Genomic DNA, 72,089 nt, shown 5'->3' with positions numbered 1-72,089 from the left:
GAGCTGGAGGAATAAGACTCCCTGATTTCAGACTATACTAAAAAGCTACTGTAATCAAGACAGTATGGCACTGGCACAAAAACAGAAATATATATCCGTGGAACCCACCACCTATGGTCACCCAATCTATGAAAAACGAGGCAAGACTATACAAGGAAGAAAAGACAGTCTCTTCAATAAGAGGTGCTGGGAAAACTGGACAGTTACATGTAAAAGAATGTAACACCATACACAAAAATAAACTCAAAATGGATTAAAGACCTAAATGTAAGGCCAGACACTGTAAAACTCTTAGAGGAAAAATAGAGCACTTTTTGACATAAATCACAGTAAGATCTTTTGTGACCCACCTCCTAGAGTAATGAAAATAAAAAACAAACATAAACTAATGAGACCTAATGAAAGTTAAAATCTTTTGCACAGCAAAGGAAACCATAAGCAAGATGAAAAGACACCCCTCAGAATGGGAGACAATATTTGCAAATGAAGCAACTGACAAGGGATTAATCTCCAATGTATAGAAAAAGCTCATGTACCTCAATATCAAAAAAAACAAACAATCCAATCAAAAAATGGGCAGAAGACCTAAATAGACATTTCTCCAAAGAAGACATACGGATGGCCAAGAGATACATGATAAGTTGCTCAGCATCACTAATCATTAGAGAAATGAAAATCAAAACTACAATGAGGTATCACCTCATGCCAGTCAGGATGGCCATCATCAAAAATACGTACAAACAGCAAATGTTGGAGAGGGTGTGGAGAAAAGGGAGCCCTCTTACACTGTTGGTGGGAATGTAAATTGATATAGCCACTGTGGAGAACAGTATGGTTCCTTAAACAACTAAACATAGAACTACCATATGATACAGCAATCCCACTGCTGGGCATATACCCAGAGAAAACCATAATTTAAAAAGACACATGCACCCCAATGTTCATTGCAGCACTATTTACAATAGCCAGGTCATGGAAGCAACCTGAATGTCCATCAACAGAGCAATGGATAAAGAAGATATGGTACGTATATACAATGGAATATTACTCAGCCATAAAATATTACATCCAGCCATGTGGATGGACCCAGACACTGTCATACAGAATGAAGTAAGTCAGAAAGAGAAAACAAATATGGTATATTAATGCATATTTGTGGAATCTAGAAAAATGGTAATGATGATCTTATTTGCAAAGCAGTAATAGAGACAGAGATGTAGAGAACAAAGGTATGGATACCAAGGGGGAAACGGGGGGTGAGATGAATTGGCAGATTGGAATTGACATATATACACTACTATGCATAAAATAGATAACTAATGGGAACCTACTGTATAGCATAGGAAACTCTATTTGGTGCTCTGTGTGACCTAAATGGGAAGGAGATCCAAAAAAGAGGGGATATATGTATACGTATGACTGATTCACTTTGCTGTACAGCAGAAACTGACACAGCAGCGTAAACCAACTATACTCCAGTTCAAAAAAAAAAAAAAATGAAAGGAAGGCAAGCAGAAATCTTGGGGGAAAGCTTGTAGATGGAACAGCTTGTGCAAAGGTCCTGGGGTAAGAGTGTGGCCCGCCTGTGTTTGAGGAACAGTGAGGAGGCATTATGAGCTGAATTGAATGAGGACAGGGGAGAATAATGGGGGATGAAGGCAGAAAAATAATGAGGGGTCTTGTAGGTCAGTGGACAGACTTAAGCTTTTAATCTTCGAGGGTTTGAGCAGCGGAATGGTATGATTTATAGCCAGTATCCAGTCAGTATCACTCTGGCTGCTCTGTTGAAAATAGACTGAAAGACAGTTAAAGAGGAAGGAAGAAGACCCCTTGGATATCTATTGGTATTATCCAGGCCATAGTGTCTTGAGCCATGGATGGTAGCTGTGGAGGTGATAGAACATGGTCTGAATTTGGATGTATTTTTAAGGCAGAGCCAGTAGGATTTGCTGATCGATTGTATATAGGGATGTGAAGAAAAGAAAGGAATCAATCATGTCCTCAAGGTCTTTACTCATAGCCACTTGCATAGTTAGAATTGCCTTTCCCAAGATGGAGAAGACTGGGAAAAGGACAAGTTACAGCAGGAAGAAAAGTCAAGAGCCCAGTTTTGGACATGCTGTCTTTGAGTTGCTTATTAAAATCCAAGTTGAAATGTTGAAGAAGCAGTTGGAATAGAGTTCAACTGACAGTGCTGGAAACATAAATATTGGCTTCATCAACATATAGGTAGTATTTGAAGCTGTGAGTCTGGTTGGTATCTCCAAGGGCCTGAGACTGCTAGAGAGAAGAGGCCAGGAACTCCAAGGCCTGAGACAGCTAGAGAGAAGAGGCCAGGAACTAAGTCCTGCATTCCTCCACTTGGAGGTTGAACCTCTGCTATGGATGTGGTACATTTGGATTTCAGCAAAACAGTGATCAGTCTCCCATTCAAAGAACACTGGTATCAAGTTGACTTCACCAGTGACACAACTGGACTCTACAGTACATCAAAAAATTATTATCCAGAAACATGGATGGACCTAGAAATTATCATACCAAGTGAAGTATGTCAGACAGAAGTAAGTCAGAAAAAGCCAAATATCATATGATGTTGCTTATATGTGGAATCTAAAAAAAACAACAGTACAAATGAACTTATTTACAAAACAGAAACAGATTCACAGACTTCGAAAACAAACTTATGGTTGCCAAAGGGGAAAGGTAGGGGGAGGGATAAATTAGGAGTTTGTGATTAAGAGATACACACTACTATATATAAAATAGACAACCAACAAGGTCCTACCATACAGCACAAGGAACTATATTCAATATGTTGTAGTAACCTATAATGGAAAAGAATATATACATGTGTATATGTATGTATGTATATATATATATATATATATATATATAAAACTGAATCACTTTGCTGTATACTGGAAACTAACACAATATTGTAAATCAACTATATTTCAATTATAAAAATAAAGCAAAAAAAAATTCACTATTACCTTTTAGGGTTCTTTTGAAGATAAATGAAATGCTTGGAAAGATTATCTGTGTAGTGCTATAAGTTCTTATATTTACATAAATGTATGGATTAATAAATAAAAAATATGAGGGGCACTACGGTAAAAACAGGAGGAGCCATAAAATGGTTCCCTCCAGTGTTGGTGCCATTGGTTCTGGTGTTGGTACCTCTGTCTATTCTTTTCACCTCTCCCCTCAGGTTCTATGATTCAGGGCTCAGTCTCCCCATTCGTCTCTTTCAAAAGAACAAATCCTACTTAGAGTGGTGGTTGTAATGAGGAACAGATACCATTTTAAAAGACACTTGTAAATGTCTCAAAATGTCAAATAGAAAATGTCTATCCCCTAAATCACTTAAGAGTTGGAATACATATCTAGGAGATTTTATAAGCAAATAATAAAAGAAACAGGAACAGATGAGGAAAAATTAATGGATGAAGATGCATTTTTATATATTGAAAGAGTTCCATTAGTTTCTGGCAAGATTAGTGGAAAAAGTCCAATACTTAGAGTACAAAAATATTGTAAATTTCCAGAGAGAAAACAAAAGAAAGATCAACTTACATGTAATTTTTCCTATGTAACAATAGAAATTAGAAGATAGTGGAATAACATCCACCAACTATCAAGAAAAGAAGACAATGTTCCAAGATTCCTTTATCCAGCCATGATGTTCTTTATCTTTATTGCTCAGTGAAAAGGTAGGCATTTGTAGATACATAAGGATTTAGGGTATATACTTTGCATGTATCCTACCTGAAGAAAATACTAAAAATATGGCTATTGAATGAGAATAGGATCTCAAGGAAGGGAAGATGAAAGAAGAGGCAACAGTAATGAGTATATGGGATGGATATATACATATACATATATATATATATATATATATATATACACATGCATATACACACATATATAAAATATAATGCAAATATAAAATACAGATTATGAACTTGGAATTTATAAGTGTTATGTGAGGAATTGTTCATTGGGAAGACAAGAACCAGAATAAATTACAAATGAACATATATAATATATAAACGAATACAAAACAATCCCTAGGAATCCTAGGAATAACTTGAAATACAAAGATTTTGAACTACCTCAATAAAACTGAGGTTTTGGAGCCCTGTTATTACAGTGTTGGGAAAAAGACAAGCAAATATGTTTTCAAGGAGATCTTTGGAATGGGATGTGGGGAATAGGTAAATAAAACATCCTTTGGGAGGCTACAGATATTACTTCAAGGGATAAAAGAAAAACATATGTTTAATTATGCTTGTTAACTAGAGAAAGGTAACTACCAGCAGAATTTAAAAGTTTAGTAGAACTTCCAAAATAACCAAAAGGACAAAAAGGAGTAAACAGAAATGTGACCAGACAACTCGAAAGTAAAGAAATAGGCACCCAGCAATAAAGTTGAGTACAAAAAATTAAAGATGGAAGAAATATGATCAAATATTTCAGGGAATATACTAACTATAAGTTGGCTGAATTTCTCTAGCAAAGACCCTAGACTGTCAGATCACACTTAAAAAGGAACATTTTGTGGCATGTGATTTACAAGAAATACACCTAAAATAATGAGAAAAATGTTAAAGAGAACATAACCATAAACACAGCCAAATGCATGCAAAAAAGAAGCATTATTATACATATTATCTCTATAACTTTTGAAGCGGGATATAACCACAAAAAAGTAAGTCTATTTAAATCTGTGTTAGAAATCCTATTCATTTGATATTAAAAACTCTCTCCTTCTCCTTGAATGATTGCCGGAATTGGTGTTAATTTTCAGGAAAGAATAAAAAGATCAGGAACCATTTCTTTACCTTTTTGTAGGAGGCTTGAATGGCTTGTTTGAAGGCAGAATTATGGATGCTGCTTCGCTTTCTCTTTGAGGAATAAAAAATTGGTACATGAAAAGAGCTCTTCTCTTGGCCTATAGCTAAACTTTGTTGATCTTTATTATCATCAAGAGAAATTAAATCCTCATAGAAATCTGTTTCCAGATCATCTTCTTCAGTTTGTACCTGGAGAAAAATCCATATGAAGTAAGACATAATTTAGGAAATATTGGAGTTACTTGTGAACACTTAATGCAATGATCATTCATTCATTTATGCATTCAGTAAATGGTTTGTTGAAGACCCATCTTGCTAGAGAACGAGGTATAGTGTTAGTCCCTGTCTTCAGGGAGTCAAAGTTTAGTGAGGAAGAAAGATAATCACAGACACTTAATTCAATGTGGGTAGTGTTGTGTTGCCAAGGGGAGTGCCACAAATAACTATAAAACTCAGAGAGGCAATACCAGGGAAACCTCTGTCAAGGAAATGACTCCATAACTGAGATTTAGTGAGGTGACAGGAATAGAGAGTTATTTTTAATCTGCCTGTGAATTTGATGCCATTTGCAAGCTAATGGAAGGTATCTTTCAGAAAAGTGAGGCCTAGAAAAGGGGAGGGCAGATCCTGTCCTACCCTGCTCTGGCTCCATCACCAACCCTTTAGTCTCATTCATATGTTGGGCATTTGCACTCCACTGGCCAAGTCTGCAAGACAGAGGACAAATAAATAATCCATTGGTTCTGCCTGGTGGGTGGTTATCAGTTTTCACCTGACTGGGTCTGGGAAGAAGAAAAAAAAAAGCCAGTGGGACTTGAATTATGAGTGGAGCAGGTATTTGCCAAGTCCAAGGTAAATCTTTGTTATGATTATGCTGGTAAGAGGAGAACAATGGACAAATTTTTTAAAGTTGCAAAGTAAATTGATTGAAGAGTACTTCTTTATGTTAAAAATGCTTGTCTGTACATCTGAAACTAACACAACATTATAAATCAACTATATTCCAATTAAAAAAATGCTTGTCTGGTGTGCAATGGAAAAATCCCTTGTTTTAAAATATTCAATATTAAAATGCACTGTGAGGCAAACCACATGTCACAATGAAATAGCTTGCACAATTAGTCAAGGGAAGAAATAACCCAGCTGTAAGAGAATCTTGCTCAACAGTAAAATACAGTCAAAAGTTCAGTGTTCCTTTGAGACATTGCAGGGCCTGCTAGTTAGCATTTAAAATGTCCACAAATGAGGCTCATCTGCTAACAAAGCAGTACCACCATATTTAAATGTAGTTGCTGACATCTCTTTACCATTTGCCTAAAATAATTCAGACTACAAATATTTTATTTTATAAATTAACTCTCACACAAGAAAAGATGTGTCAGCCTAAAGAAAACAATATTTGCACGTAAGGTAGGGGCATTGGGTATCCTGGGCAGAAGCTCAGAGAAAATCTGACCACCTATATTGGCTTGGTGGGAAGGCAGTTTTATAGATGAGCAGTGCTGGAAAATTAGATTGAACTGGGAAACTGGGGCCTGGCCTTGTATGCCCTGCTAAAGCATTTGAATTGACGTCTAAATGCAAGATTTTGCATCTGATAAGTTCTTTAAAAATATTATTTGAGTGACTGAAAACTTGAGAATGTTGTCATCACATTTGTTTTGCAAAGATCATGTTAACTACAGATAACTAAAGTAGAGGCAAGGAGAGCAGTTTAAAAAACTGTTGCAATCAGCCAAGTGATTCAGGAGAATGGCCAGGTATAGGGGAATGGTGGTTGGGTAGAGAGAAAGTGGTGGATTTGACAGATATTTAGGAGGTAAGTCAACAGAAGTTTTTGACCAAGTAAATGTGTATGTGTGGGGGGGGGGGGGAGAGAGAGAGAGAGAATGAGTGAATGAATGGGAATGCTGTTTCATGAATGGGAATATGGAAAGTCAAGACAACATTTGAAAGGAGGAAGATGAGCTCTTTTCGTGAGGTGTAAGGAGCAGCTGGTGGGCTCTGATTAGCTCCATCTTCCTAGCATTTCCCAGGAAGAGATGTTAAGCAAACTCTGGGGAAAAGGTTTAATCCTCATTTTACATCTTATTCTTAGCCCTCCTGACTACCTGTGGATCTTGTGGGCTGATGACCTCCTGGGGCTCGATATGTGTTGACACTTCCACTTTTGTGTTTGAAGAAAGGAGCTGGGTTTGTAGGGAGGGGCAGAAGAGAGTTAAGAGAGACTTGGGGAATGGAGGGGACAGGGTGACACCTACTTTCTGTGGTGTGAGGGTTAGAGACAGAACCTGAAGTTGTGAATTTCACAAGGGATTTAGGGAGGCTTTGGGGGCATTGCAGATCTATGAAGGCTTGAGGCTTTGGGATATAGCAAGAGACCTTGTCTAGGTAGGTCAGTATATTGGTAAGAATCAAAAGTCTAGTGGTAACTGCACTCTGTAGTTTGCTGGTGACAGCAAGTGCTTTAGCGTACACCCAGTAGCGAGCAGCAGCTCCAAAGAAACGAGAGGAGGATTCCTGAGACACTGATACAACTCTGGGGACTGGTGCAGGGATCTTATGGTATTTAGCTCTGCATTTAGCGTTTGGAAGATCCCTGAGGGACAGAATTCTTCCTATGGTCTTCCATTCTGACTTCCTGTCCAATTGTCTTCCTTTCAGGAGCCCCCTCTAATCTTTGTGTGCCAGCCAGCCCATGATTTCATCTGTCTCAATAAGCTCCGATACTGTAGAAGAAAGGAAGTCAGATGCCTGCTGAATTTCTCTTCCTCTACTGTTTTCAATAAGGAATAGCTTAGATTTGCACAGCTGCCTGTTAACGGTATGAACAAAGTAATAAAGAGATCAGTGGAAAGTAAACCAATAGCTGTGACCTTGGGTCTGTTCTTTTCCAAATCTTTGAAGAAATATCACCATGACCTTCCTCAGCAATTGAATATTATCTAAAATTCAATGACGTATAGTTAGAGATCAGCTCAGGCAGCATCTTAAGGTTGGACAAGTTTCAGAACTACACGGATAATGAGATGAATCTACTTTCTTCTGAATGAGGATTTTTCAGGCTGTATTTCCTGATATAACTTGCCATACACGCTTGGGTTACTAAATTATATGGGTGGATCCAACATTCTGCTGGTAAATGTTTAACAACCAATTCTTTGAGAGGGAAAAAAAAAATCTGTGATTTACTACAGCATTTGCCTTTTCTTGTGCCATAAATATTCCTACTATAGCTGATTTCAAGCTACCTATATGATACCCCTGAATTCAAACTTGGGAAGAGATGCACAGTAGCAAATTATTAGTACTTTTTTGGTGGGACAGCTAATGGTTTATAATGTTTAGCAAGGACTGACAGTTGGCTTTGATGGTTAAGTGTTTTGTCCTGCAAATTATTATATAGTATTTTTAAGATACAATAGATGTAAGTAACCTCAAGGGCATAGTATCATATAAGTGTAAAGTGTTATCTAAGCCCATGTTTGCTCTCTTGTGCTGAGCTTAATTAACATTTGTCACTTGTAAAACTGTATAAAAGGGATGCTTGCAGAGAATATAGGCAGTATGTTTCTTTGGAAATTATTGTATTTTGAAAGTAAGCTTATGGATTGGTTGTTTAGGAGTTAGAAAGCATCCTCCAACATAATGATATTATATGTAAATGTCTGGGTTTTAGCTCTGTCTACAAAGCCTACTCAATACATCGTAAGAATAGAATACATCTTCCATCATTGACAGATTTTTGAGGTTATTTTTTCTTTGGAAAAAGGTCTCTTTTGAGTTCCTATTCAGCATACCAGCAAGACCTTTTCTACCTCCCTTGGTAGTGGTGGACCCTCTGGGGTTAGCATCTTCTGGATCTGTGGGGAGATAGTGAGTGTTCTCTTTACCTGGTCAGAGTCACATGTTATTCTTGTCGCATCTACCTCCAGGCAGGGATGGGACTTCTCAGGGTAAGTCTCCCCAAAGGTGTTTGAATTTGGCAGTTGGACCCCAAGGACATTTCCCCACACCCATTAACATATATTAGATGGTTTTTAAATTGAGTTTGTCAAATGCCTGTATTTATATGAATATAAAAATTTTTTTTTAAATTTTTAGAAGAGATTTAATGAATTTTGCTGAACACATACTATCTGTAAAGTGGTCTCAGAAATCATTAGATTTTCTGAAATTCTCTCTAGTATGTCAAATTTGTATGCATGGATGTAGCCATTAAAGTCATGTCTTTCCTGTTTCTCTTATAAATTAAAAGAAACAAATTGTTTAGTTCAGCAAGTATGGAGTACTTATCATGTGTAAGGCACTGGGCTAGATTCTGAGAATATATAGTATGCTGCTTGTTACCTCTCAGGAAAACAAACAGAAAACCAAACCAACTAATAAAATGGGGTGGAAGGTAGGCAGAAGTACCCCCATTACACTTAAATTCATCTTAATTTTTTTTTGGAAGCCAGGCCCTCTTTTATGTCTAAATTTTGTGGTTATCCGAGAGAACTAACTATGGTAGAAGAAAATTCTGAATAAACCAAGTCATTTATCTGAGTGGGGACATGTTACAGCTATTTGTTCACGGGAGAAAGCATGAACTCTGGAATTTGGAAAAGTTATGCTTAAATCTCTAATCCACTACTTACTAGCTGTTTAACTTTGGACAAATTAGTTTCCTTATTTTCCATCTGTAAATTGATGATAATAACACTGACCTTACTGGGTTGTGGAAGGATTAAACACCAACACATAGAAGGTGATGAAAAATGTTCATTACCTTTTTATTCTGTCCCTTCCTTCATGACTCATTTTTCATTGGAAATTTAGCTTATAATCACCATTGGCACTTGGAGTGCCCCATGATAAGCTGTCGTACCTCGAAGTTGACATTTTCCAGATTGGCAGGGAAACGGTATGGATTACTTGCTCTACTGCTTTTGACAGTTTTACATATTCCTCCAGTGAAAGAGTTATCGAGGACTTCTCCTCTGGCTTCTCCTGCCAGAAAATGAAACCTATAAACAAAGTAATTTTTAAGAATTCAATAGATGTAGAGCAATCTTTAAAATTTACTGTATATGAAAGAAATTATTCTCTTAGATGTTTTTGACTCATGACAAATGGCTTGAAGGAAAGCCCATTTTTTTGTAGTTTATGGTGAGGTATCCAAAAAGGGCTGGAAGCCAAACTCAGCCCCTCTGGCTCTGTTAGGTTCTCCCTATTCCATTTACTTAATTGTTCTAGGCTTTCATCATGACATAAAATTTGAGTTTATAATTATTTCATGAGTTACAGAACCAGTACAAACTTTGGAAGTAGATTATGAAATAAATTATTACATAATGCCAATCTGGGTTCACTTCCTTCAGTATGATACAGTAAAAGAATTCTTATAGAGAGCTAATAATGAAATAGTAATAGCAATATTTTAATAGAATTGTAATCATATTAGTTTGTTTTTATTAATAACTATAATGATATTTAAAATTTGTTTAACAAATGCTTACATAATATTTACTATAAGTCTAGTACTGTTTGATCTGTATTTAATATTATTATATTTACTTAATATTTATGATAACCATGTGATATAGATATAATTATTATACCTATTTTACAAATGAGGAAATTGAAGCATAGAGAGATTAATTAGCTTAGTACAAATCAAGTATTTAAGAAATTGTTTTGTGGTAGATGAAAACTTTTTCAGAATGCTAATTGTTTTCCAAGTTCTTATAGATATTAATATGTATTCTGTGAAAAAAAAAGTTTTGTGTCAAAAATTTGATAATGCTGGATTACATAAGATGAGATAATAGAAAATATATATACTGGTCTCTGCCCCCCATTTCCTGGACCAGAGCTCTCAAAACCCTTGCAATTTCCTGAATGATGAGAACACTAATAGCATCTTTTCTTCTAGTATTTGTTCTTTGACCCCAGTTTTTGACACAGAGCTCCTAAATCCCTTGGAATTTCTTGTGTGACAGCAGTGTCTTTTGTTCCAATGAGGTGACTCTTGGTGGGCTCCTGGATGGGGGCTGGTCACCAGAAAGATCATGCCATGATTCAAGGCTTGGAATTTTTTGCCCTACCCTCCATTCTCCAAAGAGGGGAAAGAGGCTAGAAATAGGAGTAATGATCTATCACACGTATGTAATGAAGCCGCCATAAAAATACCCAAAGTATGGGGTTCAGAGAGCTTCTGGCTTGGTGAGCATATGGAGGTGTGGGGGAGTGGTACCTAACCAGGGTATGGGAGCTCCTTCCCCTTCCCACATCCTTGCCCTACCCATCTCTCCCAGTAGGATGTTCATCTGTATCCTTTATCATATCCTTTTATAGTAAACTGGTAAATATAAGTAAGTTATTTTACTGATTTCTGTGAGCAGCTTTTGCAGATTAATCAAACCCAAGGATGAGCTCTTGGAAATCTTCGATGTGTCAGAGGCACAGGTGAGAACCTGAACTTGCAATTGGCATCTGACATTGCAGGGGGCAGGGGCAGTTTTCCAGGACTGAGCCCCTAACCTATGGGATCTGACACTATCTCCAAGTAGATTGGGTCAAAATTCAGTTAAACTGTAGGGCTCCTGGCTGGTGACACAGAGAATTGCTTGGTTGGGGGAAACCTACCCCACATCTGGCATCAGAAGTGTTGTGAGTGTGGCAGTCGTGTGAGAATAAATGAGGTACACAGCAGGAGGACCCATATGTGAATCAGATCTCAGTAAAGCTGTTTTTTTAAAAAAGAGTGATGCCTGTGGGTTCTGTAACTTGTATCTCTTAGTCAAATTCTCACCCTTATTGAATTTGTACCAATGGGTATTTGAGAGAGGAAATAAGAGGAGCTGGTCTGGAAAGAACTTTCCAAAGTACTTAAATTTGCATGACAAACACACGTATTTAAGACTCTTCCATTTTCTGAGTTAAGAGGGATCAATGAGGAAAAAAGAATTGTTTACCTTTTGCCTTATACCATGTACTATAAATTTGTCACAAACAAGAAAGGGCTTGAGAAGAATGGTTCCCAGGTCATGAGGAATCTATGAAGGTAGCAGCTGCTGGCAGAGAGCCTGAAGGTAGGATTTCTGTGGAGGTGACTCTGTCAGAGTGCGTCTGAGGAAACTTTTAGGAGTGAAGCCAACTATGCAGCCATTTTGAGCTCTATTCTTTCTCCTCCCCTCTGTGGCATTTAAGTTGACTTTAAATATTTTGGTGTTTCAACTACATTGTGGCTTTTAATATTTTAGGTTTCTAAAGTGCTTTATCTAATTTGGCTTTAATGTTATATTTTGTAACTTTTTGAATTTAATTAAAATTTTCATATATACAGATACATAAATATGCATGTGTGTTCATGTATTATACGTGTGTGTGTGTGTGTGTGTGTGTGTATTTGTGTACGCGTTTGTACTTTGGATGAGCCTGAGAAAAAGCAAACAGCATACTACTATCGCCTGATTCTTGCTTCAGATTTCAGACCTTGTGACTGATGTTGACAAAGTACCAATGTTGGTATGTCTTATTAAATTCCTTCCTGGAGAGATGCCATTTAAAAAGAGGGATAGCTACCCCGGAAACTTCTTATTTTGGGTAGAAATGTGTTGGCGGGAGGCAGAGATTCTAAGGCCAGCAGGTTAGAGAGATTCCAGTAAGCAGCTCTCAAAACTCTCAATCCCTGGGGAGGCGAGGAGAGGACTGGCTGTCCCTGAGCCAGTAGGTTTTGCTCATTTCTGAGAACTCTTGGGACAACAGCTCTGGTTGGCAGGGGCCCACACGGTCCTTCTGCCAAAGTACACAGAGCATGTGGTCCTCCCCAGCTGTAACTCGAGAGTCTCGACCAACTGAACAAGAGGTGAGTTTGTAATGTCATCCCTAACCAATCAGAACATTAGAAAATGTGATGATCAGTGGGAGTTTCTGGCTGAGTTTTTCTTCCAAAGAAAGGAAAAAAAGAAACCATTTCTGTACCCTGATAAGATGCTGTTGAAACATTCTCGATGAAATCAACTCTAATTAGGAGTTCTTAGGACAGAACCTCAAATCAGTTTGTAGTCATCCAACATACAGATGAGGGAACTACAGCCCAGAGATATTCAATTACTTGATCATGATCTAGTGAATTAATACAGAAGTAGGTCTAGAACACAGCTCCCCTTATTTCCAGACTAATGGCTGTTCCATTGTACTGCTGTCCTTGAGTTTGTTTCAATAGCTTCTAGTTTTTATTCTAATCAAATGAGGTTGTATTTGCAATTTCTGTTTGTCTTTGGTGCCTCAAGATTTCATTTTATGCAAGTCTGGCCATACAAGTAAAGACAAAAAAAACCCCACTACAAAGCAATAAAAGTTTGTAGAAAACTATTTGTTTTCTGGGCAAAAATTGAAAGAAGAATTCTTTACCATGAGAAAAGGAGAGTACAAGAGATTACTGGGTTTTCTTATGCTTCCAACTAAGGTTTAGCTCTTGTTTTCAATTTTTCTTGTATTTCCTCAAGTTTTCTCAGACACTGTCTCAGTCTAATGAATTTAGAATCCCTTGCCAAACTTCCAATGTCCTCATGACCTAAAAGAGGAACATTAGAATTTCTGAGCATTATTTAAAGATCAGGAGGAGGGTTGCGTGGCCCACCGAGGTTTCTTCCATTACGTTCTCATCTGTAAGGTGGATATTGTCCCAAATCAGAATGAAATGGTAGAAATAACCCAGGTCTTGGAGTCTGGGTTTGAATCCTGTTCCTCCATTTACTAGTTGTTAAACTTGGACAGGTTAGTTAATCTCTCTGAGATTAACTCCTTTTCCTGGTTTGTAAGTTGGGCAAGTAGAACCAGATGGTAATGCAGGTCTGACCTTCTGCCTTTAAACTGTACTGACCTACCCATACATCACATAGTCCATGTAAGAGGAAGTTTTGGACGCCCTCGCCATGTTCACATCTCCTCTTACTCCCCTACTTTTTCACATCATTGTTTTTTGATCACCCTATTTTTTCTGTGTTTGCCTGACTCCTTTCCTTCTGGCTCTGTCTCCACTATTGGCTCAGGGCTTCCCTCTCATGCTTGAAGAATGGTTTTGCTTCTTTAGTGTTTTCACTTTCAGTACACTCACAGGCGTACTTTTTGATACCCTTTTTCTCCATTGTCAGTAGGCGTTTTTGGCTGAGGTTTTCTTCCAGGGAATGGAGAAGAAGGAAACGATTTCTGCACATTGATAAGGAGATGCTGTTGAAGCGCTCTCATTGAAATCAACTCTAATTAGGAAATTTTAGGACCTAACCTCAAATCAGTTTGTAGTCTTCCAACATACAGATGTGGAGACTGCACATTTCTGAGTGGGTCCTCACCCTTTCAAGATATAGTCCCGGGAATCCACCCTGGTACCTCCCAGCTTGGCTGCCCTCCCACCAGTTTCCCCCGATCCCCTCCAGAGCTGTCAGAAGGCTATAAAAGAATTAAAACAAACTATGTTTATGAAGTACTCACAGCATTGTCTGCTATGAACTAAATATGAAAATGCTAAATTCTTTTATTCCTTAGGAATGAGGATTATGGCCTGCGTGAGCTGCTTGAGCGTGGTAGCCTAGTGTCCGGGACAGGGCTGGTGAGAGGAGTAAGACATTCATGAGGAATGTAGACAATGGTGGGTCTCATTGCTTCATTGTTGCTTCCAACTCATTAGTTCTGAGATGGTCCTACTTCCCAAATGATAAAAAGATGATACATACCCAGTGCCCATCAGCTGTACACTAGGGATGGGATTATACTGCCGTGAGCATACTGATTTTTTTCTCCCACAATCCCTTTCATCTGAATTGTCTCCACAATCATTTTCTCCATTGCATTCCAACTTGCTCGCAATGCAGCGACCTAGTCAAGAAACAGCAACATTGACAACAAATGATCATTTAAGAAAGTATTTGCTGATTTGAAACATGAGTACTTTAAATTTCAAGGGAAGGTTGAAGGCAAGTTTTCATTATTTTTGATAAAAAATTAGGAAATATGGAAATGGAATGACAAACTGATGTTTTCCCTTATTTTTTAGGATTACATGAGTCAGGATATAATTATTTAGTCACTGTTGAGCTCATTGTCTTAAATAAGGGAAATAATTCTAGAATCCCATTACCATTACAGTGAGCTTGCTGCAGAAATCATCTTCTGTAGGAGAAAATTAACAATAGGCTCAGAATTTTTTTTGATTCAGGATAACAGACTCAAGGTCACTGTTTTTTTCAAAAAAACTATAATTTCACACACACACGTCTACTGGTACACATAACAACGTGGCTGAATGTCTGAAATTTTATGTTGGGTGAAATAAGCCCGACACAGAAGAGTCATGCCGTTTGAATCCTTTATCTGATGTTCAACAACAAGGAGGGAGATTAACTGGAAAGAGGAAAGCAGGAACTTTTTGGGTTTATGGAGATTTTCTGTACCTTGATTGGGGATTGTTTTCATGGGTGTATATAATTGTCAAAATCAAATTGCACACTTACTATCAGTGTATTTTACTATACATAATTATTACATATTTTAATGTAGATATTCACTGTTTATGATTACTGTTAATAATTGTTTCACTGCATATAATTTACTATATCTAATTATTTTATTTGGACAAATTAAATGCCTAGGTACTACGGTATTAGGTAGCAGTTTGAGTGAATTTAGATAATAGTACCAACTCCATGTACCCAGACAATTCCCTTCCTTTTTAAACTTGATGAATTTCATAAGGATCCTAGGAATCAGTATGTGCCTGTATATTACTGAACTTGAAATGGTTTATGTACAATGACAGATAGCCCGCCTCCTGCCCCTCAGCCTCTTGCCTATAGTCAGGGATGCTGGCATCTGTACCATTACGTACAGGTCTCACGACAATGATTAAATGTTTTACTCAGGATTATCTGGTTACCTATTTTAAATTGTGATCAACATCTCACTACAGCTATGCATGACTATTTGGACTAACTGAAATGCTTGGGGAAATTGGGTATTCTATTGAATTAAATTTTTGTACTAATAGGGAGTTCCCCAGAAAGTACTTAGTTTTTTGGTTAATAACATTCAGTAAGAAGGTAGAATGTAATGAAAGTAATTAAGTCCTCCTTTGATTATTCAAAATCTTGTATCGAGACCATTATTATAGTTCTGAGCATCATAAACATACAAGACTGAAAATACAGAGGGAATTGAATTCCTGTCATTCCCAAGATATAACCTGAAAGACGCTCTGTTTTTAAAACAGCACATCTCTAGTTTTTCTGTTTGCTTTTCTTAGGGCAGAGCAGAATGGGTAATTTAGTATGCAATAGAGATGATTTTCCTAAAGAAAAAGAAAGGACAAATATGACAGTTTTTAAAAGTTTTGAACCTAGCACTCACAAATTTGAACAAAAGCTAATTTTTGATACAGTTACATTAAAAAGTATCCCATTTTATCAGGTGGAGATAGGGGTACACATGTAAGGTACAGTTCTCATTAACCTAGGTTTGTGAGCAGGGTACCAGATATGTTAGGAATTCAATTATTCATTTGGTACTTCCAGGGATATTAGAGAGGATTTATTAGCAAGGGTAGGGATGAAAGCAAGAGGAATTCTCTTCAGTGATGTTTAGGAATGGGTGGCAGGAGTGATATAGGTCTGTGATGGGACAGAGCTGAGAATGATTCCAGACCTTGGAAACACAATGGAATAGGAAGCACAAGGGGAGAGAGATTGTAAGCCATAAATATATCCTATACCAAAGAAGGAATGGGAAAAATGAAGGGAAATTTGGATAGTACAGGATTTGTAGAAGTCAGCCTGCTTTGGCCAGCACATGCATATATATACTTACACCTGGAACTATGTAGTCATTTGAATGGTACATGATTTTCCTATTTACTTGAACTGATTGTGTTACTACAATGGTATATTATTTTTATAACTAGTTGCAAATTCTCATCTTTATGCTTAAAGTTACAACTTTGAGAGAGGAGTTGGCATAGCGCATGGGGATTATCCTCATGGGTACTTCTCAAAGATCCATGTATACATTAAAGTAATATATTCAGTCTTGGGGGACTCTGAAGATGCAATCATGAGAGAGGAAAGGAAAGATAGACACTTTTTGATGTTGTTGTTAATTGAGCCAAACATCATTCTGAATATCCTGAGTCAGACAAATAATGGTCCATTCAACATTGTATTCCCTTTCAGAGTGGCATTAGTGGATGTTTCTAGGAGAGCACAGTGGTATATCATCTTCAGTGGAATATTTAACAACCAACAGGCCATGGTACCACTCAGTCAGAATGGATTCCAACCATATTTGTGCTAGGGATTAGCTGGTTAGTGGTTGGATCCTAGGAAGATCTAGAGATTCTTGGTGAAGGGATCTGGATAGTAGGGCAGAGGTCACTAAGAGACCTCAGGGTAGCAGCTGCTTACCCACCATTACAGATGTATTTCAACAGTTCAGTTTCTATCACTAGTTATGGACATATTGCTGATGAACTAGAGATCAGCTGTGCCTATACCACTAACTTTCCTGAACTCCCTCATTATGAATTGTTAGCTCATGGATGTATCTAAAGCCTTCTCAACCTTGTGGATATTTCTGGCCTAAACAAAGCTCTTTTGTAATAAATCTCATAGATTTATCATCTATTGAATAAAAGAGTTCTTCCCGGTAATCTGTTCTAAAAACTACCCTTCATGGTTCAAATAGTTGTGCTTCAGTTCTAAATTTTTATCTTAATATTCTGGTTCTAATGTTAAGGTCTGCATTCCCCTGAGCCATTGCCATCAAGATTTTTCTTATATTCCCTCTTTTGTCAATATGTGACATGACCTTATTTTTGTAGGCATAATGTCTATCTCCCGACCCATGTCCCACCCTGACATCTCAGGTTTGGGGGATGAGGTACAGAGGGAAAACCCTGACACCAGCATTCCTGCCTGACATTCAGAAAAGATTGGCAAAGCTGAAGGCAGCAAGCAAGGAGTAAGAAGAGAGAAACATTAGACCCAGGTCTGGGGTCAGTTTTCTATAGGAATTTGAAATCTGCTATTTAGTTCTAAATACTTTTCAGTGTATCTCAGAGTACACAGAAATGATGGGATTTTATTCATCTGAACTCTAACTTTAACTTTAAAGTGACTATTTATATAAGAAATCAGTGAACTATGGCCCATGGATGAAAACTGACCTGCCACTTGCTCTTGTAAATAAAATTCTGTTGGAACACAGCCATGCTCAATTGTTTATCTACTGTCTATGGCAGCTTTGATGCTAAGATGCCAGAGTTGAACAGCTGCTGCGTAGACTGTATGGCCAGCAAAGCCTAAAATATTTGGCATCTGGACCTTTCCTGAAAAAGTGTGTAGAAATCTCATCTAGACTGTTCAAATTGTTGAGCTTTGGAGAGCCATTAATTAGCAAGAGAATACATAGATTAAGTGGTATATTCAAAATTTGATTATAATCTAATGATACTTAAATTTAAAAATTTACAATTTTCTGAATGAGAATTGTACTTGAAGTTTAAAAAGTTTGAAGTTTGAAATGGTTGCCACCATTTAAATCATTTTCAACCTCCTCTTCTGACAATTACCTTTGGAGTCATTCAATGGACCACACCAGAAAATTTGTCACATCATCTCTAGACATCCCATTGACATACTATCTTAGCTTTAATATTCTTATCTTAATAAACTATATTAAAATTTTAAAACTCTGTCACCCCTTTTCAATTGCTTATTCTAGATTTGTGCTTCTTAATAACCAATTTTTTTTTTTTTTTTTTTTGCGGCACGCGGGCCTCTCACTGTTGCGGCCTCTCCCGTCGCAGAGCACAGGCTCCGGACGCGCAGGCTCAGTGGCCATGGCTCACGGTCCCAGCCGCTCCGCGGCATGTGGGATCCTCCCGGACCGGGGCACGAACCCGTGTCCCCTGCATCTGCAGGCGGACTCTCAACCACTGCGCCACCAGGGAAGCCCTAGCCAATTTTTAAAAGTATCTGCCTCTTCCTCCGTTTCCTTCTCCTCATTCTCTTCTTACTGCTGTATCACAGTGTAGGAACCTGGGAGTCGTACTTGATGAGCAAATGAATCAAATAAGTGGTCAAGATGATTATAGCTTGAAAGCTGTAATTTTACACATGAATAGCATGTAATTGGTAGCATAACACCCCTGTCCCCACAGGCTTAAAATATGGTGGGACTTCTCTATCATGACTTTCACTGGGAGTCAATTGGAATAAATTTATTTAGTCATTTTTAATGAAGACTGAACATTTTCCAAAAGTACATTACCACTGTCACAGCGGAACTTATTCTTGCAGTCAACATCTTCAATTTTGCAGAGCTTAGAAGGGATGCATGGTTGAAAGGTCATGAGGGGCTCAGTACATGGTTGTCCTCCAAACTGACTGGGGCGCAAGATGGACCTAACTTTAAACTGAAAGAAAAGGAGAGAAAGGTGAGTAACTGAGGCTGGGTCAAAGCCAAAAACTATCTAAGAAAACTGGGCTTCTCAATCACAGTAGTGATTTTTCCTATAGTGGCGTTTGCTGAATTAAATAATGACTTTTTCCAGTTCTATTATTGTGTGTCCTTAGGGAAGTCAATACTTTTTGGGTCTCACTTTTCCAACCTGTAAAATGAGGAACTGGGACAAAAGATTTCTTAAGATTTCTAACTCTGAAATCATATGATTCTAAATTGAATAGAAATCAAATGCACACATATTTACTGAGCGTGTCCTGAGTGCAATAAATCTTCCAGATAATAACAGTAGCTCTTTTATTCCTCAAAGATAGTGTGACGTGATAAATGTGAAAGGATTTGGGGGCTCTTTTGCATGAGGAAGTCACCATGGAAACCAGGGCTGACACATTCTCCACACTTTAGAAGATTTTAAACAGGCAGTAGTAAAACAAAGAGTCAGAGAGGGAAAGAAATAGGACAGGATTAAAAAGTACTGACTTTGAAGTCAGAAAAATCCAAGCTCGAAATGTAGTCTTCTATTCATTAGTGGTGTATTCTTGGGCAAATTACTTAACCCCTAATGAGCTGTCACTTCCTCATCTATAAAATGGGTAGAAAAACAATGTGATGTGAAGTTTGAATAAGGTGATGTATGTAAAGGGCGTAGAACAATTTCTCTCAGAGAGCGGGTGCTCCAATAATGAGTTCTGTCTACTTCCCTAATGTCTGAATGCTTAGCCCCTGACCTGACTGGGGTTCACATGGGCCAGTGTCCTTACAGGAATGAGCTTGAGATGGGTAAATATTGCAGCTGGGAACAATAAACAAATAGAGGGACTTTCCCATGGGGAGAGGGATGTTAGAGGAAAGGCAAGGAGTCATTTTAATTAATGCCCCTCATTTCTGTCTGATTTTAAACCTTGGACTGAAATCCCCATTTTTTAGCACCTGTTTTTGCTTTGTGAGCTCTCAGAGGGCACAGGCAGTGGAATTCAGAGCTGGGCGAGTGCAATACCAATTCTGGGGGGTAGAACATTGTTTTTGGTGTTCACATGACAATAAATCATGCAAAATGAATCCTCCTTTCCCCCCCCAACATGTTGCTAAATGGAATTTTCCTTCAGTGGAAGCTGGGACAGTTCATTTTCAAATATTGAAGAAATTCAGCATTTCTATGACTGTTGAGTCTGTCAGGGAATTCGAGAATTTTACTGTGATTCCGACTTCCTGAATACACCCACATATCACCTACCTGTTTTTCAACACAAGGGTCACAGTCTGACCATGGTCCATAATCTCCCAGGAGGCAATTGATAGGACAAGTTTGCCAGTTACATTCTCTGGTCTCCTGCTTGGTGCAAAGCTGGTCGCAAAAGTTTTCCAGATAGTACTGATTCACAACGATGTATCTGTAACAGTGAGGAAAAAGCTGCTTAGAATGAGTGTATTCATTGTGGCTCCAGCTCCATAAGAAAAAGATCATTGACTCAATTACAGTGAATACAAGGAAAGAAGGTTTTCATGGAAAATCAGGCAGTGTGGCATATGTGCAATTCTTACCACTTACTGGAACTCAGCACTGGGTCCATAATTTGTTGGGCCCTGTGCAATATGGAAACGGGGGGTGCCTCACGTTCAAAGCTTATTAAGAATTTCAAGAAAATGACTGCAGAGCATTAAGCCAAGCACAGAGCCCTTCTCAGTGTGCGGTCCTGTGTGACTGCACAGGTCACACGTCCATGAAGCTGGCCCTGACTGAATTCCTGGAAGGGACTGAAAGGGAAAGAAAAGGAAGAAGAAAGTTTCTGCAAATTGCTTAAAAGATGACAACACAGGGTGATAAATACAATGATTGTGATAGAGCCAGAGTGCCGTGGGCCCAAAGAGTAAGGGAGAAAGTGACATGAGAGATACATTTTGAAAAATTCATGTGAATTTCCCAGGCAAGAAAGGGAAGGGCATTCAGAAGGAAGATCATGTGCAAAGATTAGAGGTGGAGAGTATGACACGTCCGTGAAGGGACTTGTGGGACGGACCTGAGAATTGCATAATTGAGAGGGATGGAATATATTGTGGTACTTTATTTGGTAGGCAGTAGAGAGCTACTGAGGGACTCTTGAGTAGAGAAGTATTATAAACAAATCTGTTCTTACATCCTTCATGGATGGTTTATTGGGGCAGTCAGTTGGTGATTTAATGACACTCACACTACATATGTAAAAATAGTTTTCTAACATAGATCTCAAAAAAGTGCTATAACAGTTAAAACACATTAAATATATGCCTTTCTCCTCCAAGTCATGTGTGCATCTTCATGGACTAGAAATATCTAACAGATTTAAAGAAACTGTGGGGGATGAGTAGTCTGAATTGATGAAAAGGCTGAATTATTAAATGTTATCAGGTAAACACAGTTTCTTGCCTGCTGGTCCATGACAACAATCAAGCTAATAGGTAGCAGTGCTGATCAATTGAGGTCCTGTTAGACTCAGTTGAATGAGTAGAAAATTCTCTATAATTAACTCTCTAACTGTAGGCAAGCAGAGTTATGTGCTGATTGGAAAAAAGCCTGAGTAGTGATTCTAAGTAAGTTAGTCAACTGAAAATATTGCACAGATTCTTAATTAAATTTCTTTGAAACACCTCAATTTTCGTGGAGAACAAAAGTAGACTCCATTTCAACCTTATGTGGAAAAGACCTCAAATTCCATCCAAATTCATGAATTCTTTTCAGAATTAAAAAAAAAATTGTGGGTTATAGTCTGCAAAAGTTATACTTTTAGATATATTTTTTTCCCATCACTTAGTGTGGCACTTTTGATTTTGCTAACCCTGTTCTTGAGGTTTCACAGGGCACAAAGAAAAGCTACAAAGTCCACACCCACCTCTGTCTGGTCTGGGTTCCAGAATTGCAGGTTTTTGAGCAGCTGGACCACAGACTCCATGGGTAATGATCACAGAAACAGGCTTGGCCCTTGTCAATCAGAGCACTCAGCAGGATGAAATATAAGATGGAGTGTCTGGCCATGCCTGGAGAGCCTCCAGACCCTGAAAAGAAATGATATAAAACATACCAAACATCTGTGAGGTAAAACTTTATAGGTCATTCTCAGTTACAACCTCAAATATGATCTTAGAGAACATCTTGCCTTCCTTAAGGCAGAGTAACACCTGTAAATTCACATGCTTATGAGTATAAATGTTATTTCTAAAGATTTTTAGGGTGGACATTCCCATAGTTACAAACCCCAGTACTAGTAAGTTTCTCTGAACTGTCAGTGATAGGCTACAAGACAAACTATGTAGTATATATTTGTATCTCATTTCATTCCTAAATGGAAATTTTTATGTAGTCTTATACTTTTCCAAATAACTGCTTATTGTGTGTGGACAGTGCCCTCAAGTACCACCTAGTACTACCTTTCAGTTTTTCATACTTTTCTGGGCCTGGGGAAGGACTTTGGAACCCTTCTTTTTGAAGCTCTATTTACTTTTCTGGCACCTTGGAAGCTTGTTAAAGAGAGTTCACTGTCCAACTATCTCTAGTTTTAGAGTCATAGAAGTTAGAGCTGGAACGGATCTTTGAAACCTTCAGATTAAACTCCCTCATTTTATGGATGATGAGGCGGAGGCTTAAGCAGGAACGGTAAGGTTGAGACTACATGACAAGTAACAGCCCAAGACTCCTCATTCTTGGATGAGATGCATTCCTTCATTGAATTTCTAATAACGCTAACTAGTGTTCCTGGAGCATCTAGATGCTTGGAACTCCACTACCCAGAACACAAGAGGGTTTATTCAGATGTGGCTGAATGCCAGAGAAAACTTGGACCAGTGGTTCCTCATGTGCTGTGGAGCCTTGAGGATCTGTGTGTTATTGGATGGAAATTGCAAAACCGTTATCTGCCCTCCCAATATTGCCATTTTGATTTTTGTATCTCTAACAAAACACACAACATGGTTAAATATGTACAGAAAATGCTGCTGTAATTAGTATAGTAACTTCCATTTAAAGAAATATTAATAGAACGCCATTCACCTAATTTCTCTGTGTCTCAGTTTTATTATCCATAAAATAGGGATAATACTTTTACCTTCTTCATAAGACTTTTGTTAGGATTCAGTAAGAAGAAAATTCATGTAAAGTGCTTAGAACAATCCTTGGTATAGAATCATCACTCAATAAATATTAGTTTTTCAAAAGAGTAGTAACACTTGAGTGTTTCAAAGTTAATTGTGGCTATCGGTCATGAATTTTTCAAAATAATGGGCTCCTCAAATTACAGCAAGAATCTTGTGAAAATTGAAAATATGTTTTGATGTTAAATAAGACTATTCATGTTTAACATGATTTAGAAATACGGCTTTAGTTACTTTTCAGCTTACAAATAAAATCAGATCCCTGACCATCTTTTTTGAAATTACAATTTCCCACCAGTGTTTCCTATCCTCCTTCACTGCTTTATTTTTCTCTGTTATTCATACCTTCCTAATATATAAAGTACTATGTAATTTAAATAAATATCTCCTCTTTCCTTTCTCCTTCTTCACTAAAATATGAACACCATGACAGTTGATCTTTTTTGTCTGTTTTGTTCATTTCAGCATTTAGAAGAATGAGAGCAAGCATACCACGCAAAGAATAAATGTTGTAGAATTGAGTCTAGGAAACAGTTTAGAAACGGGTTTTGATGAAATCTGAATAATGTAATTTAAGTCCATAATTACAGCCACTTCTGTAATATTATTCTCAAAATTTCTGCCAGATTAAGTATATTTCATAGACTAGAAATGAACTTGGCTGTTCAGTTGTCACCCATTGTTTCAGCAAGAGTGATAGTTTGTAGCATAACTGGTTTATTTCTAGTTTGTTGTAATGGTTGATTTGAAATAAAAAACTAGATCTCTTGAGATTCAAATTTATTTTTAGAACACCATAATATATTAAGTTAGTCTGCCTCTTATTTATTTGATAATATTTATTGTGTTCTAAAATATATAGAAATGCATGAAGAAGAAAATTAAGATGATTTATTATATAACCAGAAAAATTCTGCTGACATTTAAAAAATACATATAATATATGCCTGCATTTGAAAAGTTTAAAAAGAACAGAAAGAAAAATGTAACACCTGAGATCTCTTCTACCTATAGCCAGAACCTCTTCCTACACATAATCACTTTTCTCTTTTTATAGGTAGAAAATGGAGGGAAAATTCTTCCACACATTCCCTTACACATATACATGTATGCATGTTCTTTAAATATATATACAAAAAAGAAGTATGATGTATATTACTCTGTACTTTGTTTTTCCCATCACAGTATACTGTAAAGATATTTCCGTATTAATAGATGTATATCTACTTCAATTTTTTCCCTTAGCATTCTCTTTTTTTTTTTTTTTTTTTTTTTTTTTTTTTGCGGCACGCGGGCCTCTCACTGTTGTGGCCTCTTCCGTTGCGTAGCACAGGCTCCGGACGCGCAGGCTCAGCGGCCATGGCTCACGGGCCCAGCCGCTCCGCCGCATGTGGAATCTTCCCGGACCGGGGCACGAACCCGTGTCCCCTGCATCGGCAGGCGGACTCTCAACCACTGCGCCACCAGGGAAGCCCCCTAGCATTCTTTTTTAAAAAATTTTATTTATTTATTTGGCTGCATTGGGTCTTTGTTGCTGCACTTGGGCTTTCTCTAGTTGCGGTGAACAGGGGCTACTCTTTGTTTCAGTGCATGGTCTTCCCATTGTGGTGGCTTCTCTTGTTGCAGAGCACGGGCTCTAGGCATGCGGGCTTCAATAGTTGCTGCCGGTGAGCCCTAGAGTGCACGGGCTTCAGTAGTTGCGGTGTGTGCGCTCAGTAGTTGTGGCACATGGGCTCAGTAGTGGTGGCTCACAGGCTCTAGAGCACAGGCTCAGTAGTTGTTGTGCAGGGGCTTAGTTGCTCCATGGCATGTGGGAATCTTCCTGGACCAGGGATTGAACCCGTGTACCGTGCATTGGCAGACATATTCTTTTTTTTTTAGATGTTGGGGATAGGAGTTTATTAATTAATCAATTTATTTTTGCTGTGTTTGGTCTTCGTTTCTGTGCAAGGGCTTTCTCTAGTTGTGGCAAGCGGGGGCCACTCTTCATCGCGGTGCATGGGCCTCTCACTATCGCGGCCTCTCTTGTTGCGGAGCATAGGCTCCAGACACGCAGGCTCAGTAGTTGTGGCTCACGGGCCTAGTTGCTCCACGGCATGTGGGATCCTCCCAGACCAGGGCTCGAACCCATGTCCCTTGCATTAGCAGGCAGATTCTCAACCACTGCGCCACCAGGGAAGCTCTGGCAGGCATATTCTTAACCACTGTGCCACCAGGGAAGTCCTATCTACTTCATTATTATTATTATTATTATTATTTTTTGTGATACGCAGGCCTCTCACTGTTGTGGCCTCTCCTGTTGTGGAGCACAGGCTCCGGACGCGCAGGTCCAGCGGCCATGGCTCACGGGCCCAGCTTGCTCTGCGGCATGTGGGGTCTTCCCGGACCGGGGCATGAACCCGTGTCCCCTACATCGGCAGGTGGACTCTCAACCACTGCGCCACCAGGGAAGCCCTACTTCATTATTTTTAATGACTGCATAGTTTTATACTGTATAGATGTATTATACTGAACTTAACCATTATTCTAACTGTAGACTTTTAGTATACATACATAATGCAATAAACATCTTTATATTTTAGCATACTTTTGTAGTATATCCATAGGACCAACAAATATTCCTAGCAGTAGAATGACTCAGTCAAATGATATAAATTTTTAAATGTTGATAGATTTTGCCAAATTGCCCTACTGAAATATGGCTCCCTCAAAAGTCTCAGAGGATGAGTTAAAATTATATTTTAATGTGTTTACTTTATGTTTTTTTTTATTGGATGAAAGGATACTTCAGTTAAAAAAATGAGTCTCCTCATTTTATAAATCTTCATTCAAGCCAAGAGTTTGAGATCAGATATAAGAATTGTTTCCCCACAAAAAAATTTTTTTCTCCAATATGCTCAGAAGTTAGAGCATTTCTTCATAATAAATCAGTAAGCATTTAAAATTTTTTTAAATGTTTAATTGAAGTATAGTTGAACTACAATGTTGTGTTAGTTTCTGGCATACAGCAAAGTGATTCAGTTATACATACATAACTGAAAAAAAAAATATATATATATATATATTTACTCTTTTTCAGATTCTTTTCCATTATGGTTTATTACAGGATATTGAGTATAGTTGCCTGGGCTATACAGTATGACCTTGTTGTTTATCTACTTTATATATAGTAGTTTGTATCTGCTAATCCCAATTTCCTAATTTATCCCTCACCTACCCTTTTTCCCCTTGGGTAACCATAAGTTTGTTTTCTATGTCTGTAAGTTTGTTTTTGTTTTGTAAATAAGTTCATTTGTATCATATTTTAGATTCCACATATAAGTGATATCATAGGGTATTTGTCTTTCTCTTTCTGACTTACTTCACTTAGTATGTAAGTCAGTAAGCATTTTTAAACTGTCTTACAAGCTCAGAGAAAACTGCTAGAATAAAAGCAACTAAATCCCCTGACATATGGCTGAATATACCCTTCAATTTAAAATGGAATTGACACACATTTGAGTATCCATTGAGTGAGATAAAAAGAAACAGAATTCATTATCATTGTCTGGGGAGGGTAGAGAGAAACTGAAGATGCTCCCCATGATTTTTATCCAAGCTTTTTTATCCAACTCATAAGATAAGCTGCTACGGCCCTAAGCTATTTCAATCATAAAAAAGAGAGGCTCCTTTAAAGACCACTGCACTTGCCTGCCAATTTTATTTCACTGGTATGTAACTCACATTTTCTGGTTTTCTTCAGCAGCACAGAACCATAGACTTTGGGACAAGAGTGTCCAGAAATTAGGCTGTGATCAGACCAAATACATAGTATGAGTCCTATACCCTATACATCAGACCCAAGTTGATATTGGTTTTCAACTCTCTTCAGGGCCCTTGGGAGCTTAGGCTCCTAAACAATGTGAAGTTTCCCTGTTAATCACTAGACAGACCACCACCCCATCCCCCCACCCCCAAATTGGGATCTTCTCATATAGAAACTGCTTCAGCAAGGAAACGTAAAAGAGGGGTTTTTGTTGTTGTTTGTTTTTCTTATTAAATTTTGAACAGATAGATATTTTCCAGAATAATTCAATTGTAGAGAAAACAAATTCTTAAAGTATTTTTTGGAATCAGCATGTAAACAATAGGTAGAAGTTGAATTACAAGAGATTACCAGTTCTCAATTCTCAGCAAATGCTATCTGTTTTAACTTCCAAAAGCTTGAAAAATATAGGTGGATTTTATTCCAATTATAATCAAAAACTGCAAGAACAGAACTCATGTAAAATATTCTGATCTCTTCTTTGGCTATAGTATTCTGAGACAATTTGGAAAATGCTAAAATGAAGATGGTAATGCCAAAGCTTCTTATTTGAGGAGATGCTAATAAAAGAGCTAATTGGTTCTCTTTTTATAACATTTTATTGTTATAAGGAAAAATTGTTTTATGTTAAAATGATAATTTTCATTCAAATAAAGAGAATTATTTCTCTTATTTTTTTATTAGCATAGCCCAGCATCTAGTATTAAATGCTTCCTTATTTATTAATTTTCAACATCTCTAGGCATTTTGGAGATATCCAAAATTTCATGCAGGCATTATACCCATTACCATACAATTTTCTTATAAACATGGAAGAAAAAGAACGTTCAGTGAATAGAGGAAGATAGTTATGAAAAATCTTCCACTGCAGTAACATAGTAGAAGAGCAGCAGTCTGCAGTTTTCTCATAATTGTCATCCCCTCTTGAACTCTAGAAATTAGTGATCCCATTGAACCATTGAAGATGGCTTTTGTGAGCACTTGGGGAATTCTAGCACAGGATGAAATCCATTTTATTCTGACCTGTCACCTTCCCACGTCCTTGATTTCCATGAATGATTTGTCCCTAAGGCAGTTCAGCACATCTTACCCGACAGGTTCAGAGGATGCTCTAGTTTGCCCCCAACTGCAGGTTCTTCCTTTCCATCTTCTTGTAAATGTCTTGAATCTCTTATTTCTTATTTTTTCCTTCCACACATGCCCTGGAAGCTCAAGAAATTATATTTACCACTGCTAGGGCAGGCTGGGGCGTTCTGGCACATGACTAGTCTTTGGCTAAACGGTATGTTTGTTTTACTTTTAACTGTAGATTAGCTCATAGAAAAACTTGATTTCACCAAGGCAGCTCTCTGGAAGGACACTTCTTTAAGAAATATAAATATTTTGGTTCTTGTGAGAATTAAGCAAAATCGTTATATCTTATATTAAAAGAAAGACAAATGGCTGTAAGCTCTTATGTTTTTTCATGCATGAAAGGGTAAGTTTGTTAGAAACATTATATACGATTTTGAAATATTAAGAATACAAAGGAGATCATTATGTCACTCACCTTAAACAGAGTTTGTGGTATCCAGGGAACTAATCTGCAATGGCTAAGGAAACAATAGGTACTCACAGTGAAAAGGGTTTATAAGACAATCCAAACAAGTCTTTTTTCCCCATTGCTAACTAACACAAGGTCATGTCCCACAGATCTAACAACACCTAGAGTGCTGTTAAAATAAACATTCCCTATAAACTCTGGACTTTGCAAATGATCACTTAAATCAGCAGTAACCCTGCAACTCTTCAGAGTGAGATATTGCACAGGGTCCTGATTTTTCAATGATTTTCCCATTCAAGTAATATTGTAATGGGTATTGCTACTGAAAAGTTTCTGACTTCATTTCCAAAAACTTTTAGAATAAATTGTTTAAAATTGCCTTCCCCCTTTAGGAATTTGTCCATTTAATTTAAAAAATATGGATTTTTTTCTAATTATATAATATTTATTGAGAAAGATTTAGAACATGTGGAAAAGTATGAAGAGGAAAAGTAAAATCATTTTTTATAAACAAACAAAACCACTATTGATATTTGGAGTAAATACTTCCAGTCATATAATATGTATGTGTCTCTCTGTGTAAGTATACACATTCAAAGGAATGTGTGTGTGTATATATATATATATATAACATGATGTATAATTTTGTGACAGCATATATATATTTACATCTTTATTGGAGTATAATTGCTTTACAATGGTGTGTTAGTTTCTGCTTTATAACAAAGTGAATCAGTTATACATATACATATGTTCCCATATCTCTTCCCTCTTGGGTCTCCCTCCCTCCCACCCTCCCTATCCCACCACTCCAGGCAGTCACAAAGCACAAAGCATCTGTGCTATGCGGCTGCTTCCCACTAGCTATCTACCTTACGTTTGGTAGTGTATATATGTCCATGCCTCTCTCTCGCTTTGTCACAGCATACCCTTCCCCCTCCCCATATCCTCAAGTCCATTCTCTAGTAGGTCTGTGTCTTTATTCCTGTCTTACCCCTAGGGTCTTCATGACTTTTTTTTCTTAAATTCCATATATATGGGTTAGCATACGGCATTTGTCTTTCTCTTTCTGACTTACTTCACTCTGTATGACAGACTCTAGGTCTATCCACCTCATTACAAAGAGCTCAATTTCATTTCTTTTTATGGCTGAGTAATATTCCATTGTATATATGTGCCACATCTTCTTTATCCATTCATCCGATGATGGACACCTAGGTTGTTTCCATCTCTGGGCTATTATAAATAGAGCTGCAAAGAATATTTTGGTACATGACTCTTTTTGAATTATGGTTTTCTCAGGGTATGTGCCCAGTAGTGGGATTGCTGGGTCATATGGTAGTTCTATTTGTAGTTTTTTAAGGAACCTCCATACTGTTCTCCATAGTGACTGTATCAATTTACATTCCCACCAACAGTGCAAGAGGGTTCCCTTTTCTCCACACCCTCTCCAGCATTTGTTGTTTCTAGATATTTTCATGATGGCCATTCTGACTGATGTGAGATGATATCTCATTGTAGTTTTGATTTGCATTTCTCTAATGATTAATGATGTTGAGCATTCTTTCATGTGTTTGTTGGCAGTCTGTATATCTTCTTTGGAGAAGTGTCTGTTTAGGTCTTCTGCCCATTTTTGGATTCGGTTGTTTGTTTTTTTGTTATTGAGCTGCATGAGCTGATTATAAATTTTGGAGATTAATCCTTTGTCAGTTCCTTCATTTGCAAATATTTTCTCCCATTCTGAGGGTTGTCTTTTGGTCTTGTTTATGGGTTCCTTTGCTGTGCAAAAGCTTTGAAGTTTCATTAGGTCCCATTTGTTTATTTTTGTTTTTATTTCCATTTCTCTAGGAGGTGGGTCAAAAAGGATCTTGCTGCGATTTATGTCCTAGAGTGTTCTGCCTATGTTTTCCTCTAACAGTTTGATAGTGTCTGTCCTTACATTTAGGTCTTTAATCCATTTTGAGCTTATTTTTGTGTACGGCGTTAGGGAGTGATCTAATCTCATACTTTTACATGTACCTGTCCAGTTTTCCCAGCACCACTTATTGAAGAGGCTGTCCTTTCTCCACTGTATATTCCTGCCTCCTTTATCAAAGATAAGGTGACCATATGTGTGTGGGTTTATCTCTGGGCTTTCTATCCTGTTCTATTGATCTATCTTTCTGTTTTTGTGCCAGTACCATACTGTCTTGATTACTGTAGCTTTGTAGTATAGTCTGAAGTCAGGGAGCCTGATTCCTCTAGCTCCATCTTTTGTTCTCAAGATTGCTTTGGCTCTTCAGGGTCTTTTGTGTTTCCATACAAATTGTGAAATTTTTTGTTCTAGTTCTGTGAAAAATGCCAGTGGTAGTTTGATAGGGATTGCATTGAATCTGTAGATTGCTTTGCGTAGTAGAGTCATTTTCACAGTATTGATTCTTCCAATCCAAGAACATGGTATATCTCTCCATCTATTTGTATCATCTTTAATTTCTTTCATCAGTGTCTTACAATTTTCTGCATACAGGTCTTTTGTCTCCTTAGGTAGGGTTATTCCTAGATATTTTATTCTTTTTGTTGCAATGGTAAATGGGAGCGTTTTCTTGATTTCACTTTCAGACTTTTCATCATTAGTGTATAGGAATGCAAGAGATTTCTGTGCATTAATTTTGTATCCTGCTACTTTACCAAATTCATTGATTAGCTCTAGTAGTTTTCTGGTAGAATCTTTAGGATTCTCTATGTATAGGATCATGTCATCTGCAAACAGTGACAGCTTTACTTCTTCTTTTCCGATTTGGATTCCTTTTATTTCCTTTTCTTCTCTGATTGCTGTGGCTAAAACTTCCAAAACTATGTTGAATAAGAGTGGTGAGAGTGGGCAACCTTGTCTTGTTCCTGATCTTAGTGGAAATGGTTTCAGTTTTTCACCATTGAGGAAAATGTTGGCTGTGGGTTTGTCATACATGGCCTTTATTATGTTGAGGAAAGTTCCCTCTATGCCTACTTTCTGCAAGGTTTTTATCATAAATGGGTGTTGAATTTTGTCGAAAGCTTTCTCTGCATCTATTGAGATGATCGTATGGTTTTTCTCCTTCAATTTGTTAATATGGTATATCATGTTGATTGATTTGCGTATATTGAAGAATCCTTGCATTCCTGGAATAAACCCCACTTGATCATGGTGTATGATCCTTTTAATGTGCTGTTGGAATCTGTTTGCTAGTATTTTGTTGAGGATTTTTGCATCTATTTTCATCAGTGATATTGGCCTGCAGTTTTATTTCTTTGTGACATCCTTGTCTGGTTTTGGTATCAGGGTGATAGTGGCCTCGTAGAATGAGTTTAGGACTGTTCCTCTCTCTGCTATATTTTGGAAGAGTTTGAGAAGGATAGGTGTTAGCTCTTCTCTAAATGTTTGATAGAATTCACCTGTGAAGCCATCTGGTCCTGGGCTTTTGTTTGTTGGAAGATTTTTAATCACAGTTTCAATTTCAGTGCTTGTGATTGGTCTGTTCATATTTTGTATTTCCTCCTGATTCAGTCTTAGCAGGTTGTCCATTTCTAAGAATTTCTTCCAGGTTGTCCATTTTATTGGCATAGAGTTGCTTGTAGTAATCTCTCATGATCTTTTTTATTTCTGCAGTGTCAGTTGTTACTTCTCTTTCATTTCTAATTCTATTGATTTGAGTCTTCTCCTTTTTTCTTGATGAGTCTGGCTAATAGTTTATCAATTTTGATTATCTTCTCAAAGAACCAGCTTTTAATTTTATTGATCTTTGCTATCATTTCCTTCATTTCTTTTTCATTTATTTCTAATCTGATCTTTATGATTTCTTTCCTTCTACTAACTTTGGGTTTTTTTTTGTTCTTTTTTCTCTAATTCCTTTAGGTGCCATGTTAGGTTGTTTATTCGAGATGTTTCCTGTTTTTTAAGGTAGGATTGTATTGCTATAAACTTCCCTCTTAGAACTGCTTTTGCTGCATCCCATAGATTTTGGGTCATCGTGTCTCCATTGCCATTTGTTTCTAGGTATTTTTTGGTTTCCTCTTTGATTTCTTCAGTGATCATTCGTTATTAAGTAGTGTATTCTTTACCCTCCATGTGTTTGTATTTTTTACAGATCTTTTCCTGTAAGTGATATCTAGTCTCATACCGTTGTGGTCGGAAAAGATACTTGATAGAATTTCAATTTTCTTAAATTTACCAAGGCTTGATTTGTGACCCAAGATATGATCTATCCTGGATAATGTTCCATGAGCACTTGAGAAAAATGTGTATTCTGTTGTTTTTGGATGGAATGTCCTATAAATATCAGTTAAATCCATCTTGTTTAATGTATCATTTAAAGCTTGTGTTTCCTTATTTATTTTCATTTTGGATGATCTGTCCATGGGTGAAAGTGGGGTGTTAAAGTCCCCTACTATGAACATGTTACTGTCAATTTCCCCTTTTATGGCTGTTAGTATTTGCCTTATGTATTGAGGTGCTCCTATGTTGGGTGCATAAATATTTACAATTGTTGTATCTTCTTCTTGGATTGATCCCTTGATCATTATGTAGTGTCCTTCTTTGTCTCTTCTAATAGTCTTTATTTTAAAGTCTATTTTGTCTGATATGAGAATTGCTACTCCAACTTTCTTTTGGTTTCCATTTGCATGAAATATGTTTTTCCATCCCCTTACTTTCAGTCTGTATGTGTGTCTAGGTCTGAAGTGGGTCTCTTGTAGATGGCAAATATATGGGTCTTGTTTTGTATCCATTCAGCCAATCTGTGTCTTTTGGTGGGAGCATTTAGTCCATTTACTTTTAAGGTAATTATCGATATGTATGTTCCTATTCCCATTTTCTAAATTGTTTTAGGTTTGTTATTGTAGGGCTTTTCCTTCTCTTGTCTTTCTTGCCTAGAGAAGTTCCTTTAGCATTTGTTGTAAAGCTGGTTTGGTGGTGCTGAACTCTCTCAGCTTTTGCTTGTCTGTAAAGGTTTTAATTACTCCATCAAATCTGAATGAGATTCTTGCTGGGTAGAGTAATCTTGGTTGCAGGTTTTTCTCCTTCATCACTTTAAATATGTCCTGCCAGTCCCTTCTGGCTTGCAGAGTTTCTGCTGAAAGATCAGCTGTTAACCTTATGGGGATTCCCTTGTGTGTTATTTGTTGTTTTCCCCTTGCTGCTTTTAATATGTTTTCTTTGTATTTAATTTTTGACAGTTTGATTAATATGTGTCTTGGCATATTTCTCCTTGGATTAATCCTGTATGGGACTCTCTGTGCTCCTGGACTTGATTAACTATTTCCTTTCCCATATTAGGGAAGTTTTCAACTATACTCTCTTCATATATTTTCTCAGTCCCTTTCTTTTTATCTTCTTCTTCTGAAACCCCTATAATTCAAATGTGGGTGCACTTAATGTTGTCCCAGAGGTCTCTGAGACTGTCCTCAGGTCTTTTCATTCTTTTTTCTTTATTCTGTTCTGCAGTAGTTATTTCCACTATTTTATCTTCCAGGTCACTTATCCGTTCTTCTGCCTCAGTTATTCTGCTATTGATCCCATCTAGAGTATTTTTCATTTCATTTATTGTGTGGTTCATCATTGTTTTTTTCATCTTTAGTTCTTCTAGGTCCTTGTTAAACGTTTCTTGAATTTTGTCTATTCTATTTCCAAGATTTTGGATCATATTTACTATCATTATTCTGACTTCTCTTTCAGGTAGACTGCCTATTTCCTCTTCATTTGTTAGGTCTGGTGGGTTTTTGTCTTGCTCCTTCATCTGCTCTGTGTTTTTCTGTCTTCTCATTTTGCTTATCTTACTGTGTTTGGGGTATCCGTTTTGCAGGCTGCAGGTTCGTAGTTCCCGTTGTTTTTGGTGTCTGTCCCCAGTGGCTAAGGTTGGTTCAGTGGGTTGTGTAGGCTTCCTGGTGGAGGCGACTAGTGCCTGTGTTCTGGTGGATGAGGCTGGATCTCGTCTTTCTCTTGAGCAGGTCCATGTCTGGTGGTGTGTTTTGGGGTGTCTGTGGACTTATTGTGATTTTAGGCAGCCTCTCTGCTAATGGGCGGGGTTGCGTTCCTGTCTTGCTAGTTGTTTGGCATAGGGTGTCCAGCACTGTAGCTTGCTGGTCGTTGAGTGAAGCTGGGTGCTGGTGTTGAGATGGAGATCTCTGGGAGATTTTCACCGTTTGATATTATGTGGAGCTGGGAGGTCTCTTGTGGACCAGTGTCCTTAAGTTGGCTCTCCCACCTCAGAGGCATAGTACTGACTCCTGGCTGCAGCACCAAGAGCCTTTCATCTACACAGCTCAGAATAAAGGGAGAAAAAGTAGAAAGAAAGAATTAGTAGGGAGGGAGGAAGGAAGGAAAAAAAGAAAGGAGATAGAGTAAAATAAAATAAAGTAAGGTAAAATATAATAAAGTTATTAAAATAAAAAAATAATTATTAAGAGAAAAAAGAAAAAATAATAAAAAGAAAACAACCCCCCTCCCCAAAATGGATGGATAGGACCGTAGGACAAATGGTGGAAGCAAAGCTATACAGAGAAAATCTCAGACAGAAGCATACACATACACACTCACAAAAAGAGGAAAAGGGGAAAAAATCATAAATCTTGCTCTCAAAGTCCACCTCCTTAATTTGGGATGATTGATTGTCTATTCATGTATTCCACAGGTGCAGGGTACATCAAGTTGATTGTGGAGCTTTAATCCGCTGCTTCTGAGGCTGCTGGGAGAGATTTCCCTTTCTCTTCTTTGTTCTCACAGCTCCCAGGGGCTCAGCTTTGGATTTGGCCCCGCCTCTGTGTGTAAGTCGCCTGAGGGCGTCTGTTCTTCGCGGGTTAAAGGAGCCACTGATTTGGGAGCTCTGGCTCAGCACGTAGTGCGGGGCGAGCCTGTGGCGGCAGAGGACAGCGTGACGTTGCACCAGCCTGAGGCGCGCCGTGCGTTCTCCCGTGGGAAGTTGTCCCTGAATCCCGGGACCCTGGCAGTAGCGGGCTGCACAGGCTCCCCGGAATGGGGTGTGGATAGTGACCTGTGCTCGCACACAGGCTTCTTGGTGGCGGCAGCAGCAGCCTTAGCGTCTCATCCCCGTCTCTGGGGTCCGTGCTTTTAGCCGCGGCTCGTGCCCGTCTCTGGAGCTCCTTTAAGCGGCGCTCTCAATCCCCTCTCCTCGCGCACCAGGAAACAAAGAGGTAAGAAAAAGTCTCTTGCTCTTCGACAGGTCCAGACTTTTCTCCGGACTCCCTCCCGGGTAACCGTGGCGCACTAACCCCCTGCAGGCTGTGTTCACGCCACCAACCCCAGTCCTTTCCCGGCGCTCCAACCGAAGCCCGAGCCTCAGTTCCCAGCCCCGCCCGCCCTAGCGGGTGAGCAGACAAGCCTCTCGGGCTGGTGAGTGCTGGTCGGCGCCAATCCTCTGTGCGGGAATCTTACCGCTTTGCCCTCCGCACCCCTGTTGCTGCGCTCTCCTCCGCGGCTCCGAAGCTTTTCTCCTCCGCGGCTTCGAAGCTTTCCGCCTCCGCTTCCTAGTGTGTGGTAACCTTTCCTCCTTCACAGCTCCCTCCCAGTGGTGCAGGTCCCGTCCCTATCCATTTGTCTCTGTTTATTCTTTTTTCTTTTGCCCTACCCAGGTCCGTGGGGGGTTTCTTGCCTTTTGGGAGGTCTGAGGTCTTCTGCCAGCGTTCAGTAGGTGTTCTGTAGGAGTTGTTCCACGTGTAGATGTATTTCTGGTGTATCTGTGGGGAGGAAGGTGATCTCCGCGTCTTACTCTTCCGCCATCTTCCTGGAAGTCTGACAGCATATATTTTTAAAAAGATTTAACTGCACAGAATTTATCACATTCCACAGTGTATAGAACCATATCGTCATTGGTCTGTGCAAGATCTTTTACCTTTTTTTTTTTTTGCTGTACGCGGGCCTCTCACTGTTGTGGCCTCTCCCGTTGCGGAGCACAGGCTCCGGACGCGCAGGCTCAGCGGCCATGGCTCACGGGCCCAGCCGCTCCGTGGCATGTGGGATCTTCCCAGACCAGGGCACGAACCCGTGTCCCCTGCATCGGCAGGTGGATTCTCAACCACCGCGCCACCAGGGAAGCCCAGATCTTTTACTTTATTTCACTAATTTCCCCCATGATCTTGTTTCATTTCTTTTCCCGGATTAGTTATGTGTTAGTGTATTTCATGTTTGTCGTTACATATGATTATTTATATATATGTGTTTATATCGTAAAAATACAAAGATTATTTTCCATGTGTATTTTTGTAATTTACACAAATGGTATTTTGCTAAAAGTTTTATTTGGTTTTTTACTTCCTTCATTCAACATTATGCTTCTGAGCCTTATTCAGTGTAAATCTACTGGAACACAGACATTCATTGTATCAACTACATTTTATTTATCCACTCTTTTAGCAGGTATTTTTGTTGGCTTCAACTCTCTGCAGTTATAAACACAATTTGCTCTTTCCTTGTGAACCTGTGAGAAAATTCCTAAAGACTTCCAGGTTGCTCTTCAGAAAAACTATACACGTTTACACACTTACCAGCAGCCTATGTGGACTTCTTGCTAGCATGTTTTGTTAGCCAACCTACTGATATTACCTCTGATGCACATAAAGTGGTATCTCAGGATGGTTTAAGTAGCATGTCTCTGATCAGTAGTGAACTTCAGTAAACCATTGCTCACCAGACCTTCTGGCTATCTGTGAATTAACAATTCATATTCTCTGATTATTTTCCTATTGTGCTCCTTTATACTTTTGTTGCCTGATTTTCAGGTGTGCCCCATACATTCTAGATATTAGTGTCTTGTAAGATTTGGATTTTACAGATCTCTCTTCTCTCAGTCTGTCACCTATGTGTTAGTTTTACCTGTGGTATCTTTGATTGATGAGAGAATCTTAACTTTAATGTAATTTAATTTGTCTATTTTTCCCTAATAATTTTTGCTTTGGATAGTTTTTCTTTCGCTTAAGAAATCATTTTGTTTAAGAAATCTACAGTCACAGATATAGTCCTAAATTTTCTTCAATTAATCCTATAGTTTTATGTTTCAGAAATCCTCTTTAGTTCTCTATAGTTACACTGTAATTTTATAAATGGTATGAGGTAGAATAAAGTAAATGAAACAAAACCCAAAACACTTGTAGTTAATATCATAGTTAGTGGAAAAATATTGAACCTTTTCTTCCTAAGGGCAGAACAGAGATGCCCGTTATCACTACTTTGGAGCACAGGCTCCGGACGCACAGGCTCAGCGGCCAAGGCTCACGGGCCTAGCTGCTCCGCGGCATGTGGGATCTTCCTGGACCGGGGCATGAACTCGTGTCCCCTGCATCAGCTGGAGGACTCTCAACCACTGCCCCACCAGGGAAGCCCCTATCACCACTTTTATTCAATACTGTACTGGAGATCTTATCCAGTGCAAGAAGGAAGGGAAAAAAAGGTATTATACTGAAAAGAAAGTAAAGAAAATGGTATTACTTACAGACAGAATGATTGTGTACATAGAAAATCCAAAAAGAGTTACAGATACATATTAGAATTAACAAATGAATTTAATAAGATTACTAGATACAACTTTATTACAGAAAAAATTATTTCTGTATCCCAGCAAAACCAAATAAAATATTTAGTCTGGAAAGACTTAAAATAGCAATGGTCAAATGTGCTTTTTACATCTAATGACAATTATGATTCTATGAAAGGTTCACAGTATAGCTTGAGAGTTGCTAATATGGGTAATTATGCTAAGGTGAAGTGAGACAAAATAGTGCAATAGAAAAAAAAGGAAAAAAGAAAACTAGGGATTGAGAATGTGGAGACATATTTTACTCTTGATTCTGCAATAACCAGCTAGGTGACTTTCAACAAGTCACTTTACTTCATTGTAACTGTTTCCTTATTTGTAAATTAAATGTTTTTCAAACTTTTTTTCAAAATAGTAGAAAATTTCTTTAAAAATACTAATTATATCCTTAATATGAAAAATGGCTAAAACAAATATTCTTCAGAAAAATTAAACTTTCACCAAGTGGCGGGGAGTGATTATTTCAGTGGGTATAAAGATTCGTAGAAGCACAGCAAGGAGCCAGTACTCCAAGATAACATGCTTTAACATGCATGGTAGTAACTTACCCAAGACCAAAGCGAGTCAGACCGAGAATACAGGTCTGTTTTCTTTCTCCTATACTGTACTGAGACTTTAAATACTGAAAATTTAAGCTAGGAAGGAAGAGTGATATGCTGCAGACCTGTGCTGAAGACACTTGGGGCTGGTGTAGCAATTTCACCCATGAGTACCTGAGACAATAAAGATGAGAGAAAATATTTTAGGACTGAGCAAGAAAATATATCCTTTAAATGTGTGTACTTCTTCCAGTTGGTTCTTTAAAATTTAAATACATTTTCCCTCAGGTCAGGGTGTTTGGAGTTAAGGGAAAATGCTAAAAGTCAGACCCTGGAGAGGCAAGAGTCAGGAGCCAATAGGATGAGGCTAAGTAGGGTTGTTAATTAACCTGGGCTATGAGAAAGACAGAGAAGTGAAAAGGTGTGTGTCATGGCACAGGAAAAACACAGGTGGAAACAGCTGAAGGCCGTATAGAGGACTTCTTGAGAGGGAGTGCAAATGTCTGTGACCCAGAACTGACCTGGCATCAAAGGAGAATCTAGCATCCAAATACATCCAAATGATGTATTTGGATTCTCCATCTTGGGTCCCCATGGATGGTTAAATGACACATCCCACTCAGGATCCTTTTCTAGAGTAAGGATTGGCAAACTACAGTCAGTGAGGCTAATCTAGCCTGATGCCTGTTTTGTAAATAAAGTTTTATTGGAATAAAGTCACAGAATTAGTCATTGTCTATGGCTGCTTTTGCACTTCAGCAGAAGGGTTGAGTCATTCCAACAGAGACTATATAGCATGCAAAGCCAAACATATTTACTATCTGGCCCTTTACAGAAAAAGTGAACCCTACAGCCCAAAAGGGAGAGATTTCTGGTCTGATCAATACAACCACAATATCCAGTTGGCTTTGGGAAGCAGTAGTCTTACTTGGGTCTGATCAATGGATGACTGTTCCAGAGCTAGGAACTGAATGCTTGTGTCCAGTTGTGTTCAGGTCTGCCTCTGGGTGAGAATATGAGTGCTCTCTAAACAATATTTGGATGCATGTTGCTGAGAAACAAAGCATACTATGAAGTTTTCCAGAACTGTTTAAGCAATGTTGGCTGGTGACATGGAATACCTTTTCGTACAAGATGATCCATATTTTCATAATGTAGAAATTTGCTAGTGAGCTTAAAGGTAGACTGATCGGTAGAAAAGGCTTTAATTGTAAAGGAAGAGAAGAATGTGGGAAGGACCCACAGGAGGAGGAGCCAGGACGTGGAAAGTTAAAATGGAGCAATTATCATTTTTCCAGAATGAGAATATGTATTCTGTTAAAAATATTTATGCCTGTCCTAATGATGACAGATTCACATCCAAATGGTATTTTCAGCCATGAAAATAACCCCAAACGTAAGATTACGATCAGTGGAAGCTGCTGATTCTCTGAAGGCTTTTACATATGCTAAATAGTCACATGCCAACTTTTCATTATAGCAAAAATTCTATAATTTCTCATTAGAGCCAAGACCAATGATCCCATCTATTTCACAAGTCCTTTAGGGTGTACTTTGTCAGTCAATGTGTGCATCGATAAAGTGAAATTGCAAATTAAATTATTTCACTCGGAGAATCATAGATCAAAAGTCTCAAGTGGAGAAAATAAAAGTTTGCTTTGGACCTCAGGCTGCCACGATCTTTTTCTCTTTTCCTTTGCTGCTAAAATTATTAGAATAGTCTAAATTAACTGCATCTAATTTCTTATCATCTACTCCTTATTAATTTCACTACTTGCAATCTGGGTTATAAATACAACCAGCCTAAAGAACTATTCTCTCAATGACCATCAGTAACCCCCTAATTGCCAAACTGAATGACCACTTCTGAATCCTCTATTGGCTCCTGGACATGGTACAATACATCTTTTTCTCAGGAAATTTCTCTCTTTCCTCTCTTTATGATTCTCTTTCTACTCCCACCTGGAACTATATCCTCAGCCTCTTTTCTTTCATAAGGCATTTTATCTGCTTCCATGTCATTACCTATCAACTTTGTGTTGATTGGTTCTTGTCCACCAATCTCTGTATTCTAATATTCGTTCACTAATAGTATCCAAATAGAACATCCTATCACAATGGTGACATTGACATTCTCTCTCCCCCGCTTCGTCTATTCTACTAGATGCTAACTTCTGTAACTCTTACCTCTGAAGTGTCTCTTGTCTATGCATTTCCCATCTTTTCCACCTCTTCACCATGTCTACAGCTACAGCTCCACCTCGAGCAACAATAAACTCATACCTTGAAGATAACATCAGTGGCTTAATTGGTCTCTGAGCCTTAGGACTCTTCCTCTATTTCCTTCTGAACTACTCTCTGTCAGGTTAGTCATTCTATAGCTCACCTCCCAGTGTCACAACACGACTCAAAACCTCAATGTTGCTCTTTTCAAAAGACTGTTCTAATACCTAATTTTTAAAACTCTGAGCAATTTGATCCTACATTAACTCTGTAGACTTATTTTCTCTCCTTTCATTCGTATTCTCCATCATCCAGCTATATTGGATAACTTGCTCTTCCTTCAAAATGGGATACAGTTTCTCCTACCATTGTATTTCTTTCTTGAAACTTTTTTCCCTCAATTCCAAATTCTGAAATATTAGTGTATTGTGCATCGTTCTTCTAAGGCCATTCCAAATATGTTTCCTTCTTAAACGTTTCTACATTTTATAGACATTTTTGCCCTTAAGATCAGATGCTATACGATTCCTTCATCCTTTTTTGTAACCTCTTATATGAAACTCATCAGATATTGCCAGGTATTATGATTATTTGTATGTTATCTCCTAGTCTCTCTTACTCCATACAATATATTCAAAGCTCCTTAATGATGGGACCTGAATAATATTCATCTTTGTAATTGATTAACATAGAAGTTAATTGTTAATTGAGTTAAGTTGTCTATACACAATGAGTTTGCAAGAAAATTGTTGAATTTTACATTATGCCTTTAGATACATGCCCTTAACTAAAATTCACCATGTATGTTCTCACTCTTTTGGCCTAAGAAGCAACAATCTTTCCTGCAGCACAGTGCTCCAAGAATTGTTTTTATTTACATGCTGAATTATTGAGTGATGCATAATGATGATATTAAATTGAATAAAACTTTTGGTGATTCTTTGGAATGTAAAAAAAAAAAAAAATGTTAGTTAGGCTCCTAATCTAAAACTGGTTTAACAGACTTGTTGTTGCCAAGGGGTGGGGGAGGGTTGGATTGGGAGTCTGGGATTAGCAGATACAAACTTTTATGTGTAGAATAGATAAAAAACAAGGTCCTCTTGCATAGCCCAGGGAGCTATATTCTATATCCTGTAATAAACCATAATGGAAAAGAATATGAAAAAGAATTTTTAAAAAACTGGTTTAACATACAGTTATCTATGTAATAGATATGTATTTTAAGATAAAACAACTCAAACCTCTGCAAGCTTTTGCCCCTTCTAGGATTATAGAGAAACCTGGATTAGATTTCAATGCAGGGCCTTCTGGAAAAGGGCAACAAAAAAAGCTGATTGAGATCAAGCAGGTCTTGCCTAAGCTTTTGGGTCAGCTTCCTAGTTTTCTTCTTGACCTCTAGTTGCCCCATGCATCTTCACCACTGTTACCAAGATAATTTTCTGTCTTATTCGGTTTGGGCTGCTGAAACAAAAAAATACATGGGCTGGGTGACTTATCAACAACTGAAATTTATTCCTCACAATCCTGGAGGGAAGTCCAAAATCAAGGCGCTGGCAGACTGAGTGTCTGATGAGAGCCCACTTCCTGGTTCATAGGTCGCCGTCTTCTCTCTATAACCTCACATAGTAGAAAGGGCAAGAGAGCTCTCTGAGATCTCTCATAAAGGCACTAATCCCATTCGTGAGGGCTCTATTCTTGTGACCTAATCCCCTCCCAAAGGCTCCACCTACAAATACCATCACATTGGGGATTAGGTTTCAACATATGAATGTTGTGGGGACCCAAACATTCAACCTACAGCATTTTCCTAAAGCTCCACTATGATGAAAATAACAATCTAATATTTGAGTAGCATTTTATGTCTTGCAAGATACTTTTCAAAGTGCCATAAGAGTAATATTATCTATCCGCTTATTCCAGTCAATCCATAAATAGTGGGCACCTGTTATACACCAGACATTATGTTGAGACTTAAAAAGATAAATAAGTTTGGTTAATTCTTTCAAGAACTTTAGTTGAAAGAAAATGATAGTTGGTTAGAAAAAAAGGAATATGAGGAGTACGGAAGATTATAAGAAGCCTGTAATCAGAGAACTCATAATCCCCCTTGCATATGCATTCACTTTTTCTCTTGTCTTTAAGTCATATACACTATAATTACCACCATTATTATTATCTAAAGCCTTTTATTCACTCATTCAGCAAAAATTTACTGCAAGGCATTATTCTAGGTACTTGAACAGTGAACAAATCAGAAAAAAATATCCTGCCTTCATGAAATTTGCAATCTATTATGCAGAGGATAGAGGAAAAAACCAAAATATATATGCAAATTATATAGCTTTTTAGAAGTATTTATTTAATATTTATTAAAATATTGTAACTTCAAAAAATGCAGGTCATTCTCTCTGCCACTATTTTCTCCTTCTCCTATGCTTACTTGGAGAAAATCTGTCCATTCTTATCTCAGAATGTCAAATTTTCTGGGGCCTGCTGAGTTGGCTGCAGGTCTCATAATTCTGCCTCTTAGACACGGCTGATGGGCTATGATTGGGCATGAGTCAATTGGATTTCACGTACCAAGGCTGGGTATTGAGGCTCAGAAACTCTCGTTAGATATAATGGGAAGCTTACTTAAATCATATGCAAATAGAAGCAAGAATGTCCTTCTGCAGTGATGCAGAGTAAGAAGAATGAAGTGGGAACTTGAAAAAGTGTGCCCAGGGAGTGTAAATGTTGTCTGTCACGAGGCTCAGCACTTCCTTCCCTTGAATTCCATAAAGCACTCCTCTTCCTTTCAATAAATTATATATTTTTTTGCTTATGATACTTTGAACATACTTTTGTTACTTACAAACAAGTGATCCTTAACTAAGATAAATTTTGTGATTTTCAAACAATTGCAATTTCCAGCAATTTCAAAAAAGATATTTGAACAACTATATGATGTACACTGCACAATCAGAATGAACCCTGTCCAATTCATCCAAGCCATGTATCCCAGTTGATGTCAACCCTGAACCCTGTCCACAATTAAGTCAATGGTGCATATTGCCTGCTTTCTACAACCACCAGCATTGTAGAAATTAATAAATCCGTTAAATATTTACTAAAAATGATTTACTCTATTTCCTAGGGTAGCGTGCAAAGAGGAAGCTAGAAATTGGATAGCTTCCTTCAGGTAGAGCCATCTAGGCTCAACCTACAAGATGGAAGGGAAGAGGCTAAGAAAGAAAGGCCATCCAAAATTCGGGTATGGCTGTTGAGAGAGCTGAGTGGGCTGTATTGAACACTGTTTATCTTCAGGGTTGTGAGTAGCTAATGATTAAGGCAATAATAATGAAGAAAGACGTGAGGTCCTTGAGATAGTTCTGACAAAGCGCTTTGAGGGAATATTTTTATTCTGAACACTGACGCTGTGGAAAATTACTGAAAAGCTAATGATATCATCGATGTGATCCTCTGGGCATAGGGCAATAGCTGAAGCATGGAACAAAGAAAGAAATAAGTCCAGGTAAGAGATCACTGGGATCGTTTGTCTAAGTTTGAGGCTGCGAGGCAAAGGAAGAAATATTGTGCTGGGGCATGTATAAACATTTCCAATTTTTAACAACAGCCTAAGATAAAAGGCAATGAGAGACAGAGCACATCCTCTCTTTGCGATTTGGATCACACAAATAAATATCAATTTTCTTCAAGATCTTTAAGGGAGAAGTTGTTTTAATCAAGTGCTTGGAAGTCTAACAAGGCCATTAACAGGACACACACAGTGTTTTACCCCAGCAGTGCAAGACGGCATTTCCTTATTGCCCTTCTACATATCACTAGGTCTGTGGCCAAGGTAGAGAGGAAAATGAAAGAAATGGAATGAATTGAAGTGCTTAGGGAGCTATTGTGTGTCCGAGTCCAGTTACCAATGTTGTGGCTGGACCAACCTTGTTGATCTTATTATGACTGCAAGATGCCCTTCAGCAATAACCATCAGGAAACTTTGAAAAAATAAAGGTTTATTACTTACAGAAACTGGAAATCTCACAGCACCACACCTGGAGCCACACAGTGAGGTCTCGGGTAGAGAGAGAGTGCAAGTGTGAGGGATCAAGCGCCTGGGGTTCTTCTTTTATTGGGGTCAAGGGTAGGGGCCTAAGGTTTCCCTGGCTCACTCTTTATTGGTGAATTTAAAACATAGGCTCACTCTTTATTGGTAAATTTAAAACATAAGAGCGGGAATTTAAAGTTTGGGGAGGGAAAAACAGTGGCCCAAAACAAAGACAGCTCAGTGGTGACTGGCAATGTGTTTATTCAAGATAGCTGTCTTTGAAGTCCACCACTTTTGCCGTGGATGCCTTGGCAATCAAAGCTTCAGTCAGGCACCTGCATTACAAAAAAGGAAGAAAAATGAACAAAAAACCCCCCACAACTGTCAGGGTTTGCACTACAGGAGGTCACTTTTTAAAATAACTGAACTCTGATGAATACTTGTATTTTTTTTTAATAGATAATGACAAAAGACAGTCTTACAGTGACAAAAAAACTCAACTTCTTTTGACATGGGATACTATGTGATACAAAGACAAAGAAGTTTCTTAAACACTTGAGAAAGTGAAACTGATCATTTAGCTGTGTTTATTCTTTCTATGACTCAATAAAAGGCCACTTTTTCTTGCCAGTCTATCAAAATTTGATTTTAAGAGGGTTGATAATGAAGTCAAATTATTTCCAAACCCATCCTCAATCTGGAAGTATTTCAGAAAGCCTGTTTCCAGGTTCATTTTGGAAATATTCCTGGAGTGCCACCTACATGTTAGGGAATGGGTTCACTCCTGAATATGATTGTAACTAAAACAGACATTGCTCTCATGTGCTTACTTATAGTATACTAGGCAAAACTGATATTAAAAAAAAAAATAGACACACACACACAAAGTATTTAACAACTTAAAGTATATAATTTTCTAAAGTAATAACTTTAAAAGTATGCAATGAAATATGAAAAGTACCATAAAAATGATAGTGTGCTATGAGAAAGTATAAAGGGTACAGAATTTAGATATGGAGGCCAGGAAAGGATGGAGGATGAATTTGAGCTAAGACGTATTAGATGAATAAGGGTTTAGTAAGTAAAATGGAGGGAGACAGATAAAAAGTGGGTGTTTCTTCAAGCTAGAAAAGGTGTTGAAAGCTTCACTGTGACAGCCCTCTTTTTTTTTTCTCCAGCTTTATTGAGATATAATTGACAAAACTGTAAGATATTTTAAGTGTATATTGTGGGGATTTGATGATATAAACACACATTGTAAAAGGATTCCCACCATACATGAACCCCAGTGTTCATAGCAGCCCCATTTACAGTAGCCAAGGCATGGAAGTAACCCAAGTGGCCATCAACAGATGATTGGTTTAAGAAAATGTGAGATATATATATATGATGGAATATTACTCAGCCATAAAAAAGAATAAAATATTGACACTTGCAGCAACATGGGTAGACCTAGAGAATATCATACTAAGTGAAGTAAGTCAGAGAAAGACAAATATTACATGATATCACTTATATGTGGAATCTAAAAAGTAATATACATGAATCTATATACAAAACAGAAACAGACTCACAGACATAGAAAATAAACTCATAGTTATCAAAGGGGAAAGGATAAATTAGAAATATGGGGTTAACGGAAAGAAACTAATACACATAAAATAGATAAGCAACAAGGATTTACTGTTTACATGACACAGGGAACTGTATTCACTATCTTATAATAACCTATAATGGAAAAGAATCTGAAAAAATATATATAGCTGAATCACTTTGCTGTACACCTGAAAGTAGCACAATATTGTAAATCAACTATACTTCAGTTAAAAAAAAAAAAAAGAGTCCAAAGACCATTGCATTGGCTTCGCTATTTCTGTGAATGGTCAGCACTGACCTTAAAAAAAAAAAGGATTCTCACCATCTAGCTAATTAACAAATCCACCACCTCATATATTTCTTTTTTTCTTTTTTGGTAAGAACATTTAAGTTCTACTCTCTTAGCAAATTTCAATTATAATCATATAATACAGTATTATCAACTATAGTCACCATGTTTTAGACCACATCCTCAGGCCTTATTCATCTTACAGCTGAAAGTTTGTACCCTTTTACTGACCTCTCCCTAATTTCCCCCACACCCCCAGCTCCTAGCAACCACTTTTCTACTCTCTGTTTCTAAGAGTTTGACTTTTTTTTTTAAACAGTCCACATATAAAAGATACTGTATAGTATCTGTCTTTCTTTGTCTGGCTTATTTCGTTTGCATAATGCCTTCCTTCAAGGGTCATCCATGTGTGCAAATGATGGGATTTCCTTCTTTCTCATGGCTAAATAATATTCCATTATATATATACACCATGTTGTATTTGTCCATTCATCCATTGATGGACACAGGTTGTTTCCATATCTCGGCTATTGTAAATAAAACTGCAGTGAACATGGGAGTATAGGTATTTTTTTGATATCCTGTTTTAATTTCCTTTGGATATAAACCCAGACATGAGATTGCTGGATCAGACTGTAAGTTCTCTTTTTAACTTTTTGAGGAACCTCTGTACTGTTTTCCGTAATGGCTGCACCAATTTACATTCCCACCAACTGTGCACAAGGCTTCCCTTTCTTGACATACTTATCAACATTTATCTCATCTTTTTGATGATAAGTCATTCTGATTAGTGTGAGGTGATATCTCATCGTGGTTTTGATTGGCACTTTCCTTATGCTTAGTGATGTTGAGCACTATTTCATGTACATGATAGCCGTTTGTACAGCCCTCATCTTTATGCAGGTAAAGTATTATTAATAAAGGAGAATCTAAGACCATGTGTACTTTAGCGATTAGCCACGTTAATGCAACAAATATATGGTGAAAAAGGAATTAGGGGTTGTCTGTTCTTTGGGAGAACTTGTTTTACTTTGTTCATTATTATCTTACAGTATTCCCATGGCCACTCCAAATCATTCTGTTATGCTTATTTATTTATTTATTTTCAGCTGTGTTGGGTCTTCGTTGCTGCGCGCGGGCTTTCTCTAGTTGCGGTGAGCAGGAGCTACTCTTCGTTGCGGTGCACGTGTTTCTCATTGCGGTGGCTTCTCTTGTCGTGGAGCATGGGCTCTAGGCACGCAGGCTTCAGTAGCTGTGGCACGTGGGCTCAGTAGTGTGGCTCGCAGGCTCTAGAGCGCAGGCTCTGTAGTTGTGGCACACGGGCTTAGTTGCTCGGCGGTGTGTGGGATCTTCCCGGACCAGGGCTCGAACCCATGTCCCCTGCATTGGCAGGCGAATTCTTAACCACTGCGCCACCAGGGAAGTCCCTGTTATGTTTCTTTTCCTTGAACAGACTTACTAATGTTTTGAGTGTAATTAGAACAGAGTTCCTTTTATAAATCAGATTTTTTTAAAAGACCTAATCTAATAAGCATTCTTGAACGTTTGGTTTTAATATTTTATTAAAATATCTTCTTTATTTTATTAAAGTGATCTATTTATATAGTTAAAAAAAATAGAAAAGTTTTAAGACAGCAAACCAAAGCCAGTACTTCACCATTTCCTATGTTTTCAGTCTCCTCTCCAGTACCAGTCACTTTCAAACTAGAACTTGTAGGGCAGCAAAATTTGCCACCCCAAAATGTGTCTCTTTGGCACAAGAATTAATTTAGACTGATTATTCTTAAGCAACTGAAGATTCAGGGAGTTTTTTTTTACCTTCCCTTTAGCAGCCTAAAAGAATTTAAATAGAGAAACTAGAAAGGTAAAGGAAAATTTCCTCCTCTCTGACAGGATAACTGGCGGGATTCAACTTTAGTGGCTGGACACTACTCACCCTGAGGCTGCTGCAGCTAATCGACCCTGGAACAACTGACAAAAGTCAGCAGAAGGTAAGAATTCTTACCGTGTCAGTCAATCTCCTGGATCTCTGACTTCAGGGTCTTTTGGGAATGAGCCTTTTCTCTTTCTAAAATTAGATTAGCAGGAGAAAATATTTGTGGAGTTAGTTCCTTGGACTTAGCAACCTTTGGTGATCCTTTTCTTCCCAGAGATATCACTGTTTTGCTTTGTCTCTCTTTTCTCTGTGTCATTTGTCATAAAGAGGAAAACCTTTGTTCTGATTAGTTTTTCCTTTTATCTTTTACTATGTCTTGAGTGCTTGGCATTATGACCAGTGAGAATATTCCTTTTGGTCTCCACCATCTGGAAGGTGCATGTACCAGTGTGCATTTGGTGGTCAGTCAAATAGACTGGGATTCCAAGCAACTATGGCTAATTGGTCAGAAGCACAGGTAACAACCTGGACTTGCAACTGGCATTCTTTGTCTGGCTCTGCCAACTCTCGGGGGAGTTTGTCATAGGGGGTCCCAGTTCATAAGGGACATTTGTAGTCTCAACCTTCATTGCTTTCTTAGTGCTCGCACTTCTTACTGCTTATACAACAGAGGACTTTGCTATCCTAGACTGTCTTTGACAGTGAGCTTTCTTGATTTTGTGATGTCTGCATACTTTGAACTCTCTTGTGGCGATGCCTCCTGCATCCATGTTTAAGTCATAAAAGACTTACTGATTTGAGTCAATATTGAGATCCTACCCATCAATGGCCAGATGATGGGTCTTTTGAACTGGAAAAACTTCTAAATTTGTAAATTTTTAGAGAGCTCTTATTTTAAATAGCTGTTTTATTGGTACCTATGGAAAGACCAAGTTAAAATGTGGATACAAGGAAATATAATGGCTAACCTTAAGAACTTCCTTAAAAAATGGTTTGGGAAGCTTTATCAAATTTGGTGTTTCAGCCTCCCCTCACGGGTCTTATAGACACTAGTAAAAACATTAGGTTTATTAACAATGGAATGGGAAGAAGCCAAGAGGAAAGTCAAGGGACCCTTCCCAACAAGGTAGAAAACTTTAAAGGGTTATTAAGAAATGAGGTAAATAAAGCAGATATTGAAAGAGGAACAAAGAGGAAGCAGAAAGGGAAGAGTCACGGGACTTGTCCCAGCAGGGTGGAAATCTTTAGATGCTTATTAAGAAATGGAACAAATAAAACAGACATGGATGGGGTTAAAACAACGTTTTTAATTCAGCGCTACCTAGAGTTGAATGGGCCAAAGGACCCCCTGCATTTCCCCCATTATTAAATGGCCCCCAACAATTACACTCTATTTACTTCAGTTTGCAGAAATTTAAAAAGCCAGAAGACAAAAAATTACATTGAGAAATCTGATCGGTAATCACTTGGGGCAACAGTTAAGCCAATTAATCACATTAAAAATTGACCAAAAGACCAGGGTCCCTTGGCTCGACGCCTCACTGGGTACCCAAAGCATATTACATAGAAATGGAAAAAACAACTGGGAGATGGAGAGAAGTTTCTGGGACTCCTTGAAGTGACAGCCGCACAAGCCGTGGTACCAAAACCCACTGGTAGGACCCTGACTTGGGCTATAATTAGATTGAGAAGATGTAAAAGTGCAAAGCTTGACAGGATTGTAAAGGTTGGAAAGTTTGAGCAATGTTATGTGAAGAGGTTATGTCAAAATTGCCTGAGTGTTTTTTGGGAATGTATGATATATCTGGCCAGGAGTGCTTCCCCTACCCAGAACTGTAAGACCAAGAGTTATTGATGAGGTCCTAGTGGAGGCTATGGTTAGAGGTATAAGAGTTGATGAAAAAGTTTGAGGTAAAAGTTTGTAGGAAAATTGGTGTATTTGAATGGGCTTTATGTAAAGTGGTTACATTTGTTTCACCAGATTGTATTGTGGAATAGGCATTGTGTCTCACTGGGGAAACTTTCCTCTGCCTAGTATTGTAAAACAGGGCATGTAAACCTGTTCTTTGGGCAATGTTAACTGAACATGCTAACGGGGGCCAACAGCCTGAGCCACACAATGTGAAATGGAAGCTGAAGGCCAGTATTCAAGGGCTAACAGAAGCAACAGTCTTTGTCTTGCAAACCTCTACAAAATCAGAAATGTAAGCATAACCCACAATTACCTGAGACTGAGCCCAGTTAATTCAATTGGTAGAACCTGAAAGCAAAGGAAAAAAATAAAAGAAGAAAAGAGGCTTTTTTAAAAAAAATTATTTATTTTTGGCTGCGTTGGGTCTTCGTTGCTGTGCGCGGGCTTTCTCTAGTTTTGGCAAGCTGGGGCTACTCTTTGTTGTGATGCCCGGGCTTCTCATTGCAGTGGTTTCTCTTGTTGCGGAGCACAGGCTCTAGGTGCGTGGGCTGCAGTAGTTGTGGCTCACGGGCTCTAGAGCGCAGGCTCAGTAGTTGTGGTGCACAGGCTTAAGTTGCTCCATGGCATGTGGGATCTTCCCAGACCAGGACTAGAACCCATGTCCCCTGCATTGGCAGGCAGATTCTTAACCACTGCACCACCAGGGAAGTCCCAGAAAAGAGACTTTTTCAAAGTACAAACGGCTGGGAAGTCTTCCTCACCCAAAATCTAATTTACGGACTCTTTAATTAAGATTGTTTGTCAGGGGCAAATACAGATCTTAGAAGTCTTCTCTGCAAAGATATTATAGATTTTTTTTTTCACTTTTGGATAGTATCGTCAAAATTAATTGATAAAAAGATCTCTATTTAATTGGCTAAAGCAAACAAGTGCTTATCTAAAAATTCTCAAAAATATAATAGAAACTAATCCAAATATTTTTCAAGTTCACACGATCTAGGATTAATCTTTAGTAAATAAACACAAGTTTAAGGTTATCGGTTTAATTAAAACAGGCATGTCTTTAGAATTATCAGCACTAAATATAAAACTTTTATTTTACCTAGGTTTACAAAAAGTCAATTAAATTGATGTTATCTGTTACAAGATTTGTCAGCAAGAAAAATAGTTTGGCGTGATGGCTGACTTTGTCTAATGTTTCATGAAGTTTTCATGAGTACTTTAAACAAAATTGTTGAGAATAAGGGATTTAGATAGAGGTGAGTGAGCTAAGACTTAAAAATATCTTCCAATACCTTTTGGTAACTTAAAACTTTAGAATTTTGCTAAGTTAACTTAAATGATAGGAATTCATTGAATGTCTAGATTATTTCCAAATAAGATAATTATAGCTGAATAATAATTCTGAAACATTTATTGTTAAACCAGTCTATGTTTACCTACTTTTGTCTTCTTATTACAGAAAAACTAAAGATATTTGGGTCTTTTAGTAAATATGTTGTACCATATTGAAAAAAAATTATGCTGTAAGGACATGTTTTCTAGAAATTATGAAGTGTAGTCATAAGTTTGTCAGTCAAAAAATACTTGTATAACAAACAGTCACAATTGCTTACTTCTTAGTTTTCACTAAAATTAAGGTGTCTAACGGTTGAGAATTATAATTAACATATGTAATTAAAACTACTAAAATTAGTATGGAAAAAACATCTTTGTATGCAAGGAAATTTTTTAAAAAGTAGAAAGAATGGAACTGCATTTTGTTCAGGAAAAAGAAAGTAATTTTTTCCTAAACAGATGTTAGAGAGAGAGAGAAAGGGAAAGAGAGAGAGAGAGAGAGAGAGAGAGAGAACCTAGGAGGAAATCTGAATGTAAAAAAGAAGTTTTATAGAAAAGGAACCCAGAGAAGAGTTTTGTGTGTGGTCAGTACTGCCTAAGATTAGATTGAATTTAATTGAGTAAATAAATTTTATTCATTTATTTATTAAGTGAATGAATTTTAGTATTAAAAGTAAAGTGGCGGGCTTCCCTGATGGCGCAGTGGTTGAGAGTCCACCTGCCGATGCAGGGGACACGGGTTCGTGCCCCGGTCCGGGAAGATTCCACATGCCGCGGAGCGGCTGCGACCGTGAGCCATGGCCGCTGAGCCTGCGCGTCCGGAGCCTGTGCTCCGCAACGGCAGAGGCCACAGCAGTGAGAGGCCCGCGTACCAAAAAAAAAAAAGTAAACTGGCATAAAACTAGAATTTGGGGTTTCTCTCTCTGGTAAGAGGATGGTTTTCTTGAACAATTGATCTGCTTTTGAGAACAGTTTGTAAAAGTTTCTTTACCCTTTAAGTAATAATTTGTTGTAACTTTCTGTATTTGCTTTTGAAATCTTTTATTGTCACTTTAAGTGGGTAACTAAGTATTGTTTCACAGAGACCTATGATCTTATTTAACTGTTTTAAAACCTTTTGATATCTTTGACAAACTTCTCCCAACAAATTCTAAATGAAGTCCTTTTGACCTCTAGCTAACTTTGGGATTCTTCAGAGGGCCCCTGAAAAATCTGAGAGAGACATTAACTACACTTATTGGGAATGTAGAATTACATGGGAAACATTGTCAAATAAGTGACAATAAGCCTTCTTAGGTTATATTTTATTGGTAAATGCTATTAATATAAGTGTTCTAAAACTTATAGAAGGGCTTCCCTGGTGGCACAGTGGTTGAGAGTCCACCTGCCGATGCAGGGGACACAGGTTCGTGCCCCGGTCCGGGAGGATCCCGCGTGCCGCGGAGTGGCTGGGCCCGTGAGCCATGGCCGCTGAGCCTGTGCGTCTGGAGCCTGTGCTCCGCAACGGGAGAGGCCACAACAGTGAGAGGCCCGTGTACCGCAAAAAAAAAAAAAAAAAAAAAATTATAGGAAATTCCTAAAAATCTGATGTGTCCTGGTAAAATTTTATGTCGTAATTTTAGTTATTATCTTAAATATTATGTGTCACAGAAATGACCAAATTTCTGTCAATTGCATTATAATTTATCAGATATTTAATCATGCCATTTTATGTCTTTTGTCATTTATAGACAATTATTTTACTCTGATGCTTTTGCAAAAATGCTTCATTTTCCAGAAGATTTATAGAAAGGTTTCTGATAACTTTCAGATCATACCATTAACCTGAGTAATAAATTATAAAACTCTAATGGAAAACCTGATGGCTTCATAAAACTGCTAACAAAAGGTCAAAATTAACAAGAATTAATTACATAGGACTGAATGAACTAATGAATATGATTATGATTTTTATGACTTTTTGTCTAAAGTATTACCGGTATTTTAATATTTGTTCCACTTATAAATAAACTTTTCCTCTCAAGCTAACTAAGATTTCAGCAATTTGGTAAATTATACTTTTGTAAGCAGAATTGAAGCATTTATCTTTTTCTCCTTATCTGATCCCTCCAGAATTTGGAGACTCTTAGTAAGCATTCTGATTTTCATGGCAATATAGTTATTTATATAAGTTCATTAAAATGCTGTTCTCCTTGTAATAGGACGCAATTGGAAATATTGGTTATATTACCAAAACTTTGACTGGAATGTCAGATTTGTGAATGTGCTTAGAATCAGATATAACCAGACCCTTTTAAGGAACTAAGATTAACTTTATGAAGCCATAAAACCCCTTGGGAAAACAGCCTGGTACCTTACTTACAGGGCTCCCAGAAGTCTCACCAGGTGAGTATGAAGGTCACTTCCTGTCAGGCATAAGAACCTCAAGATATTTTGGGGATCTTAGTAAGGGAAGAATTCACCCAAATTTATAGATATCACAGGCTAAGTCTGATGGTAAATATTCACCTTGGCTTCTTAGCCTTGAGAGGCTATTAAAAATTCAGTCTGGAGATTCCTTATGAAAAGTTTCAGAAAAAGAGACTTAAGAGGGCCTATATGGTCAATTGCTATAATTGCTGGACTTAATGTAAATAAGGCCAAGTTTAATGAAACTAAGCTTCTTTTTCAAACAAATCAGTCTTATTTTGGCTATCTTTGATAGAAGTGAGGTGATTTTAGAGAGAAAAAATATGTTTCAATATAAACTATAACACACCCTTGTGGACCTTAGATTCTAGTCCTGTTACTTATTTTTAAGTTTTTTTTTTTTCCACCTGTAAACTGGACTGGATCCTGAATTCTTCTAGTTTCCTCAAATATTTGGCTACAACTCTCTAAACTTACATTTTCAAATTTTTCCCTGATTTTGGCTTTGAATCATTGAGAACTAAAGCTGCCCTTTTTCTGAAGCCTTACAGACTGAAGCTGAACAACTTGATATAAACTTAAGAGGGACAACCGCAATAGTCCATGTTTAGATTATCTTCATGTCTGTTGTGTAAGCCACTTAGAAAATTTATCTCAACATTCAATGACACCATCAGAGACATTTCGAACTGCAGAAGATACTTTGACACTGACATCTAGAAATCTTCTTGACTTCCTGCCCCCTAGGCTAAGAAACTGGTTTATAATTTTCTCCAAACATTAACATTTGTGGGGTTTTTTTTTTTTTTTGGTCTGCATAGAAATGTCTCTTATTAAATACCTGATTCCTGTACCTTGTAGGCATAACTTTGAGAGCCCACCTGCATCACCTCCTCCTGAAATGAATTTAACTGGACTAACCTATTGTCAGGACTATGAAACTGGTTCAGTGAGATGGAGCAATCTACTAACTCAGCTCCTGGACTGTGAAACTTCTCTAAGAAATCGACACTGTAGAGGAACATAATTTGCCACCCAAAAATGTGTCTCTTTGTCAAGAGGATTAATTTAGGTTGATTATTTTTAAGAAACAGAAGATTCGGGAAGTTTTTCGTGTTACCTTCCCTTTCATTGCCTAAGAAATTTTAGATAAAGGCCCTGTTCCCAGAATAGAGCTATCACTAGATATATCTGGAAAGAATATGGGCTAGGTGTGGTGGGCAGACTCTGCAGGGCCTAGAGAGCAGATTTCAGCAATTTGGTAAATTATACCAAATGTGCCATTATCTCTTCATGGTGAATGTAGTGTACAGATTACCTATTTCTTGTGTTTTGATGTTTTTGTTTTCCTAGGAATTTGTTCATTTCTCTTTCTTTCTTCTATTTTTTGGCATAAAGTTGTTCAAAATATGCTTTTATGATAATTTTAGATTATGTAGGCTCTCTAATCATGTCTTTTATTATTCCTAATATTAACATTTTTGTTATTAATATTTATTCTCTCTCAATATCAGTATTGATTAAATTTTCTCAATTGTATTGGTCTTTTCAAAGCTCCAGTTTTTGGTCTTATTAATTTTCTCTTTAGCACATTTGTCTTCTGTTTTATCAACTTCCGCTCTTTATCATTTCATTCGGGTTTAATTTTTTTAAAGTTTTAATAAACATATCATTTGTTTTCAGTCTTTTCCCCCATAACACATAAAATTAAGGTTTTAAATTTACCTTTAAACATTGATTTAGCTTTATTCTACAAGATTTGATATGTTTCATTTGTTTTTCAAGTTAAAATATTTTTTAATTTCCATTTTTATTACATCTCCAATCCATAGATAATTTAGAAGTGTATCACTTAGTTTCCAGACACTTTAGAATACACATATATAGCTAAGTCCCACTGTTGTTTGAGAATATATTTATATATTACCATCCCTTTGAATTGTTGAGACCTGTGTTTTGACCCAATAAATGATCATTTACCAACATATGGTAGATATTTCACATATACTTGAAAAATGTGTCTGAAAAAGTTTTGTAGTCTTTTATCTATTTCAATTAGGTCAAATTTATTAATAGTATCTTTCAAATCTTCTACATCTTTACTGAATTTTGGTTGCTTGTTCTATAAGTTACTACTGAGCAGTGCATTAAAATATTCCAACATCATTGCCTATCCCTTGAGTTCTGGCTATCTTAGAAGTCCTACTAGCTTTGGGCTCCCTAGGACTATGAGACAGCAGAAAGCTCTGATCTCCTTTTTGTTAGGACTCTGGCCCATATATCAGACAATTCCTTAAAAGTAAAAGTGACAGAGAATTTGTCTTAACCACAATGGATTTTTCTTTTCTCAGGCTTCTTGATTGCTAAAGTATTTCTTGCCTTGGTTATTTGCCCTCTTTTTAATTTTAGAGTTGTTTTTTAAAGAGATTTGGTCGGATGGGAAGTACTCTGCCAGAGAGAGAATCAAAAGTCACACATGCAGAGTTCCTAACTGGTAAAGTAACCCTCATGTTGTGTAGAAATTTGGAAAGTCAGAAAAATAAAAAAAAAATTTTTTTTAATCATTCAACATTTTCACCTGGTTAATTCCTAGTCATCTTTCTGCTTGCAACCTCAATGAATTTCTTCAGTATAATCAGCCCTTACTTATATTCAATTAGATACTCTTCATAGCACTTTTTTTTTGTTAACACTTTTCACAATGTGTTATTATAGATTTATTTTTTATTTCTTTGATTAGCATTTGTCTCTTTCATTGAATTATTAGTTCCATTGTGGTAAGGACCATGTCTGCTCCTCTCTATAAACATAGTATCTATCACAGCCTAGAACATAACAGATATTTTATATTTATAAAATGTGTTTCTCTACCAGCATTATTTCTTTGTATATATATATTTAAATTAATATTCTATTATACATATCATTTTTATCTGCATTTTTCTATTTTCTGTATTTTTAAAATTTATTTAACAATATCATAAACATTCATCTATACAAAGATTTTCTTCTAATGCCAGCTCAGTCACCAATTATTTGACCTTGGGAATGTAAATTAACATTTTTAGGGCTTAGTTTCCTCATTTTAAATAAGGAAATGATAACTGCTCTAACTACTCATTCTGATAGTTGGCAAAAGTAAATGAAACCACTGATCTGCAAGGAAATTGTGGCATAAAAGATATTGGTAGTTAAACAATGATGAAAGATATGAAGATATGAAATAGTTAAACAATGATGCCTTAAACGGTTGCTACCATTGTTACTTCGTGGATGGCCTACAAAAAGTGTAACTGAGCTATCGGATGTGAGAGATCCATGATCACCTCAGATCTCTAAAGAAGGTGTAACTCCTTCTACGGACATCATAGATGGAGAAGCTCTGCACACGTAGAATATTCACATGATGGGAGAGGGATGGGTGTCATACAGCAGTAATGTAAGAAAAGAACATAGAGCTAAAACAAGATGCAGCTATTCCTGTTACAGAAAAGTAGGCAATTAACTTTTTGTAGTGCACTGTAGAGGGAGGCAAACACATCAGCAGAAATGTGATACTCAGTTGCTTCTAAGTAAGTGCATGAGCAAAAATAAATCATTGCATTTATTAATAAGGGATGAGAAGGAAAAAGAGCTCTCCCATCTTAGAAGATTTGAAAGAAGAACACTGTGAAAGAAACAGCAAAATCCAGGTGACACCAGATCATTTTCTTCTAGCTATGCTGGATTATCATCAGGTGATATGAGAACCTTACCTGTGTATACATTTACAGTTTAGTTAATTTTTTCACTAAATTAATTTGTTGTTTTCTTTTGGTTATAGTATGCATGTGGTAGTATTATCACTATCGAATATTGCTTCAGTAATTGCCACAAATATTTCTGTTTTCTTGATAAATCCCTGAGACTAAATTAAACCTTCAAGTATCACTATGTATGATACCTGGATGGGTAGATTTTGCTTAACCATTAGAGTTAAGTTTTGGTAGCCAGAGTTTACAAAACTAGGTGAACAATATGGAAAGCTCTTGCACAAGGATTATTCTTCCCAGGTGAACTTCGCAATATATCTTTTTTTGGAGCACCTGGTTGGTACCAAATAAATTAGACCAGACACATATTTAAAAGTATCCCTATAGAAATACCTACTTAAATGTAAAGATTACAGTAAATAGAATCACTTTGCTGTACAGCAGAAATTAACACGACATTGTAAATCAAATATACTTCGATTTTTTTAAAAAGAAAAAAATACAGTAAATAATTTTTGACTCAGAATTTTAGCCCAGAATGTTCTGAGTATGAGTAAAATTGTTTATGCATAGGAGACATGCCAACTGGTTTTTACTGAACATCAATATTTACTGTCATTGAGGTTTTATTGACTATGACTTCTCTTTTTAAATTTTTTTAACATCTTTATTAGAGTATAATTGCTTTACAATGGTGTGTCAGTTTCTGCTTTATAACAAAGTGAATCAGTTATACATGTACATTTGCCCCCATATCTCTTCCCTCTTGAATCTCCCTCCCTCCCACACTCGCTATCCCACCACTCTAGGTGGTCACAAAGCACCGAGCTGATCTTCCTGTGCTAGGTGGCTGCTTCCCACTAGCTATCTGTTTTACGTTTGGTAGTGTATATATGTCCATGCCACTCTCTCACTTTGTCACAGCTTACCCTTCACACTCCCCGTATCCTCAAGTCCAACCTCTAGTAGGTCTGCATATTTATTCCTGTCTTGCCCCTATGTTCTTATGACCATTTTCTTTCTTGTTTTTTTTTAGATTCCATATATATGTGTTAGCATAAAGTATTTGTTTTTATCTTTATGACTTACTTCAGTCTGTATGACAGTCTCTAGGTCCATCCACCTCACTACAAATAACTCAGTTTCATTCTTTTTTATGGCTGAGGAATATTCCATTCTATATATATGCCACATCTTCTTTATCCATTTATCTGTTCATGGACACTTAGGTTGCTTCCATGTCCTGGCTATTGTAAATAGAGCTGCAATGAACATTGTGGTACCTGACTCTTTTTGAATTATGCTTTTCTCAGGGTGTATGCCCAGTAGTGGGATTGCTGGGTCGTATGGTAGTTATATTTTTAGTTTTTTAAGGAACCTCCATACTGTTCTCCATAGTGGCTGTATCAGTTTACATTCCCACCAACACTGCAAGAGGGTTCCTTTTTCTCCACACCCTCTCCAGCATTTATTGTTTGTGGAATTTTTGATGATGGCCATTCTGACTGGTGTGAGATGATATCTCATTATAGTTTTGATTTGCATTTCTCTAATGATTAATGATGTTGAGCATTCTTTAATGTGTTTGTTGGAAATCTGTATATCTTCTTTGGAGAAATGTCTATTTAGGCCTTCTGCCCATTTTTGCATTGAGTTGTTTGTTTTTTGATATTGAGCTGCATGAGCTTGTTGTATACTTTGGAGATTAGTCCTTTGTCAGTTGCATCATTTGTAAACATTTTCTCCCATTCTGAGGGTTGTCTTTTGGTCTTGTTTATGGTTTCCTTTGCTGTGCAAAAGATTTTAAGTTTCATTAGGTCCCATTTGTTTATTTCTCTTTTTATTTCCCCTTTCTCTAGGAGGTGGGTCAAAAAGGATCTTGCTGTGATTTATGTCCTAGAGTGTTCTGCCTATGTTTTCCTCTAACAGTTTGATAGTGTCTGTCCTTACATTTAGGTCTTTAATCCATTTTGAGTTTATTTTTGTGTATGGTGTTAGGGAGTGTTCTAATTTCATTCTTTTACATGTAGCTGTCCAGTTTTCCCAGCACCACTTATTGAAGAGGCTGTCTTTTCTCCACTATATATTCTTGCCAATTTTATCAAAGATAAGGTGACCATATGTGCCTGGGTATATCTCTGGGCTTTCTATCCTGTTCCATTGACCTATATTTCAGTTTTTGTGCCATTACCATACTGTCTTGATTACTGTAACTTTGTAGTATAGTCTGAAGTCAGGGAGCCTGATTCCTCCAGCTGTATTTTTCTTTCTCAAGATTGCTTTGGCTATTCGGGGTCTTTTGTGATTCCATACAAATTGTGAAATTTTTTGTTCTAGTTCTGTGAAAAATGCCAGTGGTAGTTTGATAAGAATTGCATTGAATCTGTAGAATGCTTTGGGTAGTAGAGTCATTTTCAAAATGTTGATTCTTCCAATCCAAGAACATGGTATACCTCTCCATCTATTTGCATCATCTTTAATTTCTTTCATCAGTGTCTGATAATTTTCTGCATACAGGTCTTTTGTCTCCTTAGGTAGGTTTATTCCTAGATATTTTATTCTTTTTGTTGCAGTGGTAAATGGGAGTGTTTCCTTAATTTCTCTTTCAGATTTTTCATCATTAGTGTATAGGAATGCAAGAGATTTGTGTGCATTAATTTTGTATCCTGCTACTTTACCAAATTCATTGATTAGCTCTAGTAGTTTTCTGGTAGCATCTTTAGGATTCTCTATGTATAGGATCATGTCATCTGCAAACAGTGACAGCTTTACTTCTTCTTTTCCGATTTGGATTCCTTTTATTTCTTTTTCTTCTCTGATTGCTGTGGCTAAAACCTCCAAAACTATGTTGAGTAATAGTGGTGAGAGTGGGTAACCTTGTCTTGTTCCTGATCTTAGTGGAAATGGTTTCAGTTTTTCACCATTGAGGATGATGTTGCCTGTGGGTTTGTCATATATGACCTTTATTATGTTGAGGAAAGTTCCCTCTATGCCTACTTTCTGGAGGGTTTTTATCATAAGTGGGTGTTGAATTTTGTCAAAAGCTTTCTCTGCATCTATTGAGATGATCGTATGGTTTTTCTCCTTCAATTTGTTAATATGGTGTATCATGTTGATTGATTTGCATATATTGAAGAATCCTTGCTTTCCTGGGATAAACCCCACTTGATCATATTGTATGATCCTTTTAATATGCTGTTGGATTCTGTTTGCTAGTATTTTGTTGAGGATTTTTGCATTTATCTTCATCAGTGATATTGGCCTGCAGTTTTATTTCTTTGTGCCATCATTGTCTGGTTTTGGTATCAGAGTGACAGTGGCCTCATGGAATGAGTTTGGGAGTGTTCCTTCCTCTGGTATATTTTGGAAGAGTTTGAGAAGGATAGGTGTTAGTTTTTCTCTAAATATTTGATAGAATTCGCCTGTGAAGCCATCTGTTCCTGGGCTCTTTTTTGTTGGAAGATTTTTAATCACAGTTTCAGTTTCAGTGCTTGTGTTTGGTCTGTTCATATTTTCTATTTCTTCCTGGTTCAGTCTCAGAAAGTTGTGCATTTCTAAAAATTTGTCCACTTCTTCTAGGTTTTCCATTTTATTGGGATAGAGTTGCTTGTAGTAATCTCTCATGATCCTTTGTATTTCTTCAGTGTCAGTTGTTATTTCTCCTTTTTCATTTCTAATTCTACTGATTTGAGTCTTCTCCCTTTTTTTCTTGATAAGTGTGGCTAATGGTTCATCAATTTTGTTTATCTTCTCAAAGAACCAGCTTTTAGTTTTATTGATCTTCGGTATATTTTCCTTCATTTCTTGTTCATTTATTTCTAATCTGATCTTTGTGATTTGTTTCCTTCTGCTAACTTTGGGCTTTTTTTGTTCTTCTTTCTCTAATCGCTTTAGGTGTAAGGTTACATTGATTATTTGAGATGTTTCTTGTTTCTTAAGGTAGGCTTGTATAGCTATAAACTTCCCTCTTAGAACTGCATTTGCTGTATCCCATAGGTTTTGGGCAGTTGTGTTTTCATTGTCATTTGTTTCTAGGTATTTTTTGATTTCCTCTTTGATTTCTTCAGTGATCTCTTGGTTATTAAGTAGTGTGTTGTTTAGCCTCCATGTGTTTGTATTTCTTACAGATTTTTTCCTGTAATTAATATCTAGTCTCATAGCATTGTGGTCGGAAAAGATTCTTGACACGATTTCAATTTTCTTAAATTTACCAAGGCTTGATATGTGACCCAAGATATGATCTATCCTGGAGAATGTTCCATGAGCACTTGAGAAGAATGTGTATTCTGTCTTTTTTCGATGGAATGTCCTATAAATATCAATTAAGTCCATCTTGTTTAATGTATCATTTATAGCTTGTGTTTCCTTACTTATTTTTATTTTGGATGATCTCTCCATTGGTGAAAGTGGGGTGTTAAAGTCCCCTGTTATGATTGTGTTATTGTCAATTTCCCGTTTTTTGGCTGTTAGTATTTGCCTTATGTATTGAGGTGCTTCTATGTTGGGTGCATAAATATTTACAATTGTTATATCTTCTTCTTGGATTGATCCCTTGATCATTATGTAGTGTCCTTCTTTGTCTCTTGTAATAGTCTTTGTTTTAAAGTCTATTTTGTCTGATATGAGAATTGCTACTCCAGCTTTCATTTGATTTCCCTTTGCATGGAATATCTTTTTCCATCCCCTAACTTTCAGTCTGTATGTGTCCCTAGGTCTTAAGTGGGCCTCTTGTAGACAGCATATATACGGGTTGTGTTTTTATATCCATTCAGCCAGTCTACGTCTTTTGTTTGGAGCATTTAATCCATTTACATTTAAGGTAATTATTGATATGTATGTTCCTATTACCATTTTCTTAATTGTTTTGGGTTTGTTATTGTAGTTCTTTTCCTTCTCCTGTGTTTCCTGCCTAGAGAAATTTCTTTAGCATTTGTTGTAAAGCTGGTTTGGTGGTGCTGAATTCTGTTAGTTTTTGCTTGTATGTAAACCTTTTAATTTCTCCATCAAATCTGAATGAGATCCTTGCTGGGTAGAGTAATCTTGGTTGTAGGTTTTTCTTTCATCACTTTAAATATGTACTGCCAGTCCCTTCTGGCTTGCAGAGTTTCTGCTGCAAGATCAGCTGTTAACCTTATGGGGATTCCATTATGTGTTACTTTTTTTTCCCTTGCTGCTTTTAATATTTGTTCTTTGTATTTAATTTTTGATAGTTTGATTAATATGTGTCTTGGCTTGTTTCTCTTTGGATTTATGCTGTATGGGACTCTGTGTCCTTCCTGGACTTGATTAAATATTTCCTTTCCCATTTAGGGAAGTTTTCAACTATAATCTCTTGAAGTATTTTCTCAGTCCCTTTTTTTTTCTCTTCTTCTTCTGGGACCCCTATAATTCGAATGTTGGTGCATTTAATGTTGTCGCAGAGGTCTCTGAGATGGTCCTCAATTATTTTCATTCTTTTTTCTTTATTGTGCTCTGCAGTAGTTATTTCCAGTATTTTATCTTCCAGGTCACTTATCCATCCTTCTGCCTCAGTTATTCTGCTATTGATCCCTTCTAGAGAATTTTTAAGTTCATTTATTGTGTTGTTCATCATTGTTTGTTTGCTTTTCAATTCTTCTAGGTCCTTGTTTAACGTTTCTTGTATTTTCTCCATTCTATTTCCAACATTTTGGATCATCTTTACTATCATTATTCTGAATTCTTTTTCAGGTAGAGTGCCTATTTCCTCTTCATTTGTTAGGTCTGGTGGGTTTTTGCCTTGCTCCTTCATCTACTGTGTGTTCCTCTGTCTCCTCATTTTGCTTAACTTACTGTGTTTGGGGTCTCCTTTTCGTAGGCTGCAAGTTCGCAGTTCCTGTTGTTTTTGTTGTCTGTCCCAGTGGCTAAGGTTGGTTCAGCGGGTTGTGTAGGCTTCTTGCTGGAGGGGACTAGTACCTGTATTCTGGGGGATAAGGCTGGATCTTGTCTTTCTGGTGGGTAGGTCCACATCTGGTGGTGTGTTTTGGGGTGTCTGTGGCCTTATTATGATTTTAGGCAGCCTCTGTGCTAATGGATGAGGTTGTGTTCCTGTATTGCTAGTTGTTTGGCATAGGGTGTCCTGCACTGTAGCTTGCTGGTCGTTGAGTGGAGCTGGGTCTTGGCGTTGAGATGGAGCTCTCTGTGAGATTTTCATCGTTTGATATTTCATGGAGCTGTGAGGTCTCTTGTGGACCAGTGTCCTGACCTTGGCTCTCCCACCTCAGTGGCACAGACCTGAAGCCTGGCTGGAGCACCAAGAGCCTGTCTTCCACATGGCTCAGAATAAAAGGTAGAAAAGAAAGAAAGAAGAAGATAAAATAAAATAAAAAATAATTATTAAGAAAAAAATTTTTTAAGTAAAAAAAGGACAGAGAGAACCCTAGGACAAATGGTAAAAGCAAAGCTATACAGACAAAATCACACACAGAAGCATACACATACACACTCACAAAAAGAGAAAAAGTGAAAAAAACAAATATATATCTTTGCTCTCAAAATCCACCTCCTCAATTTGGGATGATTCGTTGTCTATTCAGGGTTTCCACAGATGCAGGTACATCAAGTTGATTGTGGAGATTTAATCCGCTGCTCCTGAGGCTGCTGGGAGACATTTCCGTTTCTCTTCTTTGTTCGCACAGGTCCTGGGGGTTCGGCTCGGATTTGGCTCCGCCTCTGCATGTAGGTCGCCGGAGGGCGTCTGTTCCTCACTCAGACAGGACCAGGTTAAAGGAGCAGCTGCTTCGGGGGTTCTGGCTCACTCAGGCCGGGGGGAGGGAGGGGCATGGAGTGCGGGGCGGGCCTGCAGCGGCAGAGGCCGGCGTGACATTGCACCAGCCTGAGGCGCGCCATGCGTTCTCCCGGGGAAGTTGTCCTTGGATCGTGGGACCCTGGCAGTGGCGGGCTGCACAGGCTCCGGGAGGGGAGGTGGGGACAGTGACCTGTGCTCGCACACAGGCTTCTCGGTGGCAGCAGCAGCAGCCTTAGCGTCTCAGGCCCGTCTCTGGGGTCTGCGCTGATAGCCGCAGCTCGCGCCCGTCTCTGGAGCTCCTTTAAGCGCGCTCTTAATCCCCTCTCCTCGCGCACCAGGAAACAAAGAGGTAAGAAAAAGTCTCTTGCCTCTTCGGCAGGTCCAGACTTTTCCCCGGACTCCATCCTGGCTAGCCGTGGTGCACTAACCCCCTGCAGGCTGTGTTCACGCCACCAACCCCAGTCCTTTCCCTGCGCTCCGACCGAAGCCTGAGCCTCAGCTCCCAGCCCCGCCCGCCCCGGCGGGTGAGCAGACAAGCCTCTCAAGCTGGTGAGTGCTGGTTGTCACCGATCCGCTGTGCGGGAATCTCTCTGCTTTGCCCTCCACACCCCTGTAGCTGCTCTCTCCTCCGTGGCTCCGAAGCTCCCCCACTCCACCACCCGCAGTCTCCGCCCACGAAGGGGCTTCCTAGTGTGTGGAAACCTTTCCTCCTTCACAGCTCCCTCCCACTGGTGCAGGTCCCGTCCCTATTCTTTTGTCTCTGTTTATTCTTTTTTCTTTTGCCCTACCCAGGTACGTGGAGGGGGGGGGCGGTTTCTTGCCTTTTGGGAGGTCTGAGGTTTTCTGCCAGCGTTCAGTAGGTGTTCTGTAGGAGTTGTTCCACGTGTAGATGTATTTCTAGTGTATCTGTGGGGAGGAAGGTGATCTCTGCGTCTTACTCTTCTGCCGTCTTGAAGCTCCCTTTTTCTCTTTTTAAATTAAAAAAAATTTTGGGGGGGGGTTAGGTTTTTAAAGGATAAAGTAGAAAGCACTATATAATTGCAAGGTATTGATATTGATATCCTCCAGAGTAACTAGATACTTTGTACTGTCACAATAATAGAAATTCCACTTTCCCATTGTGTTCAGGGAAATATTCTAGCATTTTCCCATGAATGAAACTTTGTTATTCTGTTTCTTTGGCTTAGAAAATATTGCATAACTCTGGGAAATGGGATCATTTTATCGGAGAATTTGGCATAAATATATTTACCAAAAGCTTGTTCTTTTAAATTCTCTCTGGCAAAGTGGCCATTTAATCAACAGAGTGAGAAAATAGAGATTTAGTCTAGAACTTAATTGGACTAAGATTGAGGGTAGGAGCTGGAAGAATCTGAAACATTCATTAGTCTGTGGTTTCTCCACTTTTCTAAATAATTATTATTGACTAATGTAGCTATCTCGTAACTTCTGTGTTCCAGTTTTGGAAACAGAAACACAGAAAATCCACTGCTTTGAGATTGCTGTTCTAAGGTGATTCTATTTGGTAAAGATGCCAAAGGCACACAATTAGTCATGTTCATGAATTACTAGTTAAATCAAATAGGCTTGCCTACCATAAGGAACTAAGAAAGTTATGAGGAACAAAAGTGCCAAGGTGGTAAAATATGGAGGCACATTTGCAACTGTGAATTATTCAGAACGTAAATATACAATTTATTGCTGCTTGTTGCTGTCATAAATCTTTACTAATGGGGCTCTTTTAGTTTGAAGTTTGGAATAATTTGGAGTTTGGCTGAGATTTGTCCTTTTTTTCATTATGAAGATCGGGCTTGCAAAGCAAGTTAGTGGTCACACAATGAGGATAATGTTCTTGAAAGTCCAGGTCCTCTGCTGCCTTTCTTTTTAAATAAATAATAAATGTCATCATCACATTTTTTATCCCAGAAAAAGAAGAGAATACAAAGGCAGGCCTTTCACACATGAAGCAAAAGGAATAAAACCCTAAGTCCACTGGAAGGAAGAGAAGAGATGAAGAATTCAAGGACATAATGGGCAAGAGGTGAGTCATGAGCAATGAGCAAACATGCTGGTAAATGTTTACCATAGTATTTGCCAGTTTCTGTTGTGTAAATACATTATGGACAATTTCAAGCTACCAATCTGAAGTCACTGAGTGGAGAGTTGGAAAGATACATTACACAAAAATAACCTCAAGGACATAGATATTAGTGAAGTCGATTTTATTAGAAAAATACTAATAAAACTAGAAAAAATGTATTAAAATTACTAGGACATGATGAGTTGGAGTATTTATTACCTTTGTTCTTAATGTAATTAAATGTAAGTTCAATAATTTAATTAAAAATGATGTCTGTGTTTAACAGCTGGCTGGCAACATCCCTGACAATATAATGGTCAGCTTTCATGAGCTGGTATAAGCTGGCTCCAGTATACCACTGGATCTTGGCTACATTCTCTCTCCCAAAATTGAGACCCTGGGGGACAGCAAAACGTATCCAAATAAATTTTGGGGAATCCAAACATATCGGGTTTTGAACTCCGATTTCCTGGATTCTGAAGAGATTATACAAATCTTTCGGGGAAGCCCTGAATTCAGAATGGTGTCATGAACAATATGGTTGGGAACATAAAAGCCGTGATGTTCTTAGAGGAACTGAATGGACCAGGGATAATTTTCTCAATTGCGTGAAGCCTATTTGTGGTATCCATAAGCTCCTCTGTGACCAGATAGTGTGCCAAAGAAATGTTGAGAAAACTGATAGAACAGAAGGGGCCTTGACTAGATGCTACGACAGGAACACGTATTTCATAATGGTTGTTAGCATAAAGCCTCAAAAGACCAGATGGAAAGACTGGTTGAAGATGAATACCTGTGAGGATGCTTAGTAACTCACTAGGACAAAGCATATCACAGTGGCAGCCAGCAGGATGTGAAACGGTAGTTCCTGGATCAGTGGCACCACCCTACCCCCTCTATGAGTATTTGGGTGGATCTGGAAATGGAGAAGGTAGAATAGAAGCCCTATGGCGGAGCAAAAACAGTCTTGATAGGGAGTTTACATTTTGAGCTACTGAATATTTAGCTCAAATAATAATATTAATAGGAAAGTTCAAGATATTTTTCTTTAGTCATTGAATTAGGGGCAGGAAAGCAAGAAGAACTCATAGAAAATAAAGTTACATTTTTGCGGTATGTCTGAGTTCTAGCAGGTAAATTTCAGTTCCTCTATAGTCAGCACCTGTTTGTAAGGAGAATGTTTCCATTAAGTCATTCCTCAAAAATCTCTGTACAAATTATGTATTTGAAATAATAATTTGTAAATTTTGTTTCATTTCCAAATAAATTTCTGGCCAAGATTTCCCATTACATTTCTGTCTTGTGTTTGTAAAAGCCTTGAAAAATCCCAGGTTTATGCTTTCAGTCACCTCCAGAGCAGTGTGTCTAAATCTGAACTTCTTATTCTCCTTTTTTCCCCACCATCTGATTTCACAACGAATTCTTCCCTATCTAACAGGGTGCCAGAATTGTTCCAGTTCTCTTGGCTTACAACTTTGATGTAACCATTTATTTCTTCCTTTCCCTAGATCCACATGTCCAGTCAGTCAACAGGCTCTTTCAATTCTGCCCTCATGGTGACTCATATCTCTATTCCTTCGGATTCCTCCTCTCTGAACTGTAATCCAGGTCCCTTTCACCTCATGTTTAAATAACTGTGGTAGCCTCCTAGCTGTTCTCTCTGTCTTCAGCCTCTGCTGTTCCTTCATCCTGCTAAAAATAATGCTTGTGTGATCTTCCTAGTGACCTTCATTCACCACCCTGCGCAACGGCTATCAGCTCTTGCATTAGTCCAAATGCTCAGCGCGGCAGTCACCATCTTCCACCAGCCAGTTTGTTGTTTTTAACAGAGCATTATAATTCTTTCCTGTCACAAGCCCTTTTTTATGGCAAGCAACTTGCCTTTCTGTTCTATTCATTCCCTACTTGTCACTCATTTCTCTAGCCTTCCCTGTACTTCTCCTAAAATTCCCTTATCTCTACTCATGAAAAACCTATATTCTCTCAGCTAAAGTCACCTCTTCCTCTAAACTTTCCTGACTTCCCCAGGCCTCAGGAAGAAGTCCCACTCGGAATATCTAAAACATTATAATATGCATCATACACAATGTCACTTGATTAGAGATTTTCTTTTCTGTCCATTATTTGTCACATATGTCAAAATAAATTGTAAAGTACTTAAGAACAGAGTTTAGATCTTCTCTTTCTTTTATAGTCTCCATAGCACTTAGCATAATCTTGGGCATATGTATTGATATTTTCAAAATTATTGGAAAAGCAAATTAATAAAGCAATAAATAAATATCCATTATGCAAATCTTATTGACTTGGTTTATTGCAGTATACATTTAAGTAAAAAACTTTTATTTTTTTAAGGACATTTCATTAATTGAACCTGGCCTTCTTCTAACCAGTCTAAATTGAGATATTTACATGCAAAGGAAAGTTTTACAAAGAAAAATCTAGAAACATTATGTGCTATAAATTACTACTAACTAGTTTATTTTTGTGGTTCCATTTTGGTCAATATGCTTGATTTTTATCATAGGAAAATAAAACTACTGACCCATCACCAACCTATTGACCATCCCTTAAGTTGTTTTACTGTACAAGATTAGATATCAACTGGTTTATTCATTCATTTATTCAACAAATATAAATCAGACACCTGTTTGTGTCAAGCATGGGTCTAGAACCTACCTATGTGGCAATGTAGATGTGATACCTATTTTACAAGGTTAGACTCTTTCAAGAAGATAAATAGTAAACAATAATGAAAAAAACCAAAATACTGTGGAGGCAGTGGAGGAGTAAGGTGGAAGAGCAAGTTCTGGAGTTATGCTACTTGGGTTTGATACTGGACTAGTTCAAGGCTTTCTAATTGTGTGATACTGGCAAATATTTTACCTTATCAAGCCTCACTTTCATCATTTGAAAACTTGGAATAAATTTAGTCATCATGAAAATCAAATTTAAAAAATGTAAATTGCTAGAACTTAAAGAGCCATCTAAAGTAGTGACAGTTAATTTGTATAGATACAGTTGGAATTTTAATAACAATCACTAACAGTGTAATGAAGGAGAAGTACAGGGCGACAGTGCAGGGGCAGAGAGAATCAGGGAGGTTTCCCTTAGGAAGTGAGAAGAAGAGTGACTTAAAAATGAAATAATGGGATTGGAGGTTGAATTAATCCACAGAAGAAGATAGAATTTTACAAGAAGAGCAAGAGTTATGATCTGGAAGAAGAAGGGAGCGGGTCAGGAATTCAGGAGAGAGAGAACACTAACTTCTATTTTCTGCCCTTCTGGGAAACTGGTGAGTAGCAGCTACAGCCAGGGAAAGTTCAGGAGAGAGCCTGGTTTTATTAAGGACAGCAGATAATGAAAGTGTTAAGGCCATAAGAGGGCTTGTTTAAAGTGGGACATATTTTACCTACAACATACGAAGGACTCATCTTTGGGTACGATGTGTCAGCGAGTGATGTAAGGGAGCTACTCAGGCTTTAGGCAAACAACTAGACTAAATGTCATTTAAAAAAAAAAATATGGATGGAATGCCTTTTATGTTGACACATCTTAACGATTTATGGGTGCATTACAAATAATTGTTCACTTGGTGATCCGTTATGTTAAAAAAATTCTTGTCCTTGGCCCTTTTAAGCTTGTATAGTGCTTCATAACAATGCATTAGGCTTTTAAAGTAAAATTTCTTGAATTTAGTTTCTTTATATACTTTTTAAAACTTCTTTTTGATTTATAAAGCTCTTTTGGTAACAACAGGACTAGTTTCCATTAGACCATTATTATTAGACGATTGTTATTTAGAATTAGACCATTTATTATTTAGTATATTTCCTATCTGGAATGTAGGTGTAGCAATAGCTATGGGGGACTTGGCATATCCCTTTAGCTCAGCTTTGCACACCAAACCCTGCTTAATGAATTCTCTGCTACTTTCTGCCTGAGGGCTCTTTACTGACCCTGGGAAAAATCTTAGCTTATGCAAAAGGCAAGTCAGAAATGCCAGAAAGTTAATGCTGCTAGAGTAGCTCTCTACCTTGGACAGTTGGGGAGGTGATGGAAAGATATTTCTCACTTTCTCTGCTGTCAGGTGGAATAATTCCGAGATATGTTCCACATTGTCTCCTAGAGGTCCAAGGTGGAATTAAGTCACATTTGTCTACCCTGCTAACCAGGGTGATAATCCACATGATATGGGCTTAATTCCTTTCCCCGTCTCATTCCCGACTGCCCTACCAATGTTTCTTGGGATCACCTCCCAAGTAAATTACATGCACTCAACTCGTCTCTGCATCTGCTTCTGAGAGAGCACCATCTAAAATGGTGGGGAAGTAAAAACTGTAGAAAAGATACTTTTGACCTCAACATATAAAAAACAGGCAGAGTTTTATCATAAAGATGCACAAACAGTGTTGTAAATATGAAAGTTCTAAATCAAAGAACTTGGTTTCAGATCCTCTCCATATTTTTCCTCTATTTTCTTTCTCTCAAAATACCAGCAGTAACAGCAAAAACTAAAATTTGTAGAAATTTTTAAATTATAAAATTATGAAGTTAGTACAATATATGCCAGGACATTTTCTAAATATTTTACACATAAAATTCCCTTAATTCTCATAACATCCTTGTAGTGTACCATCAAGTAGATGTATCATAATGGTTGGTATACCAGCATCCCAATTTTAAAGAAGTAAAGTGAGAAGTTGAATTTCTTACCCAGAATCATAATGCTAAAGGGTAGGTATAACTCAAGCAGTGAGATCTCAAAGCACATGCTCATAAACACCATGCTATGAAGCCTCTGTGCAAATGTATCTGTAACTATCGCTTCAATAACCTCCTGCCAGCCATGACTCCTGCATCATCACATTCTATTCATACCTGT

At 37.7% G+C, this 72,089-nt stretch overlaps 1 protein-coding gene and 1 long non-coding RNA gene across 3 annotated transcripts in view; one reads left to right on the top strand and one right to left on the bottom strand.

Moving 5' to 3' along the window:
- C6 (complement C6) overlaps positions 1 to 28,969 on the bottom strand; it is a 91,979-nt gene extending 63,010 nt beyond the window's left edge. Inside the window, exons 1-7 of one of the 2 annotated variants that reach the window (XM_060009543.1) lie at positions 28,832 to 28,969; positions 22,223 to 22,385; positions 20,590 to 20,746; positions 19,164 to 19,308; positions 14,579 to 14,720; positions 9,727 to 9,865; positions 4,845 to 5,045 (exon numbers count right to left, since the gene is read on the bottom strand). In XM_060009543.1, the coding sequence (XP_059865526.1) occupies positions 4,845 to 5,045; positions 9,727 to 9,865; positions 14,579 to 14,720; positions 19,164 to 19,308; positions 20,590 to 20,746; positions 22,223 to 22,365 (927 nt within the window). In that variant the 5' untranslated portion in view covers positions 22,366 to 22,385; positions 28,832 to 28,969. Of the gene's footprint in view, positions 1 to 4,844; positions 5,046 to 9,726; positions 9,866 to 14,578; positions 14,721 to 19,163; positions 19,309 to 20,589; positions 20,747 to 22,222; positions 22,386 to 28,372; positions 28,543 to 28,831 lie in introns of those variants that run through there. The other variant, XM_060009542.1, reaches the window with a different exon arrangement.
- Positions 28,970 to 36,049: 7,080 nt separating this feature from the next.
- LOC132423610 (uncharacterized) lies at positions 36,050 to 68,469 on the top strand. The gene is made up of 5 exons (XR_009519016.1): positions 36,050 to 36,188; positions 48,965 to 49,062; positions 65,015 to 65,098; positions 65,504 to 65,673; positions 67,051 to 68,469. It is a non-coding gene; the product is annotated as an uncharacterized lncRNA (long non-coding RNA).
- Positions 68,470 to 72,089: the final 3,620 nt, after the last annotated feature.

The sequence above is a fragment of the Delphinus delphis genome, chromosome 3, assembly GCF_949987515.2.
Source record: "Delphinus delphis chromosome 3, mDelDel1.2, whole genome shotgun sequence".
Classification (NCBI taxonomy): Eukaryota; Metazoa; Chordata; class Mammalia; order Artiodactyla; family Delphinidae; genus Delphinus; species Delphinus delphis.
Note: the sequence above shows the minus strand (reverse complement) of the source record. Positions and strands in the feature narration are given on the sequence as shown.